Source organism: Haemaphysalis longicornis, unplaced genomic scaffold, assembly GCF_048455015.1.
Source record: "Haemaphysalis longicornis isolate Haplotype H1 unplaced genomic scaffold, Haemaphysalis longicornis Haplotype H1 scaffold_4, whole genome shotgun sequence".
Lineage (NCBI taxonomy): Eukaryota > Metazoa > Arthropoda > Arachnida > Ixodida > Ixodidae > Haemaphysalis > Haemaphysalis longicornis.
Genome location: NW_027526361.1, coordinates 138,286,794 through 138,358,882, shown reverse-complemented (window position 1 = coordinate 138,358,882; position 72,089 = coordinate 138,286,794). Strand labels below are relative to the sequence as shown.

The following is a 72,089-nucleotide window of genomic DNA, read 5'->3' as shown; positions in this document are numbered from 1 at the left end:
GCCGACCTAGGCACGAGGCTGGTTAGAGTACTTGTCAAGAACGCCATCTCGAAGGTGAAGTCGCACGTCTTGAGTAGAGAGTCAAGGTCGGAAGACATACTGTGTTGGTGGCAACAGCTGGCACTCCTCCAGATACCAGATTAATCATGTGTTTACCATGCTCTCCATAATTCTGCACACGCACGATGTTAAGGAGATTGGTCGAAGGTTGGACAGAGAAAGAGGCGGCTTTCCTGGTTTCGGGATGGGTGTTACGATTGAGAACTTCCAGGTCTTAGGTATCTCGGCACTGTCCTAGTTGTGGTTTAGTTTATCAAAAAGGGCTTACTATGTGGCTATCTGGCAGGTTTCGCAGGTGGGCATCGCATACTTCAGGCGTTGTCAGCCTGGTGTCGTGGGTGCTAGTGACGATGCGGGGTATGGCGTTGCGGGGCTATTACGACGACGTCACACACGACGGAACGTTGACGAGGAACAGGCAGTGTTGTACTCGTTGACAATGGTCTGACCACCACCCGCTCACAATCTGGCGTCCCTTACCAGACGCCAGAAGGCAACCGTGCACTTCCGGTCGCCGATAGACAGCAGGTGGCGGGTCGTCCAAGGGTGGAGCACGCCGACGTTGCGCTTCTCCATGATTTAGGAGTCGCGCCTCGGCTCCAGGATGCCAAGGCGCCAGGTTGACCCCTCTCGAGCTCGGTCCCCGAAAACCCAACAAGCTTCGAGTCTTCAACCTAGACTTCGCGCTCCTTCAAACTGTTCCATCCACTACTCCCGGCGTTCTCCTCTGTTCTCGCCTGGCCTTCCTTGATCCTCGGTAGTGCGCGCTTTTTATCGTTCCACGTCCTTCCCTCGTCTGACTTGCCGCTTCTGCTTGGGCAAGGTCGGATGAGGGCAATCCATTTATAGTCATATTATCGCTCTTCCGTCACCGTGGTTGGCTGAGCGTCTCATCTTACAACAGTTTACTTCGGCGGCCATTGTTCAGAAAAGTACCGGCCGACGTAGAGCCTTAGGACATCCCTTTTTCTTTCGGGAAGCGGCGTTCAGCCGAAACACAGCAAGCGACCGGCCAAAGAATATTCGTATTCCTGTGGAAGTTGGTGTTCGCAACGAGACCGGCTGGAATGCGGCTCCCATGCATTCACTCTGTACGGCGAACCACGCCTGCCGCGGCAGAATATTCGTCTTGTTCAGGCAACCGGTGTCACAAAGGAGACCGCTCGGCGTACGCCACCGGAATTTACGTCTTTCATTTGGTTAGCGATCTTCAGCGGAATTACGGCAAAAGAACTGCAGCAGAATATTTTGCGACCGGTGTTTAGGAGGAGATCATCCGACGTAAGGTTTCAAGTTATCCGTCATTCTTTCTGAAAGCGGGGTGAAGCCGAAGAACCTGTGAACACTTGGTGGTTGGAAGGAGACCGATGTGGTGTACACGGGGTTGTTACATCGGTGAGGAAAAGAAGTCGAGCGATGCGGACGCGTTTAAAGCATTCCTTTACAACTTTTGTCTAGCGTTTCTTGGAGGATACGCAAATCACCTTTTGACCTGAGGCACTCGCCAGGCGACATCCCCGTCGAAGGGCATTGCGAGATTCGCCGGCGCCCGCAGGCGCCCACAGCGCTGGCCACAACCGCTGCGGCCCTGGCTTCCAACCACCCACGCAGACTCCCATGCATGTGGCGCTGGGTCATTTCAGGCAACGTGACTCGCCTCGCACCGGGCGAAGAGGAAGAGTGGGTTTGCCATGAATGAACGCCGCGTTCGCCCCGGGAAGGGGGCTCGGGATGAAATTTCGTGCAACGGTGGTCTAGTAGGGAGCTCAAAGATGGAACCTGAGCATACGGTGGCGGCGGTGGCAATTTATTTTTTGTTTTTTTTTAAATCACCACTACCACCACCGCAGGCTCAGGTTGCATCTTTGAGATTCCTGCCATCTCTTTACCCCATTTTCCGGAACCACAAATATTTCTCCCTGAACAAAAATCTTCGCTCTCTCGATGTATCTCCAGATATATGTATAACAGGATGTCCCAGCTAACATGCACGAAGGCTTAAAAAAGAGCAATGACGTAACTCAAGGAAGACCTATAGCATAATGCTTGCAGTACTGTGAAGAAGCGGTCTGTAAATTGTATGTTAATAAGACCTAACTAATAATTTGTAATTAATTATCTAACTCAGGAATTACTTTCCAAATCACTAAAGTGTCAATGAGGCACTTGTAGGTACCCACGAGGGGCATCTAACTGCGGTATTTTCAGCGACGAACTAATTGGTTACACATTTATTCTGACGGAAAAAGAAAACCAGCGATATATGCAAAATACCCCGTGAACGGGCTTCCGCGCGCATTCTAAAGCATCGTCCCCAAATAAGCTGATTGAAAGCAACCGCTTCGCGTGTTACCCGCCCGAAGAGACAGCCCATCCCATTGATAATGGAAGGCATAGAAGGAGCAGCAATTAAAACATTTGCGAGGCACTTGTGCAGATAAGGCACAAACTCGGTCGTGATTTCTTCTTTCTTTCTTTTGTTTATTTTATTCTGGCTAACTCAGAGGCCACCTGTTTGAGGGCGTTGCTTTACGATGCACGCGGAGGCACCATCACGTGGTATTTTTCATATCTCGGGGGTTTTATTTATCAGTCACAATAAATGTGTACGGAATTAGTTCGTCGCTGAAAATACCGCAGTTAGATACCCCTCGTGGGTACTTACAAGTGCCTCATTGACACATTAGTGATAACAACAGTACTTCTCGAGTTCGATAATTCATTACCGTAATCAATGAAGTCTCATTGCGAAAAAAATACTGTCTGGTTCTCCACAGTACTGCAAACATTACGCACAAGGCTTTCGTCGAGTTACGCCATTACTCTTTTTTTATATCCTGGTGCATGACAGCTTGGACACCCTGTATATATATATAGAAACAAGGGTTGGCAGCCAAGAAAACCTCCGAAATCAAAGGGGAGAATGCGGTAGGTCATACAAACAGATAATGAATTTTCTTAAATAGAAAGTGGTGAAAAACGCCCACCGGGTGGGATCCAAACCCACGACCTCCAGAATACGCATCTGGAGCGATGATCACTACTCTACTGGCGGGGCTGTTTCCCCACCACTTTCTGGAGTATTTATGTGAAAGGTATTTTTTGTTTCCTGCGCTTGGTGGTGATAGCCAGCGCCACTCGGACTGCTCGGGGTGAAGGGGACCTTCTTTTTAACCACCGCGCCATGACTCAAGTGGCTACGACATGTCGAGCGTTGTCGCCCAGCATTTAACCTTCTTAAGCTCCCTATGGCACCAAGACTTCGAGAACAGAGGCCCTCGCTGTGCATGTAGCGAACCAGAACAGGAAATGAGGGGCTCGTTGAATTAAGACAGAAATAAGGGTTGGCAGTCAAGAAAACCTCAGAAAGCAAAGGGGAGAATGCGGTAGTTCAAAGAAACAGATGAAGAATTGTTTGAGAAACAAAGAAAGTGGTGAAAAAACGCCCGCCGGGTAGGATCCGAACTTACGACCTCCAGAATACACATCTGCTGCGATGACCACTACGCTACTGGCAAGGCTGTTTCCCCACCAAATTCTCTCGTATTTATGGGAATGCATTTTTTGTTTCCTGCACTTGAGGGTGGTAGCCAGCGCCACTCCGACTTCTCGGGGTGAAGGGGACCTTCTTTTTAACCCCCGGGTCGTGACTCGAATGTCTACGACATGTCGAGAGTGGTCGACCACCACTGAACCCTCTTAAGCTCCCTATGGCACCCAGACTGTCAGAACAGAATTTTGCTGTGAACTGAAGGTGATCAATACGCAAGGCTGCGCTGAAGACTGGAGGGCTGGTGGTGGCGCGCGCGCTAACTTTGAAAGGAGTGCAGTGGATCCAAAATGATGGGCTTGTGGTAGTGGACAGTGTGACTGAGTCATCTGCTTGCGTTGCATGCAGTGGTCGTCCACTGGTTTCACTTAAGTTAACGTACTGTGGGTGAAATCAAACTCCCGTAGCATGGACGAACTTCCGGCAGGTTGAGTCCGGCTGGAGTCCGACGACCACATCTCGGCTGGCCCTCGGTTGGTTTACATCGGCCGCACAGGGGTGGTTTTCGAATTGCGGGAGCTCTATGGCGGGAATCTCGCCGTATGAACGTAAGCCGGTCGACTGGCCGACGGAGACTTGCCGTTGCATAACCATGGGAGTACGGCCGTATACGGCCAAAAGGCCCACATTTGGACACGGGCCGAATACGTCTGCCGGAAAAAGGCCGGATAGAAAATCACTGGCCAGAGTACACCAGCTTGAGTTAGGCCGGAGAGTCGTGTGCGACCTGGGAAAAATGCGAAGTGGAGTGCAGGCAGTCGATGACATTGTTTATTCACGGTAGCGGGTAGACGTCTTTCTTTTTGATTGCGTTCAGGCACGTGTAATCAACACAAACTTCTCCGTCTATTCCGCCGATCTAGTAGCCTCAGTTGGTGGCGGCAAAAACGGGGGAGAAATCAGATCGTCTAACACCGGGTTTGAGCTTCCTTCAATTTTATAAAAAGGAAGTTTCCACTCATGTGCTTCCCCAATACTCTCCCAACCACTATTCACTGATCATGCATTGATTTAACCTGAGCAAAGAATACCTTTGAAGCAATAAGGGCGTGGCTAAGTACATTTCACTTGCATTCGGTTTCAATCTTCATAGAGCCCGGTGTGTGAATTGAAGTGACGTGGCATGGACAATCGTTGTGGGAGCCGTTCAAACCACCTACACAGACTAGTTCGGCACGCATGTTTAGTTTTTACTTGCCAAAAATTTTCACACACAGGCGGCCAAGTTTTTGTAGAGCATAAAACACCACCGGCGCTTTGTACCTTACTGCTACATTTTTCAGGTTGTGTGTAACCTAATGTATATAGGGTAGAACAACAGGCTTCGCCTAAGTCTGTTCTGGAGGATTAGCACATACTTGGCCTTTGCTTTCGCGTGGCAAGGGCTCGGCAACACCCACCAAGACATACCTCAGTATACCTACTGATAAACGTCTCTTGAGTTGAGAGTAAAAGCTCCCTTGAACAACATGTACGCAAGACGTCGTCAGCGCGAGATCTAGAACCAGAGACGCTTTGGCCTTTTCGACCATCTTGCAATGGGCAGATGAATATCAGTGAGGCTGTTTTCGGGCACGCGCTATAGATCCAACAAACTTGGTCGGATGAAAACAAAATTATTGTCTAACAACTACAGAGCGTCATGACTTTGTACCACATGCGTAAATGCGAACCCTTCCCATGCCGACTAAAATTTTCTAAAATCACTTTTGCGGTTCCAAGGTAGGCGAACCATGTGTTCTTAGAACAACTAAAAAACCGAAGTCATATCTAAAAACACGCGAAACAAATTCCTTGCCAAAGCTTAAAAGCAAGTGCCAATCAACACTGGTAAGAAAAATATTGCGAAAGGCTGGCGCAACACAGGACCCAATACAAATACCTTGTTTCTGAACATACATGCGTCCTCAAAAGAGGTAAATGTTGCATCCAGGTAAAGGTCAAGCAAATGCCTAAAGTAGTCGCGTGAATTGTGGAAATTTATTACAGTTAACACTTGTCCCACCGTTCTTACTCGGTTATTGTATAAGTCGCGCTCTATTTTTTTTCAAGCACTTTTCCTGATACACTTCAGATACACTTGTGCACACTAGGACTTCAATTAACGAGTGGACTTTTCGTCACCAGTTATCACCCAGGGCCTGTCGCGCCACTCCGTTGTTTTTCAGTGTCTGCTTGCAAAATGAAACACACAATGAAAGCCTTCAATAAAACACACACACGGTTGGTAACCTTGTTTCGTGTCATGCGCCATAATTAATTCAGATAGCGACCGACGGGACACGAGCCTGATGTTTTATGGGACATGATGATGAGACGATATTGGAGGATTACATGCAGTAGCTTCCTTACTCGTGTGCTGGGCACACCGTGTAGAAATGCAAGTTTGGTATTACAGCACCATGCAACAATTTTGTTTCTTGTAACGTTGCCGCAGTTATAATGCGCGTCTCAACCCCGCAGCGCTCAAGTACCTTATGGAGTCTTGCGAAACTCGCCAGTGAAATAATTTCTTGGCACCCTTAAGACAATGATTTTTTTTGGGCGGGGGTGGCTATGCGCTGGTGCTACACTTAAGCTTGTTCCCGCTGTAACAAACGGCTCCAAATTAAAATTCTTTCAAGTGCACCAAAATGTGGACACATGTAGTTGTATGTCTCCATCAGAAAAAAACTACCGCTGCGGTCAGGGCCAAAACCTTGTCCAAGGGTTTCGCGAAGGCATTCCATAGCCGCTCAGTCACCGGACGGGCAGAGGCAACGATTCGGAATGTGCACGTGCTTTTGGTTCGGGAAATATATTACGCATTTTGCAGGCGGACAGACCTTCCCTTTGCTTCCAGTTTTCCTTTTTGCACAGAGCTATGCATGGCCCTTATGATACTGTGTGTCTCGATTAAGCGGCCTGCCCCAGAATGACAAACGTCCCGCTGTGAGGCAGATGCAGCCGTTGAGGTTCGTCGCACTAATGTCTGATGTAGATAGCATCATGACATCTGACGAACAGCACGAGTCTACTTAGTTTAACGACTTGTGTGTCTTGTTTCAAGGGTAACCTGAGGTGACCCCGGCGTCGGCACGAGCGGAATAAATACCCTATGAAAACAGAACCGAACCAAAGATTACAAACGTCCATAACCGATGAATTATGACCACCAAAATAATACTTATTGAGTAAAAGGCCAGAATAAAATAAATCAGGGTGAAGTAGTAGGAATTAGGGAAGGTTTAGGTGGAACAACATAAACCGAAGTTTAATGTTGGCTGATTAGTACTTATATTAACGACTAGGGAGGCGGGTGTGACACTAAGACGAATTATTGCGGATTAATAAAGGTTGCAGTGTGTTATGGCGAGTTCACTGCTAAGTAAGTTGGAGTTTGGTGGATTTAGGGGCAACTAAGGTGGACTAACATCGCAAATAGATTCAGGTCGGTTAAGATGGCACATGAGGTAAGGTGGGATAAGGTGAATTAATATGAATTAGGGGGAAGTCAGGTAGATTAGGTTGGGAGTAAGGCGGGATAAGGCGTTATATTTATTTATGTTATTTAGTTATCAAATAGTGCAGGCATAAAGCCCAAAAAGGAGTGGTACAGGAAAAGAAGAGAAAAAAGGCAAACAAATCTAACATCACACACTTGCAATATTGAAATACAAGGAAATTACATGAAAAACAAGAATTACATTTTCTAACAAAAAAAGGGGAAAGAGGAAGATGGCATTGAAAGAAAACAATGCAACAACACATTGTAACAGTGTGCAGGATAACTGCAAATCATTATCATCACAAGTAAACATCCACGCCAATAGAATCTGTCGACAGAAGGGATTCAAAGGGTAAGTTTTTCTACTCAGAGATCGTGCGTGTAAAAAAACGGAAATTTGGAGTTAGGGCAAGGGCATGTAAATGACGACAGCGTCTTGATGCGAGGAGACTAATGTAGCGGCTTCCGGTGTAAGAGCTTCCGGTTAACTAATTGATTAAGAACTTTTGCCGGAATGATTTACGTCGGGATTCTACTGTCGGGATACCATGTCTTTCCATCAGGGCAGAAGCGGAGTCTGTTCGCCCGTACATACCATAAATAAGAGGACGGCTCTTCGAATTGTCTCGAGGCAACCGATATCGATTTTCTTGTGTGGATCCCAAGTAATGCAGGCGTATTCAAGTTTCGGTAAAATTATTGAAGTATAAGCTAAGTATTTCACTTGTGAGGGACCGTCTTGAGTTTTTGTCGCAATAAACAGCTTACAGAAAGCGCCAGAGCATGTTTACTCATGCAAGTGTTCCAACTTGAGGTAATGGTTAACGTTACGCCGAGATATTTGTGTTGATGTACTTGTTTTAGTGTTTCGCCACAAGTACAATAACAAAATTTTAGGAGGTGTTTTTTGTCACACGGAGAAATACTCTTTCGTCGTGGTTTAGTTGCATGTTAACGTTTTGCACCAAGCAGCTACGTTTTCTAACCCCGAGTTTAACACAAGTGGATCCTCGATGCTAATAATTTCATTACAAAGGAGGCAGTCGACTGCAAAAAGACGCATTTGGACCGGATTATTTATTACATTAACAATGTCCATACCAAAAACAGGGAAAAGTAAAGGCCTTAGCACACTTCTTTGCGGTACCCCAGAAGTACCCAACAGGGTACCCAACAGGGAGACTCTCAGAAGTGCTTCCATTATGTCGCGTACTCTCTCCGGTTAGTTAAATATAAAGTCACCAAAGAAACTATAAACGGTGGAAGCCCAATTTGATAAAATTCTTGAATTAATTTGTCGTGTGGAACACGATAAATTGCCTTACTAAAGTCTAAAAGAATGGGGTCAACCTGTCCTCCAATATAAGGAATTGAAGGTGCGTGGTGAACAACTGTAAATATTTGAGTGATGGTCTAAAATCTCTTGCGAATCCCCATGCAGAAACGGAGAGAGGATTTGATCGGTATCTAGAAATTCTGTTATGAACGTAGCAACAACATGCTCAAGAAACTTACAGGCAGAAGATAACATAGATATCGGTCTGTAGCTAGGAATTGAGAGAGGGTCGCTTTTTTGGGGAATAGGAACGATAAAGCTTTTAAAATCAGAAGGTAGCATGGCCGCTTGAATGGACGATTCAAAAATATGGAAAAGGAATGAGGAAAGGAATTTCTTCAGAACAAGATACATCAGCATCTAGAAACTGGAAACACCGAAAAAATACCACACCGGCGGAAAAACAGAAAACGCGTAATTTCTGCAACAAAACAATTTGTGAACAGCAAACAGCATCTGCTTAGTGGTGTGGTTACAAACCATGCCAGGGTCTATTTATCTAATTGTTTATTCAAAATACCCTTAAAAACCCCCGCGTCAGAGGGTATTACATATGTGTGGTCAAGAAACCAAAGAGGCAATTACCTGTGATAAACTAAAACACGGAAAGAACCGCGCATGCGCGAACACAAAAACGACAAGGTAACATTACCTCCAAATAATGCGTAAAAATAAAGATTGAAGAAGCAAAATTAACCGAATCGCTTTAAAAAAATTGCGCCACTCCACCCTGTGAGTGTGGTAGGAAAGCAAAGCTGTAAACGGAACCCACTACGATTACCCATGCGACATCCCTTAGATTCAGTCACGTTGCTCTGCAAATAGTGAAACCAGAGAGAAGTGAAATGCGCCTAACCACACCCTTTATCACTTCAAAGAGATATTCTTGGTAAGGATAAAAAAATGATGATGCATGAACGGTGGTTGGTTGAGTTGTATTGGAGTAGCACATGAGTGGAAACATTTTTTATAAAATTAAGGGAAGCTCAAACCCGGTGTTAGTTCTCAATTCTCCATCCCTTCGCCGCGGACGGAGGCGACGAGATCGGCGGCCGACACGGTGAAGTAGGATGAGCAGAAGAAAGAGGAGCATCAGGAGGAGGACGGGGAGGAGAGAAAGGAGGAGAGGGAGCAGTAGGAAGTACTATTCAGATTTCTGGACAGCCCAGAGTGCGGCCCAGGGGAGAGGTTCTTTCACCACAGGGGCCCATATACAGTCAGCGCCGCCTGTGCTCTGTCCACCAACTGAAGCTGGAAAGGGGCTGGACAGCAGCATCACCCATTTCTCTTGTTGGGTAGTTGACGGAAAGACAGGCGGGTGCTCAGGGCTAAAGTCGAACACCCCGACCATGTGGCGGAGTGTTCCTACTTCTGAGCAATATATACATTCAGCGGCGTAACGATTCAGGGTCATTTAGTGAATACGCGTCGGGTGAGGAAAGGAGCCAGATTGTATGTGCCGTAGGGTTTTTTGTTTTTCTATGGAAAGGTCAGGGTAAGGCAAAGGTAGGGTCTGTCTCTGAAGGCGATAATGCTAGGTTATGTCCTTGAACGAGAGAAGCGTGTGACTGTACTCGTGGAGCTCCATAGCACATGGAAGTGTGAGCGGGTGTCCAGATGAGCTAACTGGAACCGTTTGGGAGTGAATTTTCAGCACACGCAGTGCACGTAGGGACACGCTACCCGACTGGGAATTCGGCTAGGCTTGTTGGAAATCGGTTACTGGCTTCCGAACCCCTAGTTGAGTGAGAGCCAAGGCGATGGCTGCCTGTCTGCTGCCATCATGTCTTGGCACCTGAGTGAGGTACACGCAAGGAGGTTGGTTCAGTGGGTAGCCGCGATGATGGCGTACTACTGCCCTCGATGTTGGGAGGCGTTTGTGTAGATAATTGCATGATCCCCACAGAGGGTGGTGTTGAGCACTGGAGCTCGTGCTTGTTGGTGAACCTCGTCGTCTGAGGAGTTAATATTTCTAAGCAATGGGAGGTTATTTAGTTCTTGTCGCCAAGAGTGCGGGAGTACATCAAGCGGAGAGACAATCTGTGCTGCCCAGCTAATCTGATGAAGGATGCTGCGACCCACCACAGTTCTGCTCATTTGGAGCTTCTGGTTAGAAAGATGGCCCTCTATCAGATCTTCCACCGTGTTGTAGAGCCCCATGCTAAGCAGCCTCTCTACGGACGCACTCAAGGGAAGACAAATGGCCTGCTCAACCGCCTTCCTAATCATTATATAAAGCATCTTTATGTCGTCCTTGCCAAGTAGACGACAGAGGTTGACGTAAGTGATTCTCGAGAGGACAAAAGCTTGAATTAATCGGAAGGTATCGGATTCCTTGAGGTCTCGTTTCTTGGCGGCAACACTCCTAATCTCGTGTATGATTTGATTGATGCTGCGTTTGAGGCGTTGCAACGATGCGTCACTCTTGATGTTGGCCTGGGGATGTAGGCCCAGGATCTTGAGGCTGGGGCTTGGAGTAATGGCCTGGCCTTCAAGGAGTATTTGAATGTGTTTCGTGAAGTCTCGTTTGGCGTGAGGGCGTACGACAAGGAGCTGTGATTTTTTAAATGCAGAGCATTTCAGTAACTCACGATGTCACCCGCGTTGACGTCCGTAGTCGTAGTCCGCACCGTCGTTGTCCGCACCCCTCCCCCTACACTATATAAAAAAAATACTATCCGGCGCCTGGTTTCGATCCCTCGACCCTGCGGGCGGAACGCAATGTACATAGTGCTCTACGCACTGCGCCACAAGGCCGACACAGAATGGGAGGCTACGAACGTGCCTTTATCCTTGACTCATTCGCACTATATAAAAAAATACTATCCGGCGCCTGGTTTCGATCCCTCGACACTGCGGGCGGCACGCAATGTACATGGTGCTCTACCCACTGCGCCACAAAGCCGACACAGAATGGGAGGCTACGAACGCGCCTTATACCCTTGACTCATTCATAGTACGTCAAGAAGCTGCTGATACAACGCATTCACTACCACCAACTCCCCAAACACTAAACGTTAACGCAATACACCCACCCCCTATGCGACGCATTTACTCGAGTCCCCCTCGCGGGGAGATGGGCCAATTTTTTTTAGATGCAGAGCACCTGATTCACTCGCCTTGTCCCTCCGGCGTCGTCGGCGTCGTCGTCATCGGCGTTGTCCACCCCTCCCCTATTCTCTTCGCCGCCCGAGCTGCGCTCTCTGCCGCTCACCCCCTGTCCTCTCCGATAGCGAACACTCTCTCGCGAGGGGCATTGGATTGGATTCGATTGCATTGGCTTGGCTTGGCTTGGCTTGGATAGGATTGGATTTGGATTAGATTGGATTAAAGTGGTTTGTGCTGGATTGTGTTGCGTCATAGCCGCGGCACGTTGCGTCATAGCCGCGGCAGACACGCTGGGGCCGGCGCATGTGCAGTACTCACTCTTGCGCGGTTTCCTGTCCTCCGGGCGCGCTGCGCATATAACCGGTGTACCGTTCTCCGGCGAAGCAACATCCACGCTTGGCTCAAACACCTAGAGTCCACGCCGCTTTACATGTACGCCAACGTCGTCATCGACTGGGACCGGCTTACGCAGTCCCCTCAACGTTATGCGCGCTATAAAACGCGGTCCCTTCGCCGCTCCGCCTATGCTTCGCATCTACACCGGGGTTCCCGCGAGGGGAGGTGGGTTTTTTTTAAGTGAACACTGGAGGCCACAGGCTTTACCACATCGTCGTACTAGAACTGAGATTCCATGCGTTGGTGTGAGTTTCTTGTAATTTTTGTAACTCCCAGCACGTGCGCAAGGCGCGCATATGGCCGTTAGACGTGCCGTGGACGGAGCATACAGCGGCGCGTGATGTCACGTGAAGCTATCTCGTGGCATTCAGTGAGAATGCAGGGGGTAAACCCGTAGTAATGCTTGGTGAGTACACCACCTGACTTCATCTCCTGCGCGTGTGCTCGCAGCTAAATCGGTAAGACAACGGGCTCTTGCTTTCCTGCGTTATTAGCTCTGGGTTCGATTCCTGTTGGTGCCACTAAATTATTAAAGACGATAGTCTTTCGTGGGCTACTTAAACCCAGAAATTTTGGTCTGTCTGTATGTCTGTATGTCTGTCTGTCTGTCCGTCTGTCTGTCTGTGACTCGATTCAGCCACCCGGCCAAAGCAAAACAATGCCTGAGCAATAGTCTTATATTGTCACAGCTAAATCTACCCGTCTATGTCCGGTGTAATATTCATACTTTTCAACATTGTTGAAGAAGAACAAGGCATTACGCAAATATGAGACAACAAATCAATACAGAAGTGATATTTGCACTGTTCCTTTATAAAAAATCAAACATGCTTGACTTTTGCGAAATTAAATACTTCATCAACTGCAGAAAAAGAATTCACTCCACCGTCGCCTGCTGTCGCCCGCGCCACTATAGCTTCTGGCGCCATTTTAAGAAATCCACCGGCAACAGTTACGCAAGGTTCCACTAGATAGGTTCCACGTTCTGCTTGCAACGCACGTGGAGTAGGGAAACGCGGTTCTATAAACGCTGAAGTTGGGCGCCTCGATTAACGCTCGTCTTCGCCGTACGGCAGCGTTCGCATCGAGACACCCGGTTTGGAGCAGTGGAACGCGGGAAAGTTAAAATGATTTAAGCAAACGTTTGGCGTCTTTACCTTGGGAGGAGCGCGACGAAAGAGGAACAACATGAGAGGTGAGTGGGAAAGCGACGGGAGGCATTCACTTCGCAAAAGCCAATAAAGACTATCGCCTTTTGGCGGCATTTGCAACGAAAGGAGCAGATACGCGGCCAATTTTTTTTATTTGTTCGCGGGAGTTTTCTGTTGACACCAACGGTCGCCAAAGAACCCTTGATGTGTAGAGGTTTAAAACTTTGCAATAAAAAGTGCAATGTGCAAGAAGTTTTACAATAAAAACGCTACAGTTTTCTTTTCAATTCACAACATCCGCGAGTATTATTTCATAAAATTTAACAGCATGACTGGTAAATTTAACATAACAGTAGCTAGTGTTACTAAATAAGGTTACAATGTGTGGGCACTCTTTTCTCCGATTCTCCCGTCCCGCTACCGCGACCATTGTTACCGTGCCGCTACCGTGACCATCAAAGGACATTTGGTTACACTGCGACGGTTCGTGGGTACCGCCATTTCGTGGTTTGTGCGTTTTGTGGAGGTCAAGTGTGGTAGTCTCAGCTTGTCCACCCTGCTCTGCGGCTGCGCGCGATGGCGGCGTTCCGAATGCGAGTCAAAGATAACGCGCTTCGCAGCATTGCAGCTGCAGACGTGCGTCCGAAGATGCCGTTTTATTGCGGCTGGTATCCAGTATCTGCGCATGCAAACTCGAGTTTTTTTGAGACGTGGATCTTTTCCTTTTGTGCCACTAACGCCAGTTTCATTGAATTGCTCCCGCGGGTGTCGGGTGTACACGTTACGTAGGGCGCGAAGCAAAGCCTTTTGGATCTTTGGAACGACACGGCAACGTGCTGATTGGAGCGAGACGGAAATTGAGTAGGCACGGTTGTTGGAAGCAGCAACTTGCGTTTGCTGCCTTGTAATGCCTGCGGTGAAGTTAACCGTACGCACGATGATGTTGGAGATTGGCTACCTCTGGCTGCACAAATTGTCACTCCTTTCTCAGAAATAGTCCCGCAGTCAGCAATACCGGAGGTTTTCTTTAGCCGGCAGCTCATCGTAGCACACTTCCGGGTATTGGGAGGCATTCGACTGACAAAGCGGCACGCAATTGTAGGCACCGGGCGCAGTGAAATTCATAAACATATAGGTAAACCTAACAGCAGTCACGAAAAGAAATCAAGACATCGAGATGGCGTGCAGACCAGAGGACGGCAGGATAAAAGTGTCCCAGAGTAGGAACACAAACCTGGGCGTTATGTAGTCAGAGCAGGTGCATGGTGCTTTCTTTGCCAATAAGCACCGCGTCCGCCTTCCAAGTGCCACAAGAATAATCTGCCGTCACGCGCATTTATTTGTTCGCGAGACGAATCGGCCGGCCGCATCAAAAGGAGGGGGTTCGAGTGGCCGTGGCCGAACGTAGTTATATATACTGGTCTGTTGTGTTTGTTCCTTTCGCCCCACCATGAATCAGAATGGTTTTTTTTAACAGTGAAGCTGTTTAGGAAATCATTATGTATCGTGTCCCCAGTTAAAAATATCAAGAAAACGAAGAACACGGGCACACGAAAGCGCGCTCGTGACCGTGGTCCCCGCGCCGTCCGCCTGGCACTTAACAAAACCAAGAAATGTCATGCACTCGGGTGTGCGTGCCTCGCAAAGACCTCGCAAAATCCCCTACGCACGTTCATCAAGTCAAGAATACCCAATTAGGCAGAGTGGCCAAGATTGAAAAAAAAACACTCCAGGGTTCGCCGTGACCATACCAAAAATTGCTTGGAATATGAAAGACTGCTGTTTTTGCCGTAGTCGTGGCAACACTTGCTCGGAACGAGAAGGACACTTTATAGCGTACGCTCCTCCGATGCGATGTCCAATGATTATCACTTGCAAGAAAAGGAAAGAAGCTCACACATACAGCAACAATGATGGAGGAAAGGTCGTTGTGGTAGAGAAGAAGCAATGGGCTGCAATCATTGACTTAAACCTTCCTGATGGTCGTGAAGGTTGCGGGCAGCTTCGCTACCTTTAGGTGTTTCATTTTTTGTTCGCCTTTTATTTTTTGTTCTGCTTTTACCCTGTTTCTCTTGGCCCTATATTTTAATACGGGTTTGCTATTCATGCAAGTATGAATGCTTAAGCAAAGAAGTATGCCTAAAGCTGACCAAATTTATTATATGAAGCTTTTACAAGCTATACAAAAAAAATCTCCATGGCAAACATAACGGCAATAGCAGTATATGCCCATATACCCTCTTAGGTGTACCAAAATACATACACCGAAACTGCGAACAAACTACGGCAGGCAGTCTTCTCTGTTTCAACGCACCGACATACTCAACAAAGTTGGAGACCACATTGACTTCAAATGCAGTAGAAACATATTTAAAACACTAGCGAAAGAATACCTCTTAAATCAGAATATCTGCTGCAATGGCTAGAGCTGTGGATGTCGTCTCGACCTGTTTATTGTGCAGGTTTTGTAGTGTCTATCTTTAAAACTCAATCATAGTTCTACTCGGATTGTCCACTTGTATTTTGCTTTACTTTGCTCTTTTGTACTCTAATGTACGTTACTGTACCTCTCCCATATTGTTCTGTAATATCTTGTTCTCTACATATTGTTTGTATTTTTGTAACTCACATTAGAATTTCTAGCTTGTTTGATTCTGCCTCATCATTGTACTTTACCAAAGGGGGCTGGGGCCTCTGTCAGGCTTTGTAGCCTTTAGTCCTAGCCTGCCGCCTCGTACTTCTGAGGAAATAAAAAAAAATGTTTTGTTTGTTTGTTTTTGTTATGATTGTGAAAAGCAACCCGACGGCACACAATCGGTGGTTGTACTCACGCTTTTTGTTAAATGTACCTAAAGCTACCTGTGCGTTAAGCAGTGCTGGCGTGTAATTACTGCTTGCAGTGGTAGTTGTTCGGAAAGGTAATTCCTATTTATATTTGTCCTTCATGCTTTCTTATAGAAGGCACATAGGTTGCGCTAGTGGGATTTCAACGTTAACTAAGCATGGACGCGACAATCCTGCACGAAAAATAGGTGCGATCCCGCTAAGCTGATCCCAATAATGCTAAGATGGTGATGGTTCCTGATGGTGATTACCTTGCCGCTCCCATCGTAGACGCTCTCCTGACGCGCGGTGTTGCCCTCCCACACAACCACACACTGTTTTTACCATCAAGCACAACAGGGTTAGCTTGCCCCTCATCTACTTCGGCCTCCCCGCTCAAGTCCCTCCTCAAAGAAATAAAATGGCCACCCTAACTCCTTTCTGTGAACCCGACATTTGTGCTTTTGCTTTTAACCATCCACCAATTCAACATGGAGTCTCTGATCCGCTCCCTGCCACTCCAGCTAAATTTGCACCAATGATCAGCTCAAAGCTAACACTCGCACAAGCAAGCCAACTGCGCTGTCTTCTGGCATCATTTGCCGACGTAGCTGATTTGCGTGACCAAGCCTTTGGGCGAAGTTCTACAGTCACCCATTGAATCGACACAGGTGATGCGCTACCCATTCATCGGCGTCCGTACCATGTGTACCATACTGAACGAGGCGTCATCTAGAAAGAGGTTGACAAAATGCTCGCCAAGGACATTATCGAACCTTCCTACAGTCCCTGGGCGTCACCGGTCATTTTGGTAAAGAAGAAAGATGGCACTTGGTGATTCTGTGTAGACTACCGCCACCTGAACCGAGTAACAAAGAAGGACGCCTACCCTCTCCCCAGAATCGACGATGCCTTACAATGTCTACACGGTGCCAAGTACGTTTCATACATTGCTCTACACTCAGGTTATGGGGATGTGACGCAGACAGCGCGGACGGTCCGGTGTTACCGCCGCAAGTAGAACAGCGTGTGGGGTCTACGGACCCAGAAGACCAGCGAAGGGCCGTCCGGCAGCTCGAGGCCGCACTGGCGCTGCAAAGGCGAAAGGGGGACACCCTCAGTAACCCGAGGGGCGCCGGGGCACGAAGGCCTTAAGGTCTAGGCCCGCGTGACACTAGGACTTCTAGTGTAACGTGAGATAGGGTGAACCCCGCGCCCTGCGCGGCCGGAGGGAATCCCGCATGCTGGAACCCAATAAAGTCTACTCTCTCTCTTGGAGCTGTCGTGGCTCAACGCCAGCCCGGCCCCGACTGCGTTATTGCCAACGGCAGTCGCCTGCTGACACCAGCTGAACGCAATTATTCTATTACCGAACGGGAATGTTTTGCCATAGTGTGGGCTGTCGCTAAATTTCTCCTATACCTCTACGGTCGACAATTTTCCGTGGTGACAGATTGCCATGCGCTATGCTGGCTTGCGTCCTTGAAAGACCCTACCGGAGGCCTCGGGCGTTGTGCTCTGCGGCTGCAGAAATACTTCCATTCTGTAGTCTATAAATCTGGTCGCTTACATCAAGACGCTGACTGTCTCTCTCGCTATCCAGTCGAGTGTCGCAATCCTACAAGTTCCGACTCACTGGCCACCTCGTTGTTTTGTATTTCCTCCTTTTAACACCTTCCGGCTGAGCAGCGCCTTTATGCCTCCTTCAACAAGATCATCGACCGCTTAACGGCTGCCCCTTCCTACCCTTCACTGCGGTAGTTCCAAATGAAAGATGCCGTCCTCTATCGTCGCAATGTCCACCCGGATTGTCCTAATATGTTTCCTGTAGTACCTGAGCACCTTCGTTCAGACGTCCTCCGGCAGCTCTACGACCTTCCAATAGCTGGCCATTCAGGGGTTTCCCGCACCTATGACCGCGTGCGACGGTGCTTCTTCTGGACGGGGATTTGCCGCTCGATTCGCCGTTACGTCGCCGCATGTGACATGTGCCAACGCAGAAACGTGCCTACCACGCTACCCGCCGGCCTTCTCCAGCAGCTCAATATACGTATTGAGCAGTTCTTCTAAGCTGGTTTAGATCTCCTCGGTCGTTTTCCCCGGTCTGCGAACGGGAATAAGTGGATTGCACTGGCTACACTCTTAGGCAAAAAGGACTAAAATAGGGATTAAAATACAGAGTTTAGTCTTCAGGGGCCACAGTTAATCTTCAAGGGGAGTATCTGCGGCAGAGTAGGTGCCGTGTGCAGAAATTCGGACTAACTGTTCGTCCCCGCGGATCACTAAGGAGTAACGGGAAGACGAAACGCATGAAGTTAGTCTCTTTGCTGCATCGTTAATCCCCTAATGGCGTCGTCGTTGTCCTTTCGCGCATATGTCTGTGAACAGTTCTAGATTGCCGAAACACAAGTGATTGCAGTCAGTGGGTTCTTTAATGCCACGGGAGAAAATATAGATTTTAATTATAAGAAAATCGCCTGGGGTTAATAGAACGCCGGGTAATGGCAAGAAGCGGCGAGCGCGATGTCCAGACGCTTCTCGGCGAGGTTATGTTGATACGCTGTGTTGGATACGATTCGTGCGAGGTAATAACGTCCAATGAAAGCTTTCAAGCCCTTAACAGTAACGCAAAAATTATTGACAGTAGCAAAAGTGGATTCCTGAGCGTAATGAATATGTATATGTTTAACAGACGAGAAAAAACGCATGTTGCTGATGACAACTGCAAAACAAAAATGCTCGCTACAGGTAAGCGTCTCGAAGTTATCTTTTACACTCGGTACATAATTGCCTGGGGCACCAAAGCTATGACAATGCTGCAACTGCTGTAAAACCCGCTTGCATTTCCCAGTCGCAATCGTCTAGCGACGCGTATTTGAAGAATTCAGGCTAAGCAACACCGAATTCGCTTTCGCCGATGCAGGAAAATATGGCATGTTTCCGTATTCTGACACTCACATAGACGACACCTTTCACATAAGTTACATAGAGCACTTAACATATGCATCGGACACTAAGAGTACACGTAGTTTGCGCTAATTTTTGCGGAAACAAATGAGTCGTCCGATCGCCCAGCTACCTACCTCAACTAGGCGACGACGAGTAGATTGTTATTTACACGAAAAAACTACGGTTGTGAGCCTGTACTTAAAATCAAACTGAGCAATAGTCCCGAAAGTTAGCAAAGCGCTCAACGCAAAGCGCAAATCCCGGTCAAGTTCGCTTGCACGGATAGAAATTCGGACACGAGATGCAATGGATCAGTCGCGTTATGCACATAACTACACGCTGTACACTTGAATACTATCTACCGCTGCCTGCACCCGGCGGCGTGGTCCAGCGGTAGATGCGTGTGTTTCCTGAGGAAGGCGTCGGTGGTTCGATCCCTGCTGCTGCCAACGTTTTTTCTTTTTTCTGCGACTCTACGCAGTTCGCCCTTGGAGAGTATCGGAACGGACCATCCGGGTTGGGGACTAACCATTCGTCCCCTCGCAGTTAGTCCCCAAAGGGACTAATGATTGTGGCAAAGGCCGTTAGTCCTCGAAAGGACGAACTTTTAGTTTTTGCCTAAGAGTGTACCAATTATACGACAGAATAAGCAATCACACGGGCTCTTCCAACCAGCTGCGAAACCGATGTCGCCGAGCCCGCACGGGGCACCTTGAGTAATCTTGGTATTGGCGACACCGCGGACCCCGAGCCCCAATACTCACGCTGTAACCGACCGTGGTAATGTGTTTTAAGGTGAACGGTAGAAACCTCATACGGTGGCCGTCGGAGCCCAGGTCAAGCTCCGGCGGTTGGGCTCCTTGTCTGTTTACTAGGCAGGGAGCTCCGGGACCTCCCTCGGTATCAGCGTGAGCCGAGCGAATAAGTACCCCCATCCACTGTTTTTGTACTATAGCATATGGTATTTTCTAACCCCTCCCTTCCCCGCCCCCAAACGTGATCGGTCGCTGAAATGGGGCCGCACCGAAGTTTCTTTTCTTCCGTTGCAATCAATCTCGCTCCCGAATGCCTATAATTTCGCGCGCTTTTTGAACATAGAATCTCTTTATAAGACAAAACCAATCACTTCGCCAAACCAATCACTTCTCACTTCACCAATCACCAATCACCATGTTTTTAATCTCAAAGTATCTTGAAAGCCTTGTGCGCAAGTCCTACAAGGCTAAGAAACTGAAAAAAGGGAGAATTTCTTATTGAGGTGGATAACAAACAGCAGTCCGCAAACCTCCTCGCACAAACACGCATGGCTCGTCCTGTGTCTGCCTCGCACTTAGTCTACAAGAATGCATCACCAACAAGCCCAAATTCACACTCTTGTAACTCTAATACTTTATTGGCGATAACAAATCCTCCCAAGTAAAGTAGTTCCTCCCGGACAAAATAATCAAGTATATATTGGAATGACTACAGGAACAGTAGCGCATTATTGTTCATTATTTGTGCTACTTGACTGTTCACATTCGTGTTTTTTTTTTTAATTTCTTTCGCATTGTATGTTCTTTTATGAGCAGTGCGGAGTTTCACGGCTCTTGAAGGAGGTAATTATCGTCCTTTTGAGAAGACTGGACGACAACGTAGCGCCTTTTGTAGCGCATCCCGTCCGCCAAGCGTATGCACTCGTCATACGCTCGAAGAAGACCCAGGAGGCTGGTAAGCGGTTGTCTTCCTGAAAAATAGAAAAAAAGGCAGCGAATTAGCTCAGCCAACCCTGTATATGCAAAGCGACAGATTAGTTTACCATCGTTAAATTTTAGTTTCACATAACGCCAAACGGAGTGTCGGTAGAGTCTCCATGGAACCCATAAGTCGCAGATACACACTCGGCCAATCGAATGACCAGCCGGTTATTCACTTCATCATGCACGGCCCTCGGGACTGTTGCTGGTTAGTCCAAAGCCAGCCCTACTCGGTTTTTGTGGTCCCGCTTCCGTCGTTTAGCGCGCCTAACTGCTCGCTCTTTCTCAATCTCCAACGCTGGCTTCGCGAACTTGACATTCCGGACCCTCCACAGTGAAGCAGCTGACGACGGTATTTGCGGGGTGTTCAGAGGCCGCTGGCCAATGACTGCGGAAAGCTTCCTGATTTTGATTTGACTGTAGGGTTTAACGCGCCGACGCAACGCAGACGATGAGGCGTGCCGTAGTGGAGGGCTCCGGATTAATTTTGACCACCTGGGGATCTTTAAGGTGCGCCGAAATCTCGTACACACGGGCGTTTTTGCTTTTCGCCTCCATCAGAACAGCGGCCGCCGCGGCCGGGAATCGAACCCGCGACCTCGTGCTCAGCAGCGGCGGAAAGCTTCCTGCTCCCGGGCACCGTTCAGAGAAGACAGCTCGGATGTCCTCTCATTCGTAGCCAAGCTCCCACTGACAAGCGAATTCGGCGCTACTCTTAGCCAGACGTACGACAGTTCACGTGGTCAGGCGGCGCTCAAGCTTCAGAAAGCGCATGCGCCAAACCGGCGGCGCATCTAAACACGGCGAGTCACATGATGCGTTGGCAAGACTACGGATCAGCTGTGGCCAAATGAAGGTCATATTGTTGGCGACGGCGAAACTCGGCTCGGCTAGGCTAGTAAGGCTTTGCTTTAAATTCAGTCGATCGCCTCCTTAATTCAAAACTGCATCGTTCATAACAGCCTTTCAGTAGAAATTGCATCCAGGTTCATGCAAATGCTCAACTATGCATTTTGGCTGCAGTCCTGATATCTGTATTGTCTTTATAAGCAATAAAACAAGACTTACGGGGGATTTAGCTCATCACATTCTAATGAGACTTCCTAGATGACCCACGAGAATAAAAACCACCGCGCTTCAATGTGAAACATTTTACAGAATTGTTAAAATATTCCCCACGGCCCAGTGCACTCGTTGCAGAAATATGTAACTTCAGTCGTGAATTAAAAAAATAAAACTGTCACTTGCGAGACAGCGAGTGCCATCTGGGACAAAATGGCTAAGCAAAGATAGTTTCTGGTTTACATTTTTTAATATCGAAGGGACAGGTGCCCGATATAAGCAAATAAGGCTGTAATCAACATTTTGAAGGATAATTTTTTTTTGCATCGTGCTCGATGTCTTTTAAGCGTGCGGGTCATGGATTGATGAGTACCATGGGATTTGAACAAGTGAGCCCTCCTTACGTTGACGACATTAGTTTGAAAAGTGCGGGCTCGTGCACATGAGAACCAAGAAAATACGAATTCTCACCTTGTCCGTCCACACGTACAAAACTTAGCGCCGGGTTCGTACCACACTCAGGTGCCCGCTTCGACAGTGCTTGAAACGCACCGTCCGCCTCATTGGTCAAGATGAGACACATCAAAACCCGACAGCATAGCGCTGTCGTGTCCATCCCGTCAGCGAGTGAATGAGCTACTGATAGCCGCTACGAATATATAGACATCCGGGAGGAAAATGAGCCACGCTTTCCAAACCCCAAAATCGCTTTCGTATAAACCGTAGACTCCTCCCTGCCTGGACAAGCAAAGTTAATCGGCACATTAGAGGCTTCGATGGGTCGTCATAAAACGTGTGCGCGCTATTAAATAGTTCAAAGCAAGTCTACGCTGCGGAAGCCCCTTACCATGGCCGGATTTTAGCTTTTTGTCAGCTCCCGTGGTGCATCCATTTTCGATCGTAATTCGAAGCCGTTTTTAGTTCGACGAAAACCATTGGCATTTACACTGGACGTTCGTTCACCCATTGTTGGAACCGCTTATGCATTTTATGTATATTTTCACGTAGCCATGAGCGACGCAAAGTTTTGCCGTAAATGCACATTATTGGAGAAGTGAGCTTATGCTTCGCAATGAACCAGAAGGAAGCACAATCGGGAGCACGCAGCCAACGAAGTGACGTGCACGCTCCAGCTTCGGCGAATCCAGAATCGCGCGGCCTTTGCTCACAGTGGATTTATATGGAGTCCTCTGTTTCCAGAAAGATAGATCAAGAACATTGTCGAGAGAACAGGAACAGTCTACGACCGTGACCGCGAAGGGATAACCTTTTCAGTAGGGATTGCATGATTCGCTTGAAATAAGATAAGCGTAGGATAACCGAGAGTGACCAGGCGGTGTGGCAAAACGGGAGTTACCGAGAGGGAAGCCGTATTGGCGGGAAAATAATGGGAGTTCTAGCTGTCCGTTTTGGTCGGTCCGCTCTGCTTTCGACAGCCCGCTCAGCACATCGGGAACGTCAACAGCAGAAAGGCTTTTAGCTAAGCTATAATCGTTTCTCCCTCGACAGGAATCATTCCCGTCACCGTCTGTTCCCTGCGCGTGCGTAAATTAAAACGACATCCCCAACAAAAGATAAGAACGGTTGGTATTTTGGTCACCCACAGTACAATACCGTACTTTGTGCCTTATTGCACCCTTATAATACACTTTCTGATGGCCGATATACTGATACTAAATCATTTTTAAAAACCCATTCAATTTTTGAATAGCCACGACAAGGCTACCTTTCTGGGAGCAACATAGAAGCAGGCTCACGCTTGGATGGAAAGTTTTCGCTTCAGTTCTAAACCTCGTTGTTTTTTTGCGACATCTTTGCCTATTCAGAAGCAGTTTCGCAGTTTTAGCGTTCACTTTCAACAAAAGAAACTGAGTTCGCAGATGCGCGCAAGCATCACTGGGGGCAGCCATCTTGAAATTCCGCGCGGAAGAACGAGTGCCGCGACGGACCGGTCCGCTCGGCGTGCCCGTCGAACGAACTGGGGCCCCGGTCTGGTGACGCTGCTTGCGCCTGACCGCTCCACGCATGCGCGAGGGCGCTGAGGCTTACTATCGGAGCGGAGCTAAAACTGTCTACTCTATACTCTCTAGTGACATATTCAGCGTAGTGTTTCTTTGGAAGAGGCTTCGGTAGTATATAAGTTGTTTAGAAACGTCGTTCTTGATTCTGCGCGGCGGCCGCTTTTCAAATGGAGGCGAAAAGTAAAAACGCCCGTGTGTACGAGGTTTTTACTGCACAAGATCGCCCGTGTGTACAAGATCCCCAGGTGGTCAAAATTATTTCGTAGCCCTCCACTACGCCGCGCCTGATCGCCTGCGTTGCGTTGGCGCGTTAAACCTTATAATCAATAGATAATTCTTTCTTCTGAAACGTAAATATGTATACCCGAGCACCCCAAAAAATTGGGAACGCTAAACTGCTCTGAAACCGTGTTTTGGCACCAATTTGGCAGACATTCAAGACAATAAAGAGTAGAGTTGCAACCAATTTGATTCTCTTAAAAAAATAACAATATCTGTTACTGTCGGCGTTTGCAGCGCTGTATGTCGATGAAAATGAACAGCCTGCTTTTGAGTTTTTAGAGAAATTTTTAAGCGTTCAACTTCGTGTCTCGATAGAACCCCAATGTTTACCGGTACAGCCAATCATTTAAATCAGTGCGTTTCTATTGAAGGCGTTTTCCCGTTCTCAATTTGGTGTTTCCTTAGAACCACAACTTAGAACTATAATGTCCTACTGTCAGCTATTTGGTAAAAAAGATACTAAAATGTCTTCCCATTACCTTGGTGATGATTGAAACCGGTGAACAAACCAATCCCTCACGCAGACGCTGTCATTTTTGGTGGCGTAAAACTGAAGCCTTCTTTACCTTCATCACACTTTATCTTCAGGCACTGTGCAGTGTCTATAGCCCCATTTTTAGCCCTCATGTTCCAAGCGTCACTTCGACTGGATATTCCCCCAACTGACTAGAAGAAGGCAAACGTAAATCCGACATTCAGAAGTGGGGACAAAACTATGTTTTTCAATTACAGGCCGATCTCCCTAACTAGCGTTTGCTGCAATTTGTAGAAATCAAATTATACAAGCTTAAAGACACATCTACAAAACAAGTTCTTCTCACAAATGCAAGACGGTTTTAGGGCCGTCTTCTCGTACGACAGGCACCTTATTGAATTTGGGCATGACATAGCAACGTCCATTAAAGCAGGCCCTCAGGTTGATTGCATATTTGTCAATTTTTGTAAAGCGTTTGATTCCGTTCCACATTTCTTGTTACTGCGGAAGCTATGTGTTCTCCATACGCCGACTGAACTGCAGGAGTGGGTGGATGCCTAAATTTGCGAACGAAAACAGTGTGTTGTGCTTGAAGGCGTGAGTTCTTCAAGCATTTCTGTGTTGTCCGGTGTCACGCAGGGACCCGCGTTGGGCTGACTTCTTTTTTTTAGTATTTACTATTGATCTTGCAAACTGCACTTCTATTCGTTGTATATTGTACGCTGATGACTGCTGCATCTATTGTGATATAACCAATGTAAGAGACAGTGAGTTGTTGCAACAGGATCTTGACTCTGTTTTTTCTTGGTGCCAGTAGTGCGGAATGACGCTAACGCTGATTAAATGTGATCTGGTAAGGTTCACTAACAAAAGGCAGCCACTACTTCTCTCCGAATACTTTGGCGGAGCATGTTTGCCGGTAAACACAGAGTTTAAATACCTTGGCATATTTCCTCCATTAACCTATCCTGGAACCACCAAGACCATAATTTCAAAATAAAAGTGATCCACGTGCTTAATTACTCAGACACAATTTCAAACAAGCTCGGACTAAGGTCAAGAAAACTTTGTATGAAGAAAATGCACGCCCTAATTTGCAATATGGTGGCAGTTTCTAGGACGCCTACACAAAAACAAATGTTGATAAACAGGAAGGAATGCAGTCTTGCGCCACCCGCTCTGTAACACGTGACTACGATTTCTCTAAAAGATCATCTCACATTCGCAAAATTGGGACTGCCTCTACTCACAGAAAGACGTAAATACCTAAGACTATCGTTGTTTCATAATACATTTAACTGAAGAACTGAAACAAAGAAACGTACCTAAACAACCATCGTACATATCCGCTCATAAGTACCCTTGTTTAAAGGTTCGCGAACATAACTCCAGGATTAACGCATTTTAGCAGGCTCCCTTTCGAGAACGTTACATCCCTGGAATACTTTGTCAGAACAAATTGTCTACGCTCCAAGTCTTGTTTTGATAAACCGTTTGCAAAATTACAGGTTTGAGTAATATCCCTCCGTCGTAAACTCCTCTAGCCGCCTGTTGTCTGTATAGGCTGCTTGTTGTGTGTATTGTGTATTCTCTTTTTTTCTCTTTATATTGTTTTTTCGAAGTGCTGTTATTGGTCGAGCAAATACAACCCGTTTGTCTTTATGACAGTTGTATTTGTGCATTTGTATCACGCTTTACCTTCCTCCTTCCCCCTACACTGATGCCCATGAGTGGGATGTAGGTATTCCTATAAATAAAGAAATAAACAAAGAAGGGTTATAGTTTTGTAAAGCTAGGAGGTTGATACTCAATCCCGGGCACATGACTGAGTCAAACAATCCTAGGGTAGAATACTGGAAAAATTACGGCTGTACAATAGCCATGACTGACGAATCAACGCAAAACTCTAATGTTAAGAAAGTTTGAAAAAAGAGAAAAGCAAATTAAATGTCTATGACCAGTTTCCGGCAATTTAAATACACCAATAAAACGGTATCTCGCGTGACACCAAGAATAGCGTTCTAGTGCATGCAAATTCTGCGGTTGTTAACACGTAGAACTGTGACAGGCCTGCTATTTTGACTTCCAACACAAATTAATTTGTTAAGGATCGCACGGTTATGTAAATAATTGCTCATTTATGGCCATATGTTCGGTGAATGGTGCAGTTTATGTGTACGCAAGCATTTGAATGATGCTTGTACGGGCAAAGCGTGGTCCATCAGATTTCTTCGCAAAAGTTTTGCGGTGCTCAGACTAGACAAAACTGCAGTGTTTTTTATTGTTAGAGAACCCCCCAGAACACTTTTATTGTGCGTGGTTCAGTTACAACCAAAACGTAGTTGAGACGTGATGTCCTATCCACAAGTGAACGGACAGCCGAGATTCAGGCTACTGACAAAGTGGGACGACTGGCTAGAGATGGCGGTTACTTACGTAGCAGAGGAGTACATTTGTGTTTGTCTAGAAACGTCAGCCGCTTAGTTTATCTTGGCAGCTGCGTTTTAGGCCAGCTTTGCTGCATACAAAATCCACGATCCAAAACCGATGAAGTTTTGCTGAGAAATCAGAACAAGCCGCGAACACTTGAAAGGCATCAATCACTGTAAAGAAGCCTCCATCAGAAAAGGATCCACCGCGGCCGGGATCGAATCTGCGTCCTCAGGCTCAGCAGCGCAATGCCAGAGCCGGTGGTCCACGGCGGCTGGTGAAACTGGCCCGTAATTATCACAGGAATTATCATTCACCGATTGTACGCGCGGAGGTGCAGCAAAATCCCACCCGGGTACTGGAGTCGAGACGTCGCACCCAAAGATCTTTATACCAGTGGAGCTTGCCACCACTCTCTCTTCCTCTCTCTATGTGTGCGCGTGTGTGTGTTTGTTATACAAAATGTTAGAGACTCTAACCATCACTACAGGCAGGCCATCTCGTATAGCCGGAATAAGCTCGATGTGAAACAAAATTAAGTTTAACTTCTCCAGTACTGCCGAATCAGAAATGATGGGCAGATGATCTGCCTCTGCAGATTGAAGCAGTCTAGGAATTGTCTGGTCGGGCTCCATTATGTTAGCCAACGCAATTTAGGCCTTTGCGTAGAATCGAAGTCCCTGATCTGAGATGGTGGATTTAAATAAGGAACCTTCATTCCTGGGACGCCAACCTCGGCTTGTTGCCTGGCAACAGGAGCGATGACTTTATCATATTTTTAAAACAATGGATGTGTTGAAATGATGTTTATGTATATTGTAATATATAGGTTTTATATATCAATGTAACATAACTTATTCTTTTGAGTGACGCAATCTTGGAAGTAGCACTATTCAGGAGACACTTTTGAAGATGGAAATCGTTCAGTTCAGCAGCCACCGATGAGAAGGACTCGCTTTCTTGTTCCACAATGACCTCAGCTGGAGTGCGGTTTCAGAAGTGGGAGCCCGGCACAGTCATTCTACATGCCACGATCTCAACGCGCTATTGCTTCAGGGTAATGTTAGTTATAAATAGTTTGCGGCCAAGACCAAATATAAACATGGACGGTACTGTGTTCCGTGGTTGAACATTTAAGGTTTTTGTAGCACGGATGCACGAAGTTGTCAAAGACACTGCTGCCTTCCCTGTATTGCTGTTCAATTTCAAGATTAGGGTTTGAAGATGACCACTGATGCACCTCGTTCGTCCCACCGCTCTGCACAGTTCTTTTTCACTAACGTTTTGCTGTCTCTTCTGGGTATTTCAACGAGGGATAGACTGGATAAATGCAGTCCATGGCTGGTGTTCACACCTATACACCCGCACTGTTGTTTACCTTGGTGCCTGGCTTCAGTATCAGTACGTATATGTACAAGAGCTATGTTGGTCTCATTCAGTTAGTTGGGGACGCAAAACAAGTCCTCGGAAAAGCCTTGGCACACAGTGGCCTGCAAGCATTTGCCCCGGCGTGGGTAGTTGCTGTGCAAATTTAGCGACTTACATGACCAGAGGTAGCATAAAAAGCTAAGGACTGGCACGCAATAAAACAGCAACACTGCCGTTTGTCATGTTTCAGGTGTAGTCGTACAACAGTGTAGATAGGAGGGGGCTATTCATAATCATGCACGTACTCGCTTAGTGTCAATTGCGCATCAATTAGGCGAGGCGCTTACGCAGACAGAACTTACATGGAAATAGGTAATTTTTAACGCTAATTTTTGAACTATGTTACATTTGGACAGAAAAAGAAGCCGTTCACCAAGTGACACAAACGTTTGATGTCATGGAATACCGCTACGAGAGAGGGTGGAGAGAGATGGGAAAACGCCGCCGACGGAAGCTGGTAGGCATACCTACTTTGAGCCTGTTGCACATACCTGCAGCCAGTCTCGGTTTTCGTTCCGTTGTGCATTGTGGGTGTGTTTTGTTTTTCCCTGAGAGTTCTGATTTTTTTCTGCTTCACGTACAAAAAATGGACAGGAATGATCGTGTGCGGTCCGATTTTTGTCCTAAGCGGACATCGGGTGGCCGAGCGCGTGATGAGAAGAAGGGGTAGTCTGCAATGTTGGCTGCCAGTGCACTCGCAACAAAAAGGCGGCACGGAAACTCCGGAAGAAGTGTTTTTTATAAAAGCACAGAACAATTGTCAATTAGGCAAGTTTGTACTGGTTCGTGCAGCATACAGCGCAATGATGACAGACTTGGAAAAGGAGGGACAAAAGACAGCGCGTGTACTGCGTACCATCATGAATTATAAACTCACGCTCATTAAGTCAGAAACAACCACCAGCTGTAAAGAATTGAGCAGCAACGTAATAAAATAAAATGGATTGATTGTGCCGTTTAACGCTTCGATGTTGCACAGGTGAAGAGGTGCGTTGAAGTGGAGGGCTCCGGATTAATTTCGATTAACTGGGGATATTTAACCTTTCGCCGAAATCTCGAAAACACAGGCTCTTTGGCTATTCTCCTCAATCAAAAAAGCGCCGGCCGCGGCCGCTTAATAAGAAAACGAGACACATCAGCAAAATGTTAACAGACTGAAATACTGCTATTTTTGAGCAGTAAACAAAATCTCGATTTTGAGGAAAAATTGTGAAGCTTTCGTAGCTTTGCTAAATTTACCGGCTTTACTTCACTTCTGTCGAAAGTGGCTGTTACGGAACTTACCTGTTTGGGTGTGTGTTGTAATTGGGCATTCCGCTTTAAAAGTGAGGGTGCTTCGCTGGTAAAGGCATGCATATCAACATTCGGCGGAATTTTGCTGGGATTGTTTAGGGCTGAATCCCTCGCATACCCAGCTGCCGCCTATAGGCAGTGGGAGTTATACGCTGTTCTGTGCCTTTCCACGTCGTGGTTGCAGAACTTCTAGTATATAGCTCTAAGGCATTCACTGAGTAGTACATCTGCTGGTAAGAGAAAGTTCCACGTCGCCATTTCCGGCGGCGTGAGTTGTAACGTAGCTGGCAGCCAGCCACTCAAGTGGTCGTTGCATCCGAGTCTACGACGGTGAACCCGAAACCATGGTTCACAACTATCCAAAAAAACGACGCCAGTTGCGATAACGTGAAATATTCATCGACAGCATAACGTTAATCTGGCCCCCTCAGGAGCACTTGTATGCACACCGTCGGTGGTTTTCGCGTCAGCACTGTGGGTTTCCGGGGCGTACGCCGCGTTGCAGGCGATTTTTGTTTATGATTCACAAGAGGGTTCTGCGCGAAGGAGGCCCGGCTGGCTGGACATTGTATGGCGGCCTTGCCAAGAATGTCAGGTTATTGTAACGAATTTCTGACAGGGTCTCAATACACCGCATGATGGTCAACGTTTCTATAATTGTTCCGATCATCGTTAGAAATAAACGCTTGCTCGACGCCGTCTACGCCAGCAAGCAGTTTTCGGCTGATTCCCTTGTTTCGTCTTAGAGACCCCTCCCGCGCTTGTTTGGGTACGCACTGTCTGTCGCTAAGTCTTCAATAAGACTGCTCTGTAGCCTTGCCTACGCGTTTAGGGAAAAAGCCCGAGTTTGAATATAACTCACAGACTTATTGTACGCCCTGCACATGACTAAACTCCTAATAAGACTGCCAATATACACGTTTGTGGGAGCACGAGTGCCCAGGAGTCACCGCCAATAGCTTGATGTGTATAATCTGCACTGTCTACAACTGGAAAATTCTGCATTTACCTCGATTCAGCCACTCGGACAAAAAGTAAAAGAAATATTCAACATGAGAAATACAAGAAAATATTTCCTGGCACCTAAATATGGTACCGTACATCATACGTGCCAACATTTTTCAGCAAAAATAAATCAATTAGCAATATTTCAACTAAAACATAAACCGCGAAGTATTACTCGCACTGTTTCGTATTGAAACATAGAAGCGAGTGTAATATTTTCACTCGCAAAGAAAAAATTCAGGCAGCTTCGCACTAGTTGCGTGAAGACTGGGAAAACCCTGAAGCAGGTGGCCCACCTAGCTTGTTTTTGGTTCGACTGAGATCATGTGTCGTTATGCTTGGAGAATCGGCCAACTTGTTTCTGATGTTATACTTCGTAACTCGGTCACGTTTTCGGCGTAATGTAGTCGTTAGCCTTTAAAGAGCAATGAAGACTCGCTCATTAAAATATGTACAATGTACGCGTGCCCACCGGATTGGGAATCAAGCTCCAAGAGCAGCACAGGGCGCAGCGGGGCAAGCGTTCGCTCAAAATTCTTGAAATCGTTAAGTGTCAACCGTTCGGCTTCTGTAGTCTGGAGTACAGGACATTAATGGAGCAGTTAAATAACGTTATCACTCCTCGTATTTTGGCGTCTTTCATTTGGGCATTGTTTATTCTCTTTTTACTATCAAAAGTACACCACTCACCACAAGAAACGACCGAGCGTACAACCCGCGACGCTTATTCAAAACCGTGCTTCTACTAGTAGCATCGCGCCTCCGACAGGTGGCGACACGATTCCCGCACAATCTCAGCGAGAGGAGCAACGGTTAAACGGTGCTGTTGCCTATTTTTAACTAATGTACTCTAACGTTCATATTTGAGTGAAGAGGCGTATAGCGTCAGGTCGAAGCAATGTTTTGACCTGGGAAATGGTGCCTATCATTAACCAATCTATTCGAGGTGCATATTCAAGTGGTTAGGCGTATAGGCTTCTGGCAGAACTTATGTTTTCAAGAGCGCGCGACTTTGGCGGGGACAGTGTGCAAATGGCACACACACACAAACGCTGGGAGGCTTGTTTTTTAACGTATTGATTGATAGAACGCCTCCCGCTTGAAAGAGACGTGGACCCTCGGGAGTTTTCATTCTCGGACATGGTACCATTTTAATACTCTTTCCTGAGCAAACCACCGCTCTGGTCACGCTAAAACTTCACACGAAGGTCACATTTAGTAGCCTATTTTGTTTGACACAGGGAAAAATTACGCTACTTACCTGTTTATGACGAAAATAAAAAAAAATCATTATTTGCCAATCGGAAAATGGCGGCCGATTCTGACGCGCGAACCAGGTAATGTGTTTTTGGAACGCTGGCGACACCGGGGGTTTGTAGAGTGAAACGGAAGATGGGGATTCACCGTAGGAAGGATTAGAATGGGGTAGCAGACAATCAGAAATTCAGAGTTATTTCGAAGAGCTCTACAGAAAATGTGAAACCCCTCATTTGGCTTCTTCCTAGGGGGGAAGGGCCCAAGTGAGGCAGCCGACCATCAGGAAATGTGAAAGCAAGCGAGTAAAAAAATTTTGGCAATGATAAATGGTGGGAATATTTATATTTTATTGTGATTGGTATCAGCTGTTATGCAAGTATTTGTTATCATCGTAAGCTAGGGTAGAGATATTTTCTGATCGTCTGCTGCCTCATTTGGCTCCTCCCCACCGTGAATCCGCATCGTCCGTCTCGCTCTGCATACCCCAGGTGGCGCCGCCATTCCAAGATCAGCATGCACTGGCTCACTTGTCCCAATTGGCCGCCATTTACCCATAGGCGAAAATCGTTTTTATATATTTCCAGACTAAACAGGGAAGTGCCGCCGTTGCTCCGGTGTCAAACAAAATAAACCTCAAAATGCTACCTCTGTGTGAAGTTTGTAATGTAATTCTGGGTCGTCTTGTCGTGAGGTGAGCGCTCAAAAATTTCATATATCCTCGGCGAGCACCGCGGAGACGACCTCATTGAGTAATCCGCGTCCGCGACTAAACGCCTCTTCGAAACATTATCATAAGATACCGGGAGTCTGCAGAATCTAGCATTGGCAATGATAAATGGTGGTAATATTTTATTGGGATTGGTATCAGCTGTTATGCAAGTATTTGTGATCATTATAAACTAGGGACGAGAGATTTTCTGATCGTCTGCTGCCTCATTTGGCTCCTCCCCACCGTGAATCCGCATCGTGCGTCTCGCCCTGCATACCCCAGGTGGCGCCGCGATTCCAAAATCAGCATGCACTGGCTCCCTTGTCCAAATCGGCCGCCATTTCCCCATAGGCGAAAATCGTTTTTATATATTTCCAGACTAAACAGGGAAGTACCACCGTTGTTCCGGTGTGAAACAAAATAGACCCCAAAGTGCTACCTATGTGTGAAGTTTGTAATGTAATGCTGGGTCGTCTTGTCGTGAGGCGAGCGCTCAAAAACATTCATATATCCTCGGCGAGCACCGCGGAGACGACCTCATTGAGTAATCCGCGTCCGCGACAAAACGCCTCTTCGAAACATTATCATAAGATACCGGGAGTCTGCAGAATCTAGCACAAACAGATATCAGAGGGCCTTAGCAGATACCACACACTTCAAACGACACCTCTTATCGCTTGTAAACTGTCTACACTATACTTCAATTATTCCGAGTGCCCAGTGGTTAGCTAATTGTTAAAGTGAAGAAAGAAAAAAAGCAACGCGCAGGAAGTTTTTGGGAATATTAAAACGTTGGTTCCTTGATTTCGCTCCTGATTTGTACACAACGATAATTAAGCGCCATCCACGCCCCCCTACCCTCATGTCTTGCGAAATGGATGTTCCTTTTTTATTTCCAGTCTAGTTGGTCTGGTGATCCCTACCAAGCTCACGTCTTTAGCGTTTCCGAAGCTGCACTGGCCATGTGTCATCTCCTTACGTGCGATTCTGTTTCTTCTCGAGTTGCAGACCCTTTATTTTTTCATTGTTTCATAAACGTTCTTTGGTTCTTGCTATATGGTGTCAGTGGGCACACATTTAACGACACAAATCTGTGAAATATACTGAACATTTACGCGTGGGTATTATTCCCGTAAAAGGTGCGTTGTTTTCCGGTATTCGGTAATTGCATCTGTGAATCATATTTTCATACGACGTATATATTCGAAATAAATCCGCATTAGTTGTCCGCGCTGCAAAACGAAACACACCTCTGACTGTTCCAGTATCAGGTCTACACGGACGACTATAGAAGTCATCTGTGTTGATGTTTCGGGAGGGGACAGTGGGGACACGTTGCTGCGGTCACCGAGGCCTGTAAGAGCAGTCAAGAATCGCGCAGAACCGGGCCACCGGATAGATCTTGTTAGCGTTCGAGCCCTCTGTCAAGACGAACTTTTTTTGAAGTGCCCTAAAGGTGCTTACAGACGTCACCATAACAAGTTGTTTAGGGCTGGGAAAGGCAAAAAGAATCGAAGGAGGACCAAAACACTGCATGAGACCCTATCAGTAATACAGCGCTCATCCCGCAAATGCCCAGGAGAAACGGCCGAAGGTGGCGCAGTGATCGCGAAGATCAAAGCGTATAAGGACGTTTATTTCTCCTTCTCCCAATTTTCCCTTTGAAGTTGTGGAAAATCTTGCGATATGTTACCAAGTGCGCGCCTTATCATGCGCGCGCTATACTACCAGCTATGCTACCAAGTGCGTGCCATTACCACTTCAGAAAATATGGGATGCAGGGGCCGCAACGCCGTAAATTGTGTTAGGTGGCGCGATACCACAGTCACATCTGAGCATAACCTAGACCGTTCTGCTGCATGTGCTACTCTAGGTGGTAAATAGTAGTTCATAAATATTTCTTTCTTTGCTGCTGCTTTTCCCTGCGTAGAAGAGAAATACGGCGCTTCTAGAGCTCTTCTGAAGCAAGTAGCTTTAAATCAGGGCGTTTTCAGTCCGGTGTTGTGCTGGCTTCTAACCGATTGATGAGTTCTTTCTAGCATTAGAATCTGGTATGAGCTTAATAATTATAGTGACTTTGTAATGCAGGTAATAAGTAGGGTTGGTGCATTTCTGAAAAAGCAAATAGCACGAACACAGGATGTTAAGAATAGACGTGCATATGGCGCCATGTGTAGTGCTCTTGGCCTTATTCATAAGAATGATCACATGCCCGTGTGTTCACTTGCGAATACTCGACGAAGATTTATACTCCCTGATGTAGACACCTTCGTAGGTGCAGACCTGTATGTACACTGCACTATATTCCCATGAGAGTTCACGTTGCAGGTAAGTGCGGCCGGTTGTACTCAGAGTAGAGGAGCCGGGTGCAAGACTTCCACCATTGGAAAACTCACAGATGGAGAACAAATGTAAACAAGCAAATACTCAAGTGAGCGTTGCAACAAACGCCACTAGCAGACAGGTTTCTGTTTTGAGGGACAGTTTTTCTTCATTCAATGACTATCCTTCGAACATGATGTACCAACTTGTAATTTTAGTCAAGTAGATCGCCATAATAGCATCTCTGAAACACGGCATTGGACAGAATCCGTGTTGTAGAAAAAACAAAACTTGAACTGACATGTCACAAAGAGTTCCTCCATAGGTCACACTCAGTGTTTTCTGAGTAGTCAATGAGGCTGTAGTTATGCGGCTGTACCCACAAGAAGTTCTGCTGGTCAGTAGAAAACTTTGGCCACTGCAGCCCCTCTGGTGAAAGCGGCTTCCTGTGGGAGGCAAAAAAATTTACAGCTGTAAGACATCATCTGCAACTTTAAATTAAGGTAATACGACAACTGGTTCGCTCTCAGAAATATTTCATTGTGTGTGTTAAAACATCCTTTCGCAATATTCCTTGTTTCCTGGAGGCTGTTTCTTATCCTTCACGTTATTTGCAATTTTAGGTCTTTTTATTAGATCCGTCGCGTTATGTAATAATAGCCGGGGAAGTGATTTTCTGGTTGGTGGCCAGTGTTGCCTGAAACAAAAATCTTCCATCATGAAACTACGTATTACCATTGCGTTTCGACCGTCAGAACTTTAACGACAACACTGTTTTTGGGTTAGGTGGATACTTTAAAATTTATTGCATCTGTCTCACTGTCACTCGTTTGAAATATGTGTATATGTTTGTTCTGCTGCAAAATTGCTGTAACAACTCATACATGTCCCCATTATTAAGCTCAAAGGAAACCTCAGGTAAGCAGAGCAAACTAAAAGTGCATTACCGAGAGTATCAGCCTTTCTTCGATTGAGGAACTTTGTTGGGCGGGTTTTTACGGTATATAATAAGGTGAAACGCATTACAACGCTGTCGAAAAGAGTCGAAGAAAGCAATGCGCCAACCGATGACGCGTGAGCAGCGTGAAGGCGAGAAAATTCATTTGAGGAGACCTCGAATGCATTCACGATGGAAGAAGCCCAAGGTGCGGATTGAAGCGTGACGGGGGGATGGGGGTGCGCTGTTCAAGAAGGACAGGGCGTTAGGCGATATGCAGCGACGACAGAACACAATCATGTTTCAACAGAGCTTGCAGCGAAGTAATTGAATACATGCCTGGCCATTCGGGTTAAGTTTAGCGGTCGGATTCATAGCGTTAGAAATTCTTCGAAAATGCCCTCGCATTTACAATGACGTAGTGATTTGTGTACGGTAAATTGCGAGTAGCGACGAGGATCGGTTTCCGCGCAAGGCCCCCATCTTGTTCGTGCAGAGCCCCACCCTTCCCTGTAATGCCGAAGTGCGAAAAGCCTTCAGAGGAGTGCATTGAGAGCAGCGCCAACTTGGATGAGCAGCAGTATCGCCGGCGCTGCACTAATCAACGGAAGGGAGATGGCCACACAAAACGCCAGTGTGGGATAACGAGCAGGTTTTTAAACAGGCAATTAAGGGAAGACACACTTTTTTGAATTTCAAAGAACTATGCTTTGATAAGTCTCTCTTCTCTATTCCAACTACGAAAGCTGTTTCTAAATGCCAAAAAGCAGGGGATGCTAAGAACTTCAAAGAGCGTAAAAATGAAAACACAGTACGACCTTCTAGTATTCTGCTTTTGAACATTGTTCTCACCTTCACGTCCACGCGCGTCACCACTAGACCGGGCCGTTAAATAGCCTCCTCCGAAGGTCGTTCCACTCGCCCACCATTGCTAGTAACCCTTTCTTCGCCCTGTAGGTACTTCTACTTAAAGGGAAGCTGAAGCGTTTTCCCAAAAAATTGAGTTAGAGGCACGTTTATGTATTTTCTTGCGCGCTGAATCCAAATATCACATTGAATTTTATCGCACATGAGTCCAACCAGCATTTATTTTGCAAAACGCGTGGTCCCGTTTGAAATACGCGCGCTTTTCGTCTTTCGTCTTTTGACGCCCCTGATTGGTTGCGCCCGTCATGACTTCAAAGGAGGACACCCTTCGGCCGCGCGGGTTCTCGGAAGCATTGGGAACGATCGCACGGCAGCGGCGCTTGCTTTTTCGGCAATTTAACTTGCAGTTTATTGTTCGCACATGACTGCAAGTTTATTTTATAACTTCCCGTGCTGTTGGTTCAATTATCTATGAGCTTAAAATTTGCTTTACACGACCGAGAACCCCAAAGCAGTGACTGCGGCATCGGCTAGAGGGTTCCGGAAAAATATTTATGAATTAGGCAACCAGCATAGGGGATTTCAATTCCTTATGTTGATATTAGGTACTGCCTGAACTGTTTGTTACTATATACGAACCCATTTATGCCGAAGATTACGCGGCGTTTTCTAAACAATCTACCAGCACAAAGCACATACGTGCACTGCGCCAAAAAATAGCGTTCATGCGCTGTAAACGTATATGCGAGACATATGTTGCCGGTATACGCATTAACCAACAAGCGGACTCTGCTTCCGAATTTCCTTTGTACGTTGTCGCCCACCCCAGCCCGGTTACTCATCCCCATATACAGACCCACATGCGGGCGCGCGCGCGCGCGCGCCACTGGGGCAGCGGCGCTAAGGCACCTCCGCGATCGCTAGCTGCACTTCGATGAGTAGCGTCCTACTGCTTGAGTTGCATTTATTCTGAAAACATTGTAGCATACTGGTGCCTCCGCAGCATTATCGGCTTGTGTTTTTGAACACTGTTTTAAGCCCATGGGGAGAGAAAACCAACGCGTTTAACGAAACAGGTATTTCATGAACAAATGTGACTTTGGTTCCGGAACTGAACGAAACAAAAACATCCAGGGCCAAAGTACAGCAGTATTCACCATCCTTCCTAAATCTAACATCTAATTTGAACATTCACATCCGTCGCAGAAAAAAAGAAGAAAAATAAGAAAAGCGCACTGGAGCGTTTTACAAAGTATCTAACGTAGAGTAGCATATTCTCAGTCATCAAGCACAGCCATATCGGTTGTCGCTTCCGCATGTTATCAAACATCCCGGCGTGGCATTATCCTGCTTAGGAATACGGCATGGTAACGTATGCCTCGTTTGGCCTTCGTGCATACTTTTTGAACATGAAAGTTGTACAAATAAGTGCTATCAACCACAACAACAAGTATCATTCACAAGGAAACACGGCGAAAAGAGCATGACAGAGGCGGCCGATCCGGCCGGAAGTCCAGGTATGACGTTTTTCAGCCGGTTTTCGCCCGCGCTCTTGGGTCTTCCGGCATCGCGCGGCGAGATGGGGGCGGGGCATCGGGCAACATTTGTTTGCGCATTGCGCCGCTTCTATTGCATGTATTGCGAAACTATTTCGCACACGGGAACTATTCAGTATGTACTTGCTGCTAGTCAACGTTTCTTTTAATTCTAAAACCGCTTCCCCTTCCCTTTAGGGCGGCTCGCTTTGGCAGCCCTGCCGCAGCGTACTGTCCTCCAGCGCGGGGCTTCGCCCTTTCTCCGAGAGCTCCTTCGACGCTCCTTAAACACCGCGGTATCTTGGCGCGTTAGGTCCGTGTCAGGTTCGGGTGACAATAATAAATAGAAGAATGAGCTTTATGAACGAGACTAGTTTTTATAACACTCGAGACCTAAAAAACATACAAGCAATGTAACAAAGAGCAAAGCGGAATTAGCAACAAATGGGGAACAATGGAGGCTATTACAAAAGCTGTAACCAAAGCGGGTTTGAAGAAACAAGAAAAAGTCACGGTCCGGGAATAAAGGTAAACGACGCAGTACGTGGATACTCCCAGCACAGGTTTGTGGCACCGTTGAAATGTTCACGCAGTGGGTGGATGCCGTGGCAGTGCAGCGCGCTCCGAGGTCCCGTCCCCGTTGTGGCGAACGCAGCTGTCTTGGGGCCGCTGTTTTTCACTGTTGCCCGGCAACACGACTCGCTTGTGGAGAAGAAGTCTTGGGGGTTGTTCTGGTGGAGGACCTCCTGGGGCACGGCACGGGTCCGGTCGCCCGACCGCCTCGCAGCCCGGTCACGCTCCACTCTTCAGTCTCCCTCGGTGTTCTTCTTTCGCTCTTCCCCCGCCAGCTGCTGTCGCTGGTCGCGTCCCATTGGTTGGTCGCCGGCGCAAGCTCGTGCCGGGGTCGCGAGCCTTCGGCGCCGTAGCCGGTTTCGATGACCTTCGAGCCGCGTGCCTTGCGTCTTCTTTGTTTTCTTCTTTCACTCATGACAATATCCCCCCACTTAAGCATTTTGCTCTGAAAGATGTCTCTTCACAGTCCTACACTCCACAGAAACACATAGTGCTTGAGATGAATTGTCACACACTATTTAGTCCTCATCACTGAACTTGAAACCTCCCCGCGAAAAAGCACAACTGCGCAAAAAACCGATCAAAGTATATCATAAACCGACACACCAAGTTAATCTATTCTATATACGCCAGGTCCAAGTGTAACAGCCAGTCCAGAATTGTCCAAACAGGCAATCGGGCAGATAGTTCTTTCCTTTTCCGACAGTGGCTCCGGTGCCACTCCCTGCCTCTTAGGTACACACGTCTGGCCGCGTAGTGCAAGGGCTTTCCATTTAAATCATATGGTTCCTGCGCACATGCGAACTTTCTGACAGATCGTGGAAAAGACTGAACAATGTGTCTTTTAGTGGCCTTTGCATTTCGTGAGCCACTCGTGAGTCGTGATACGGCTCTTTCTCTGGTGCTACGGTTCTTTTGCTTGGTTTTCGAACTTCTATCTCTTTGCCCGACTAGAGTAGTGCCTTTTTAACTTGAGAGGAGGGTGCTTTCTTTTTGACACTAACTGGTCTTTTCGGACTGAAATCTGGGGCTGTGGGACCTTCTCGTCTCTGACAGGACTCTTTTTCGCTACAGAGCGGCACTCCAGAGGCAGAATGTCCTCCATACTGGCTCTAACGACATCATCAACCTCGAGCCCAGCAGACGCGCTAACCGGGAAATTTGATGTCACTTCGCGCACTTTTACAGAGGTTGTGGTGTCTCGCTTAGCATGAGGGACCGTCTCACGTTTTGTGATTACTTGAGGGTCGCTCTAATGCTCCATTTAAAGGCAGCAGAATCTCCTCTGCATTAGAAGTCGGTGGTGAGAAATGTTGTACTTGCTGAAAGTTTTTCCTGCCACCCTTAGATTGACAGGTCGCCTTTCGCGTCGCCTCAAGCTCCGCGAGCCGTAGCCGCAGCTTAAAAGTTTCTTTCTGTTTTGCGGCAATCTCTCTTTTTATCTCGGCTATATCTTTGGCCACCTCCAGCTCTAGAACTGTTTCCTCGAGCCAGCTATTTTGCTCCTCGAGCACCCACTGTTTAAGCTCGTCGCCGCTCAAGCCTAACCTCTTCCCTAGTTCATATAACTCTGCCGTGTCCATTATGAGTTTGTTTTTTAGGGGTATGCCAAACGAACTAGCCTCGTCCTGCCGTGGACGCCAATTATTGTCAGGTTCGGGTGACAGTATTAAATAGAAGAATGAGCTTTATGAACGAGACTAGTTTTTATAACACTCGAGAACTAAAAAACATACAAGCAATGTAACAAAGAGCAAAGCGGAATTAGCAACAAATGGGGAACAATAGACACTATTACAAAAGCGGTAACCGAAGCGGGTTTGAAGAAACAAGAAAACGTCACGGTCCGGGAATAAAGGTAAACGACGCAGCACGTGGATACTACCGGCACAGGTTTGTGGCACCGTTGAAATATTCACGCAGTGGGTCGATGCCGTGGCAGTGCAGCGCGCTCCGAGCGCCCGTCCCCGTTGTGGTGAACGCAGCTGTCTTGGGGCCGCTGTTTTTCACTGTTGCCCGGCAACACGACTCGCTTGTGGAGAAGATGTCTTGGAGGTTGTTCTGGTGGAGGACCTCCTGGGGCACGGCACGGGTTCGGTCGCCCGACCGCCTCGCAGCCCGGTCACGCTCCACTCTTCAGTCTCCCTCGGTGTTCTTCTTTCGCTCTTCCCCCGCCAGCTGCTGTCGCTGGCCGCGTCCCATTGGTTGGTCGCCGGCGCAAGCTCGTGCCGGGGTCGCGAGCCTTCGGCGCCGTAGCCGGTTTCGATGACCTTCGAGCCGCGTGCCTTGCGTCTTCTTTGTTTTCTTCTTGCACTCATGACAGTCCGTCTGTGGCCTTGAACCACCCGCTGGGGTTTGTCAAACGAAACGTGTATTGGCTGAATTGCGCCTTCGGTGGTGGCGTGCACAGCAACACATTGCGCCAAGTCAACTGTATTCGCGTGCTGTGATGATGATGATATATAATGATGACGATGCCCTTAAAGTGTTTAGCAATTTCCCATCGCGGGGGTTGGGCAGGGATAAAGTGAGGACTCGTCATGGGAACAGGTTATGCGCCAGGCACACCTGCAGGTAGAAAAGCGCCCCTTTCCTGACTGTTTTCCTTCCTCAAGTTATGTCTGGCGCTTAACCCGCTCCCATGACAAAGTTAGGGCTGTGCCCCTCTTGGATATTATAGCAGTGGGGCGTCGTGGCCCCGCCAGGCGTTAATTGTGCCTATAGCCACGCCACCCAAGACAAACTTGTAATGACGATGGTCTTGAATAAATGAAAATGAAATGAAAATGAAATATGCCACAAGTTTTGCGCTATACCACACCCCAAAGGCCAGCAATCGGTGTCTTAGCTTGCATTAGGGGCCATTGCAGGTGCGATCTTTCGCTCTCGTCGGCCAGTTCAACTGCTAGTGCGGCAAGAGTACGCCACCTGTACTCAGCTCCGCGAAAAGTGGGCCGCCATTGAAGAACGTAAAGCTTTCCGATATTCCCAGAACAATGATCTACAATACCGTATACCAAGCTTTTGCGTTCGTCTAAAAGCTCAGCGAAATTAAAGCGTTTCGTTTTTGTCGCTCAATAATTTGGCGTTTCTATTTCGGTCATTGCCTTTAGATTTTAGAAGTGTTTGCGCTTTAGTTTTGTGGCCTTTGCGTTTACATTTTCGTCGTCTTCTTTTTATCTGAAATCAAGCTTCTCGCACACTCCTGTTCCCAAAGGGAAAAGATGCGTAAATATTGGTTGTATGATTCTGTGCACCGCTCAGCGATTTTTTGCTCCCTACACGTTTCGTGAAGCGGAAAGGTCTAGGGCTTTCGCCTTAGCAATACGCAAGGAATATTGAAGTACGGTGGACGATTAAAATGTTTTAAAAATATGAAGGCGAAAGCTCAGTTTGACCTTCTGCTGATTGCTAGTTGATCCTTTTCGTGACCTTTGCTGCCGCGCCCGTCAGTACTTGCACAGTCTCCTGTAGAGCCCCATCCGGAACCTGTTCCACTCGTTCGTCATCGCCAGGAACGATGTCTTTTCCCAAACGGGTACAGGTACGGCTCGATGGGTTAATAACGTGCCCGTATTGTCCGAGCGGCTCGTGTGCTTTGAAGCTGCGGTTTTCGTTTTCGTTTTTTCGCGTGCGCTGCACGGACATTTCTCAGAGGCCGCCTCTGGAGATCTTGCCTTACTTGTGTCTGCATTTTCTAGCACCGCATCCTTCACTGGTGATTCCCAGCTTCCTCTCGTTCGGGCCGCAACAAAGTTTCTTTTACGCCACCGATTATCCTGGAAAAACGCGTGCTACATGTAAAACAAACGTAGAATTTTCGCTTTACTACATCGAAATTTTGCGCTACAGTAACTTAGCATAGGCATTCGTGGCGCAATAGAAGCTACCACAATAAACATAGCTACCGGTGTGTTTATTGCATTTTAAAAAATAGCGACAGCACGAATAAAAACAAGAACACAGAAAGGTCACAGGACGAGCATTGACTCCTAAGGGAGTTTATTAGGTGAAAGCTTGCACCTTTTACAGCCACTCTTCATGTTAACAAAAGTAATATTAACAAAAATATAACAACAACAACAAAAAATACACGTAAAATATCTGATAGCACACCACCATATCAAAACGCGTTGACATACTTTGCACAATCTATACCGACACCAAATTACGTCCTACCCGGTTTACAGCAGCTGTTCAAAGAAAAATCTATCTCTTTTTGGGGGAGCGTTTTTGACGCCCGGCTTACACATTTACTGCCCTGTCCTTCAATTTGATGTGTTTCAATTATTTCTCGGGCAGTTTGGTGTCCACTTCTTCCTAACACTTGGCACATGTCCAACTGAAGTTTGCACCCGCAAGGTTGGCAATGCACGGCTAAGAAGCCATCGTTTCCTTTTTTGTCGGTGTTGTCGTTCTCCCTCAATCGGTCATTGAGGCATCTGCCAGCTGGACCGACGTAAGCTGACCCAAATTTCCTCAGGGCAGTCAGACAAACCACACGATTCACACTTGAAACGTACGCCACACCATGCTTCAGATGGCGCCCAAGGTTCTGTACACCTCTTTTTGTGGTGTCTAGCAAATGTCAGGAACTTGTGGGTAGTGCTAAGCCCCACCTTCACGTGTACGCGGTTGGAAATTTTTTTTTAAACCGTGAGACAAGCCGTAAATGTACGGGACAATGGCAAGGTTTTTTCTCACTCTCGTGCGTAGAATGGTCATGCACATCGTCACGATGGCAAGATTTCAGATTCCTGAGAATGCCTTCCTTCACTAATACGACCAGGTGAAGTGGGTAGCCAGTTGATCATATCGGTGACGGAAGGTATTCTCAGGAACCTGAGATCTTGCCATTGCAAGGATGCGCATGAAGCGCCTTCTCACTAGAGTGAGAGGAAAATTGTGGCCGTTGTCCCGTACATTCAAGGCTTGTCTAGTGGTTTACAAAAGATTGCCAACCGTGTACACGTGAAGGTAGCGAGCGCTTAGCGCACCCCACAAGATCCTAAAATTTTTCAGATACAACAAAGACACTGCGAGAAACTTTGGGTGCCACGTAAACCATCGTGTGCAGTACGTCCCATCTGCGGAGCGTCTGGAAATGTGGGTCAGTTTACGTCGGTGGAACTGGCAGATGCGTTCATGACCGATTTATGGAGCACCACAAAAAAGCCGAAATAGGAAATGATCGATGGGTTCTTAGCCTCTCATTGCAAATATTTTGTGTTCAAATCTAAGTTTTACATGTGCCAAGTGATATGAAGAAGCGGAAACCAACCTACACGAGGAATAATTGAAGCACACGAATTTGAAAGGCAGTCCAGTAATTGTGAAAGGTGGGCTTCAATCGCCTTGTTCAAAAAGATATCGATTTCCTTTGCCACCCGTGCTGTACATCGGGTATGAGCTAATTTGGTTTCTGTATAGATTACGCAAAGTTTGCCAACGCGTGTTGGTATGATGGTGTGCTCTCAGACATTATAGGTATATTTAATGTTGCTGTTATTTATCTATTATTTTAATATTTTACTGGTGTTAACATGAAGAGTGTGCATAAAAGCTGCAAGGTTTCTCGTTTTAAATTCAGTTGGTAGTCAGCAGTCGTCCAATTGTGTTTCTGTGTCCTTGTTGCTATTCGCGCTCTAGCTATTTTTTCAAATAAACTAAGAACTTTTCTTACACTACACTTTGTTTACTGCATATTAGTATTCATGTGATACAAGCAAAAGGAACAACGGGTCCTGCAATAATCTGCCCGTGAAATGTTTCGGCGGTGGCTATGGCTTCGGCCGACAATTGCGAAACCGTGCTCTGCGCAGCGTTACATACTTGCCAGAAAGTAGATGGGGAGCTTCCACTGTTCTACCATGTTGCTCAAAATCCACAATACTTTTTTGAAGTTCTAGAAAAAAACGTTATGTCTTTGTTATCAAGACACTGCATTATTTTTACTGAACCCTACTTATACTTTGTTCTTATGGCTCCTTCGAGAAGTGAAGGAAGTACTCCATGAGCGTTTTAAGAAAATAAAGGATCTAAGTAGACGAGATACAATGGGGCCAACTACCCCTGTGCCTGTATGCAATTACTCCTAGAGACAGGTAGCAGACCGGCTGTCTGACAAAAGTTTCACATGAAGCGGGCAGTCTTTGGTGCAAACTGAATTTTCTTCGACCGAGCGTCGCTCGCAAAGGGGTCGACCAGCGAGCTCACTTTTGAATTGCTCGTTTTTTCCTAGTACATACGAAGTCATTCAGTTGGCTTTTGGTGCAACGTTACAAAGCTGTAAACACGGCATCAACATTTCGCATTGGAACGACTTTGTTTTAAACCCCACCCCAAGAAACGCAGCCTGCGGAGATACAAAATTAACTTGGAGAAATGAAGAGGAACTTCAATGTTAACTACTTTTGCATTTGTGAGACCTTTCATGTCGAGTATGCTGATCGGTGCGATTTACAAATAAAGCAAGCAGTTAGCGGATAGTCCTGTATGTGTTCGCTTAGATACAGTTTTAACTGTTTAGCGCCTGCTCTGGTTTGACAACATCATCTACTCCACGAGGTAGTCGTTACTATAAAAACAACAGTCAACAATCATTCCCTACGACCTGCGTGATACTTCAGGAAGACCCACGGTTAGCATATGCCGTTACACTTAACTAGTACTTGATTACGCCATTATTTATTACGGGTGACTCTAGTAAGGCTGCAGTTAAAACTTTACAAAAATTTGCGCTTACTATGAACACTGAGTTTGAGGTGGGTACGCAGGAGAAAGTGCTCGCACATTAAAAATCAGTACCCTTTCTCTTCAGAACCAGGGGCACATTTGAAGCTTGATTTAAAGCAAAACGCAAACAACCGAAACTGAAACGCAATAAGTACAAAAACAAAACAAAAGCGCTTTTACCAAAATCAAAAGAAAATGAAGAAAATGATAACGAAAAACCATCGAATTTTCAAAATGAAACCTTAGCTTTACACAAACGAAAATGTTTTGCACACGTTATCGTAGATTATGCTTCTACGATTATCGAGAACGTTTCTGTCGCTCAATGGCTACCAGCCCTTCGGCGGAATGAACCACGCACAACATACCCATGCCGCAGTAGAAGATAAACTTCCCGACGATAGCGGGCGACCGCACGTGCGATGTGGTGTGATGTGCGCGACAATGACGATTGGCTCACCTGGTGCTATACAGCCCGAGGCTTGTGATACATCAGGCAGAAGTGCTTTCAGCTCCAACAGGGGCATAGTCAATACTTTCATCATCATCATCAGCCTGTCTACACTCACTGCCGGGAAAACGCCTCTCCCATAGATCTCCCATTATCCCGGTACTGCACCAACTGTGACCAATTTATCCACGAAAACTTCTTCATCTCCTCTGCCCATCCAAACATTCTGACAACGCCTGCCACACCTGCCTTCTCAAGGGATCCACTCTGTTACCCTTAATGACAAACGGTTTTCTTGCCTTCGCATTACGCGCCCTGCCCACACCCATTTGTTCTTAATTTATCCTAAAAGGCCCGTAACACCCGATTGTTCTCTAAACCACTTCGCTATCGTCTTGTTCCTTAATGTTACACCTATAATTTTCCGTTCCATTGCTCGCTGAGTCATCCTCAATTTAACTTGAACCCCTTTAGCGAGCCTCAAAACTTCTCACGCGTAGGTGAGCACCAGTAAGATACCGCACTCATACATTTTCTTCTTCAACTACAATGGCAGGCTGCCATTCATTATCTGAGAATGCCTGCCGTGCGCACTCCACCCCATTCTTATCCTAATGACCTCTGCCTCATGGTTCAGATCAGGGGGCCACTACTTGGCCTATGTAGATATATTCGCTTACAACTTGCACTGCGTCGCCTCCTATCTGAAGCCTCTGTGCTCTGTCGAGGCTGAGCCTTACTTTACTTTTCTGCAAATGAATTTCCAGGCCCATGATTCTACTCTGCTTCCAAAATGTGGTAATCATGCTTTGCTATTCGTACCCCTAGCTAGGCCATCAAGCTGATCAGCAAATCGGAGGTTACAGAAGTATTATTCATTACCCTTACGCCCACCTGTTCCCAATCCAATGTTCTGAATATCTCATGTAACCTGGCTGCGAATAACATTGGACAGATTCTGTCTGCTCGTCTGACGCCCTTCTCTACAGGAATTTCACTGCTCTCCTTATGGAAGATGATAGTAGCTGCGGACACATTGCAAATATCTTCTAGTATTCTTACGTAATGATCGTCTACACCCTGATTAGGCAGTGCCTGAATTACGGCTGAGGTGTTGATCTAGTCAAATCCTTTCATATAATTTATGAAGGCTATATATAGCCGTTGTGTATACTCCGCGATTTTCTCAATCACCTCACTTATCGTGTGAATATGGTCTATTGTTGAATAGCCTGAACGAAACGCTGCCTGTTCATTAGGTTGAGTGAAATCGAAGGTGGCAGAAATAGAGCTAACGGTTTCCTTGGTACCTTGTAGACGAGTGACAGCAAGCTGATGAGCCTTTATTTTCTTGTTTCTTCATGTCATCTTTCTTATGGATTAGGATGATGTTCGCGTTCTTCCAAGATTCCAGTGCACTCGCGGTCGTTAGGAATGGCGTATACTGGTTTGAAGTTTTTCTACTAGAATTTTAGCGCCATCCTTCAAGAGATCGCTGCAGTCTGATCCTCACCAAGTGGTTTGCCCCTTTGCATTTCTTTCAAAGCCTTCGGTTCTTCTGTCGTTACTGGTGCGATGATATACCTCTTCTGAACTACTTCCGCGTTCGCTATTTTCCTGGATGTCATGGGTAATGTACACATCTCTGTAGAACTCCTCGGCTACTATTAAGTTATCCCTGTTAGTGATGACATCGCCTTGCTGGTGTTTCAGGGCATACATCTGCTTTTCCCTATTCCTAGACCCTTATTCACTGCTTTCATTTTCAGGCTGTCTCTACTCTTTGCAGCATGCTCAAACCTCTCTACATCATACTTACCTGTCTTGCCCGTATTGATTAACTTCGAAAGCTCCGCTAGTTCTGTTTTGTGAGCTGGGACGTGGAGATTTTCATGCTTTTTTGTTTCGTAATTGAATCTTGTGTCTCCTGGGAGAGTTTACCGGTACCAGGCCTAGCTATCGTGCCTCTGAATCCCACTGCACACTCCATAATAGTGCGTGTGAGATTGTACTCGTGTGTTGTTTCCTTTGCCGTAACCTGTGTTTCCTCGTTCGAGCTGATTATTGGTTCTGCAGCGCAATTCTGAATCCTTCAACTTTCCTTCTCTCTGTTGATTAGGGCAAAAGAGTGAAGAAAAGCTACGGGAAGACATCAGCACAGTACAAGAAAAGAAGGCTATACCAGCATTTCGTCACAAGCAAGATGAACTTAGTGAAGCACCGCCTAAACCAAGATCACACAGGCCAACCACCATCACGTGAGTGCTGCACAGGTTAGGAATGCAGGAAGTGAAATTTCAGCTAAAGCATTGGATGGAAAAAACTAAGAAGCTGGGCGGAACTATAAAACGGAATTTGAAAGGACAGATTACTGCATGACAACCTATTTGTAGTAAGCCAATCCACAGACGTGGCGGAAATAAAAAACCGACCTCAGTGGTTAGCCTTCCTCGAAATAAAGGCGGCGTAAAAGAACGTAACCAGAGATAGCATCCGAAATATCCTGCGGCCAGAATTTATTAACTTACTGAGAGAACTGTACAGGGCGAATCAAGGGCAAATAGTGTGAGAGGGGTACATACAACAGTCCTGTACGCACCTACAAGGGTTTGAATAAACGTTAATTAGTGCGGAAAGTGGGACAAGTTAGTAATGGTGTTAGTGGGACATGTTTTCTAGCGCAAAAAACAGATACTGAGCGAGCAACAGGAACGGGACAAACGCTAAGAAACAGGAATTTCCTCTCTCTCCACTGGTATTTACAGTATACATGGTGGGGTTGGAAGGGAAGCTAAAAGGCAGTACGCTGGCATTCGACTTATTATGCATGAAAAATGGGCAGATGGTGGAACAATGTGTCTCAGAAATAATGTGTGCAGACGATATATTGTTGATGGCGGAAAACCGGATAGGTATGCAGGGCTTGATGAATATATGCGAAAAAGCGACGCACTTAGGGCTTCATGATTTGGAGCACAACAAAAAACACGGACGAAGAAACAGAGTAGATGAGAGAGGCGCTAACAGACAGACGAAACTGGCGACACAGGCAGGGGTAGCGTGTCTCGTCTACTCTGTTCCTTCGTCCTTGTTTTTGGTGCGCTCTAAACAAGGCCGATTGATCACCAACTAGCCCAGCAAGAAATTATTCGCACCTAGGGATATCTTTTACGAGAGAAAAATCGGGGATCGTTGTCTTTAATGATGCCACGGAGCACAGAGCACTATGAGTGCGAAATGTAGAAATAACATTGGTAAAGGAGTATAACTATTTAGATGTATGGCTTAACGACGTTGCTGATTGCACGCATGCGCAGGAGGCTCACCTTAAGACGAAATGAAGACGGAATGCGGCTATGATGAAGCATACAGCCCTGTGGCACTTCAACAAAAACGAGGTTGTAAGAGCAGCTTAGAAAGGGGTCATGGGGCCAGGAGTGACTTTCAGAAATTCGATTCGGAGAGACCCAAGCGCTCCTGGACCAGACACCCAAGCGCTCCTGGAGGTAAATTAGAGGATGGTGTGTTGTTCCGTGGTCCCCAGGGGCCCACAGCGAAACTACCAACGAAGCTGTTCAGAGAAATATGGGCTGGTTGTCTTATGAGGTAAAGGAGGCCGGCGTCGCCTCATTTTTTGAGAAGCCGGTCCTGTGCGATGCGCGAAGGCTAGGCGTCAACTTCTGTAGTCACCAACCCTTCGAACAAAGGGCTGCTAATAACCAGCTGCTAACAACCCAGCACAGCAAAAATGCAAGACCAAAACAAATTTCACGCCTTCGGGGCTGTCGGCTTTGGAAAATGGTATTACAATAACAACTAATCGTATGTAAGGTAAAACGGTTTCTACAAACTTGCCGAACACTCGAAAGTATTGTATCACATCAGTTCACGTTGTCATGGCATGAAAGTATGCCGATGTGCACTATGGCCCGCATAAAGTGTAGGTTGAGTTCCAAATAAGCTACTCTATGTGTAGTGCGTGCGGGGTTTACCAGGCTTCTAACCAGTATGGAGGCAAATTGAGGAAAAGAAGCACGTCCACCGCAAAAATTCGTAACGCTCTGTTTGTTCAAAGCTGGAGGGATATTTTGTTACATTTCCTGCAGCTGTATCTTCGCAATATTCACGTATGCGTTATAGTAATACTGAACTCAAGAGCAGGAGGAGGATGAAATGGAGGAGGAGGACACAGTATTTAGCAGTAAAATTGAGCTGGTTAGTTGGCGGAGTCCCCTGGCCTGGACGAGGGAGTAAGAGTATTTTTCTTCGATTTAGAGAACGTCATCCGTAGTAGGTCAGGGTTTGTTGTTTACGCCTGGGAGATTCGCAAACAATAAAGAGCTGTTTGGACATATTCATCGGTTTCGATTCTTGTTAAACTAGAAACCGGCGCATTATTTACTGCGTTCCTTAGCGAGTATATCAAGTCTTGAACACCGTAGTCATGTAAAAATCGTTCGAATTGAGCGTAAGCTCGTTATGATAACGATGGTGCTGATAGAACTTCGGAGCACAAAAGCCGCCATCGGGTACTCTGGACAACGTTGTCTTATGCGCGATGGCGGTAGCTGTAGCACAGACCTTTTCATTGTATTTGCATGTGAATGCACCACAGACATCCCACCAGTAACGACAGAAGTAAGGAAGGCTTTCAAAGAAATGAAAGGGGGCAAAACACCTGGTGAGGATCAGAAAACAGCAGACCTGTTGAAGCATGGAGGAGAAATTGTACTTTAAAAACTGGCAAACTGTATACGCCATTGCGAATGACCGCGAGTGTACCGTAATCTTGGAAGAACGCGAAAATCATTATAATTCATAAGAATGGTGACATGAAGGACTTGAAAAATTACAAGTCGATCAACTTACTGTCAGCGTCTACAAGGTACTTACCAAAGTAATTGCTAACTGAATTTCTGCAACCTTAGATTTTAGTCAACCTTAAAGGGGTCGTAAAGAGATTTAAAAGAGAAATTGTGTTGTGTCTGCGCTTATAACCTTGGAACAATAATAAACAAACAATGCATACCCGTTTTGTTGCCCGATGTCGGAAATAGGAAAACAAAGGCAGTGGCGGTTTCACCAACACTTTCCTCTTCAACGCGTGAAGTGACATTTCAGTAAGTCAGTAAGCAGCCAATCATAGTTCTCCCTCGTCTGCACAATATGTCGGCATACAGCGGGCTTGCAAAGGGTCAGATAAAGCTACAACATCGGCGCCAAGATGACACTCGCCGACAACTGAACGGGAGATGTCTGATCTCTGAAACGACTGATCAACATGGTCGAACTTTCAGTCAACAACGCGAGCGAGAGGCGCAGGCACACGTAACCACGTTTGATCTAAACTGGGCATTCGTAAACTGTTTACGCTGTTTCACACGAGTCTAAACTGTCGTTTTGCTAGCTGATATTCGTGTTCAAGTTTGCCGACGTCTCTCTCACGTAGCCTGTAATGTGAGTTGCGCGAACGTGAAACGTCTGACCTGACGAGATAAATGACTGAACGCTTTAAAGGAGAATTTGTTGCATAAACACGTTTATTGGAGGAACTTCGAGTAGTCGGAACTTAAAACCCATCCATCATTCACTCATCAAGCGCAAAAATAACTAGCGAGAAGGAGCGATACAGCGCCGAGTTGCCGAGTCCTACCATCACGCAGTTCGACGGTTGCTTTCCTGTTTCCTGCAATAAACAATGCTGTTAACGCTGTTTCGTTTATTGTATACGCTCCCTTTTTGGTTACTGCAGAAGCGTTCAACAGTACGTTGGCGGTTAAAGCTGTGGGTGGATTACAATTTATGAAAACACGACAGAATTCTAAGTTGAAAATGCGAGGAGGCGTTTATGCAGCAGTTTTTCGCCGCGCGCGCTTCTCACGTCGATAGTGTAGTGGATAGAGTGTCCGACAAGGCTGGCCGTAACGTTGGGCCGGCCCCGAGGCCACAAGTTCTAATCGCACACGGGACACTTTTTTTTGATTGAGCGGTTTTGTGCCATTTAACCTCAAAAAAGGTACGATTCCGAATAGAATTCGGCAAAAGAACGTAAAATTCAGCAGGGAAACTGGCTACAAACTATACAAACAGCCAGTAAATCTGGGTTCTGATGCAATGGCTGCCAGACAACTGAAGCGGTCACAACACCGCTCACGTAGATAGAAAACTGTTTTTTGGCCATGAATAAAGGATGCATTATTTTTAAAATATCGCGTTTGCAGCTTTGCCGAACAATATGCGCAAAGAACATTTAACGCGTTGAACTCTCGAATGTACTTGACGTGACGTCACTCTAGTTGCGCTGCCCACTGACGACGCGCTCATGGTGACTTGCGATGCGCCTCAAAACGAGAATTTCAAAGGCGCCTCCTAAATTCTAGAAGGAATGAATTGTGAAAATATTTGGGATTTATGTTCTTAAAAGATCGTTCAAGCAGACAAAGGTAAGCAAAGACAAATGAATTTTCCATTCACGACCCCTTTAGGAGCGGCTTCCGTAAAGGCTATTGAACAATGGACCATTTTCACACAATCAATAAGGTGATAGAAAAGTGCTCTGAGTATACTCAACCCCTATACATAGCCTTCATAAATTATGAGAAAGCATTTGACTCGGTCGAAACCTCAGCAGTGAAGTCAGGCATTACGGAACCAGGGAGTAGATCAGTAGTATGTAAGAATACTAGAGGATATCTAAAAGGGCCTACAGCTACCATCATCCTCCATAAGCAGAGCACTAAAGTACGTATAAGGAAGGGATTCAGACAAGGAGACACAATCTCCCCGATGTTATTCACAGCATGTTTTGATGTATTCAGAACATTGAATTGGGAACACGAGGGAGTAAGTGTTAATATTCGCAGCATGTTTAGAAGTATTCAGAACATTGAATTGGGAACACGTGGGAGTAAGTGTTAATGGAGAATACCTGAGTAACCTCAGATTTGCTGATGACGTTGCCTTGCTAAGTAACTCGAGGGACGAATTGCAAAGAATGCTGTCCGCACTGGACAAACAGAGTATAACCATGGGCCTGAAAATTAATACGCAGAAAATCAAAGTAATGATAATAACCTCGGGACAGCACAGCGGTTTCACATAGGTGGCGAGGCAGTGGAAGGGGTAAGCGAATATATCGACTTAGGCCAAGTTGTCACCCCGGATCCCAACCATGAGGCAGAGATAATTAGAAGGATAAAAACGGGGTGAAGTGCATACCGCAGACATTCTCGGCTAATGAATGGCAGCGTACCATTGTCCCTGAAGAAGGAAGTGTATGACAGCTGCATGTTACCGGTACTCACCTGCGGGGCAGAAACTCGGGGCTCACTAAGGAGATAAAACTTACATTGAGAACGACTCAGCAGGCAATGGAACAGACGATGATAGGTGTCACATTAGGGACAAGAAGAGAGTGGAGTGGGTCAGGGAACAAACGTGTGTTAAGGACATATTAGTAGAAATTAATAAGAAGAAATAGACGCGTTCAGGGCATGTAATGCGAAGGCAAGATAACCGTCGGTCATTAAGGGTAACAGAGTGAATCCTTAGAGAAGGCAAGCGTTCCCAGGGCGGCAGAATGTTAGATGGGCAGATGAGATTGAGAAGTTTGCGGGGATAAATTGGTTGATATTAGCAGAGGAGCGGGGTAATTGGAGATTAATGGAAGAAGCCCTTGGCCTGCAGTGGGCGTTTATTGGCTGGTGATGATGTTGATAACACCAAAGATGGTGGAGATAGGCACCTTATTGAATGCAGCCATAATGAAAGCGAATGTGTGAAGAAGGGATTGTGTGCCATACAGCCTGAAGAAGCTGTCAGCATGATGCTTGTGAGCTTTTCAAAATCCCCAAACCTCTCAGGGAGGTCTTTGTGACAGGGCAAAAAAATTAATGCGTTGTGCACGACAAAAAAACATTCATCTGATACAAGTCAACAATAACAAAAGAAATAGAAGGCGGCCCCTTTATTTCCTACTGTTCGCTCCGCATGTATGGGCCCGCTGCTTGGTAAGTAGCATTAAACTGTTCAGTCTTGATTGGTGTACCTAAAAAATGCTGTAGGATAGCCTACGCATTTTGAATACTTATCGAGTAGTTTTAAGCCCCCAATCCCGCAATTAGGCTAGAAAAGACGAGTTACATACGAACATCTGACCAATAAACTGAAGGAAGTTATTCTCTCTCTCCTCGTGTGTTGTAAACTTGTTCGTGATACAGTTTGAAATTATTGAGAGGTGTCAGAAGCTGAAAAAAAAATAGCTGGATTACTAGAAATATGCTTTTTAATACACTAAAGCATCAAAGAGGGCGATTTCTAGCCCACGAACTGCTGCCCCTCACAAGCGGAGAGTAGCAGACGACAGCGGCGCGAGTCCCTAAGCCAACGTCAAATTCAGAAGGAGCATAGACACACGGTGGAGGAGTACTAGCCGACCGCTGACCAGGTGTTGCGGAACGGCGGTAGCGAAAAGTTGGGTACACACGGCAGTTAAGTAGCAAATAAAGGCAGCAGGGACTACAAATTTGTCACTGAGAATGGAAGCAAAAAAACATGGATACCTTAGGACACAGAAACTAGAAATTAGGAAGGAAGGTTTCCATGGCAATACGCGAGGTGGTTCGTTGCTCTTTGAAGCAATGCCTGGGTTTCTGAGATCCCGGGCATACACGGGTATCAGCAGGCAGCAGGATGAAGCGTGTATGCTGTGGCTGAGATTGGGAAACCATATACGATATTGTCAGGGAGTGCATAAATATACGACCAAAGGGTGGCGATGGGAAACGGCGTTGGCGGAGGCTTCGGGATTTGGGGAGAGGAGAGCCCCAACTTAAAGGACTTATAGGTGACGAAGAGGGGCCTGGAATGGTGGTGGAAGAAAAGAAAAGATGGGCACGTAGGTGGAGTAATCAAACGGATGAGAATTTAGAAAAGCGGGGTAGGAAAAAAGGGGAGGGAGCGATGGGAATTCAAAACAGAGCTCAGGGGGAGGCAAATCTCTTACGTTAGGGCAAGTAAGTCAAATAAAAATGGCAAGTCGGTTGCTGACAACCGACGTTTCGATTTAAAGGGAGAGCTAATCATCAACATCAGTATCATCATCATCAGCAGTAGCAGCCTCTTCTTGTCAAGCAGGTCGGCTAGTTTCTTGACGTGCCCTGGACTTGCTTGTACGTGTTGTAAACTAAAGTGCGACCGTAGTGAAGGGACGATTAGGCGCCAAACAGGATGGAATGGGAATGACGGCAACAAAAGGCCGATGCTACGAGACATTGAAAGCAGCGATTGGAGGCTGATGCCGTATCTAAACTGAGCAAGCGTATCCCCTGATAGAGATAAATGCTAAAGGACTGTTGGCGCGGAGCCCTTGGGTCGTACGAAAAAAAGTACACCCCTCGCCGTCAAGCGAGGATACAAAAGCCAATGGGCATCATGTCAAGCCTCATGGTAGCGAGTCAGAATGAAATCAATGCTTACGCGTCGTTATAAATGAAGGAAATATTTATAACATTTTATTTTCTTTTAGCTAATGAAGCCTAGGGGAAGCGATATTTGTACGTTTTTTGTGCACGGGCTTCACCATGAACGTTTTGCGTGTTCAGAATGCCGGAATTGAAATTTTGCCTCTGGAAAAAAAGTCATTGCTTTTCTGGGAGTGGCATTTCTTTCGCATTTATAGCTACGGCCGCATCCCGTTCCGTTGAATTAAAGAAGTGATTCGAGCTCACACTTTCGACAATACAAAGAACAAAGGGTTTGTGTGTTGCTCACCGCCTACGTACTTACCCATCTCGAGCGAACGACACTAGAATCTCCATGGTGTAGGCACTGACGTTTCTGTCCTCATTCGTGTAGTTTCCGACATCCAGGAATGGTACGCCAAAAAAGTAGGGTATTTCTTCCATGTGAGTTACTTTCACCCACTCCGGGTACGTTGACTTTTCTGAACGGTGTCCGAAAACCATACCGTAAACACTGCCACCCTGTTTGGAGTGGTTTTCTGCAAAGAATCTGGCGGGACAAACGAAGCTTGTTAGTCCGAAGAAGTCCGCAGCTTTCTGCCTTATCGAAGCCTTGTCGCTCGATGTCGCGTTTTCTAGGTAGCTGAAGGCCAATGAAACAAATTTCTCCTTAATCCAGTTACGAAGGTTATTTTTTACGGCGGATTTGAACTCAGCATACTCATAACCACTTAAGTCATCGTTTAGAAGCTCTTCGTCAGGTTGCATGATGAAAGAAAATGCACCTTCATTTGCGTCGATGGACAACATGGCATCAACTCTGCGAACGAGACCTTTTTTAGTTGCAATAGAGGGAAGGTACGGCACATACTCAGTGTCAAACGTTGGGAGAAACGCTAGGACTCTCGGCATGGTCACATTCTCTGTAGCATTCATTATATCTTCAGCCGGCTTGTTACGGAGACATCTGAGCACTTTGAAAGGGTGTGTTGTAAGGTCTTGGAATGCGTCAGCACATCCCAACTCCCAGGCAACCTTATTTCCTATTCCAATGCTCTCGAACACGGAGTCGATGTTCGCGTCGCTGCTTTCTGTCCCGCTCATTAGAAAGGCCCGCTGGAACAGGCCAGCGCTGTATGGTGACATCATGTGAAGGTGAATGTCCATAGCACCGGAACTCTCGCCGAACACGGTGACAAGCTCGGGATCGCCACCGAATGCAGCAATGTTGGAACGAACCCAGCGCATCACCAACAGCTGATCCCAGAGAGCCACGTTCCCGGGTGCTCCAATTTTGTCGGCATCTAGGAAGCCGAACATGGCTGAACGAAAGTTGGCGGAGACGACAATGACGTCTTTGAGTGCGACCATTGCTGAAGGGTTGTATCTTGTTTCATAGGCAGATCCTATCTTAAATATTCCACCATGGAACCAAACAAGTACTGGTAATTCGATATTTTTTGATGTATTCGGTGCCCACAAATTCAGGTAGAGGCAGTCTTCTGAAAGACTTGTCGGTATTACGAAAACCCATGGAACACGTGGTTGCATGCAGGAAGGCTTCACGCTGGTTGCGTTGTAGACGCCTTGCCACGGCCGGTGTGGTCTTGGTTTAAGAAAGCGCAGGCTTCCAACAGGAGGGATGGCGTAGGGGATGCCTAGGAATATCTTGACCTCCCTATCCAGGATAATTTGTGAGTCGCCACGAACGAGACCATCTTTTGCGTTGACGATGATCGAGTCAGCGGTTACAACTGATGCCAAAAACAGCACAACGAAGAGAAAGCTCCTCCACTTGCTTGCAACAGGCCGTCCCCTGCAGGTCAATGCAACGAGATAAAATTGTCAATTAATCTGACAAACTGCCCCCAAAAGACAGCAATGACTATAATCAAGGACGCATCCAGTTTTTTGTGTACATCTGCATGTTCTTGCGCTTGTATCAATTTAATTATCCGGCACAGACATTTTTAATGACAGTAGGGTGACCTAAGGGTTTCTGTATTCGCCTTGTCCTTCGAAGCCTTGCAAAATGCTTACTCAGCGGTCCAAACAAAAGAACTGTGGTTTGGGGACTGCTTCAGGCACACTTTCCACGGTTACCTTTGCAGCGGTCTTTTATGAAGCTTTTAGAGGACCGTTGTAAAGGCTCCTGACACTGGTTTCATTAGGATAAAGGCTTCCGCAGAGATATTTTTTTTGTTTGAATAGGTTGTTTGCGTGTTTCCCTGTTTTTAATCAGTTTTGTTTGATAACATTCGTGTGTACACTCTGCGGCACAAAATACGTGTTTAAAGTTATTAGTAACTCTGCGCTTGTCTCATCCTAGTCTGAAAAGTAATTGCCCTCAGGCAGTGAAGTATTTTGCTTTGTCGTTGTGCTTGAAGTTGCTTGAATGGTTCATTGCGATGAAAGGGAAACGTTTTTATCTTTCCTTGATAAAATTTAGCACAAGGTAGACAGTTTTATAACTGATTAAGCTGCAGCATGTGAAATGCAATAGATAATTTGACACGGGAGTGCACCGAAGATGTGGCGCCATGGAGAAAAGTGTTAGCGAAAGACTAAAAGCATATGGTGGGAGGAATTCAGGAGCTACACGCCAACGTCCGTCATCTTGCGTGGACTCTAGTAGGCATTACTGTGTCATGCCTTCATAATATTACTGTTCCCTCGACAAAAGAAAAAGTATATATGCCAGTCTCCTTACACCGATTTAATTGCCAGCGTTATAGTTTATTTCCGGTCTACTATTTATTGGTTTCCATGGTCCAAAATATGGTCCTCAGAGAAGCGTTATGTCTTTTACTAGCATTATAAGGATGCTAACATTAAATCTTGTAATGCCAAGCACTGCCAAAGCAGGTGTACTGGAGTGCGACATCGAAGAAATGTTGTCGCGCTTCTTGCGTGACTCTTTTTTTTCCGCGAGTAGACCCCATAACCAACCTTGCAATGGCTTGTATCTGCACACAATTGCATGACTTCTAAGTCAGTTTTAATGATACCTTAGAAACTTAACGTCCAACTCCAGAGTTGACATTTACGCTGATATTGTCATTTACTGGCCATAATAGCGCAAATGCACATTATTTCATCTTAGTTCGGAATTTCACGACATTGTAACAATGACAAAATAAGGGAGAATCACGAACATAAGCAGTGAAAACATAGCAAACACGCACCTGCTTGTAACACCTCCATGGTGCACAAAACTTCATTAGTCGAAACTTAACATAGCTGAGTTTTTGTAATAACGCAAATATAGAATACATTTACACGAAAATAAACTAATGAAAACCGCAACTTGAAGTAGCAAATTAAACAAAGTGCAGTCAGTTCTACGCCTTTTATTTATTGATCGATTCTGTGTTCTCCGTTAGAAAAAACATGGGGGAACGAAATCCGCTCCAGCCAACCTATGGCAGGTTAACAGCCAAAAAAAAAATCAGCAAAAACGAGCGAAAGCCCAAAGGTATTTTTTTATAAAAAACAGTTTGTAGATGAGAGAAAAAAAACAGTGACACTTTGCACAAAACCAAACTCATCACGCTTACCCAATCGCAGGCAGCAAGCTAATGACGGAGTGGTGAAGCACCAATGATAAAAGTAAATCAGAATCAATACAAATAAAACAGACATACTAAAGCACCCCCGCCCACCGCGGAAAGAAAAGGTAAACAGCGCACATACTATGTGGCTTCGCACAGTCCAGAAAAACGGTGTACGAACGCTATCTAGCTTACACCAATCAACAGAAAAGTGGCACCTGTGACTAGTTTGTCGAAGCATATCTCGCAACGTTTCAAAAACGCAGAGAAACAGCATGTCACACATTATGGAATGGTTTACTTACCTCCTGGTGCACACACAATCCTGACCCTGATCTAGTCCCTATACTATGGTCTCTGTTCTTTGTTATCGTTTGTTTTGTTTTACTAAAGTGGCGCTTTGCTTCTGTACGCGAAAAACATGTAATTGCTTTGTTGCCAATATATGTACACGACCTCCCGTTACTCTCCACTGTGTGCCATGTACGGGGCCCAGACCTTTGTCAAGCCTTTGTATGGCTTTTTGTCTGTGCCTCCAAACATCCTTGATGTTGAAATAAACTGAATTTAATGGAATTGAATTGAAAGAGTATGCGCTTCTCGGGATTCCCGGCGGGTACATTTGAGTAGGTTTGGCTTAGGGTAGTATTGGTGGTGTTTTGCGACCCTTCTTGAAGATAAATCTTCAACTCCAGGACTCTCATTTTTCTCTCAGCAGCTTCCTCGGCTCTCTCAGCTTCTTCCCTCGCTCTTTCGGCGCTCCTTTAGGCCTTTAGGCAGCTTGCCGCCGTTGCTCTTTTTTTTATTTCTGCAGCCTCTCGGAGTAGTGGTCCCTCAGCTTCCCTCTCTGCACGCTACTCCGCCCGCTGGGTATCAATCTACTGGCGAAATTCCAGCTGCGTCCCGATGACCACTAGCTTTTCAACATTCATGATATAGTCTTCAATGAAGTGTTCTCGCAGCACTCAACTCCTTCCTGCAAATGTCAAGGGTGGGATCCTGGCCGGCTCGCCACTTTTGTGAAGAATGCGCCAAAGAGCACGCAGGAAGAAAGATGAACGGTCTTTACAACCCGACAACTATATTTCACAGGATGGAGGACAAGCACAGGACGTGAGCTTAATAGAAGACGGTACGTTATAGATCGGATAGGTTGGGTTCACGCGGAACGCACAGCCAACCGTTTGAAGGTACACATTGTAGTCTGGCGGTTCGAAAGGTTGGACAGCAATGGCCGATAGCGAGTGAGCTCACGTTCCGTCGCGATATGTTTCCAGCGGCTCAACATCAGGAATGGCAGTGCCCAACAGCAAGAACGGAGGGCCTGCAGTCGGCGCACCAGCGCCATGATGACGGAGCCCACATGCGCTCTCGCGGCTAGGTGGACGGTAGCGACGGGCTTGCAGGAGGTGGCCCGTGGACCAGGCAACCCACGGTGCCGTTTCCCCGTAAGCGCGCCCTGTTTCCCCACATGCTTCCAGCTGTTGTCGTTCCAGCTGCCGCGATCGCTCACGCGCGGCCCCTCTTAATTGTCGTCGTCGCTGTCATTATCGCTGGCTCAATTGCGCGGTCAATCCCCCTCGTGGCCATCCATCACATCCTTAATGGTTAACATTCTTACCCCGCTTCTGCTTATCTTCACTTTCATAGCCAAATGTCACAGCATTTCTGGGCTACCTGGTCTACTTTGGGCCTGCAATCGGTACTTTGCGGCGACTACGTTCTTATCTTTGTAACTGTCTTTGTTTTGTTTTTGATAGGAGTGAACTACAGTTACATTTTCACAACCATTAAATTACTTAGCTTCGCCAATTACGTATTTTTACTTTTTTTTCTTTTTTTCTGCTTCTGTTTAAGTTTACTCTACGTGTTCTTATTAAGTGACAGAGAAAAACGTAAAAAAATGTTGTGTTTTTTAGTATGATTTTAGTTCCGTCATTTTTGTTTGTGACTTTTTCGCACGAACAATCCAGATTACCTGCTGATTTCTTCAATCATCCTTGTTTATGGAGGTACGGCCGCATTAAACCAATGGTTCCCAATCCTTTTTCTTGTTTTTGGTTGCTTTTAGGGTACTTCATTTTGTGTCGTTTGCATGAACAAAATTGTTCCCTTAGTAAGGTCGCTTGCAACAATTTTGTTTTTTTTATTGTGTTTTTCTTCTCAAAGTAGTCTCAGTCAATTATGTGACGTTAGGGCTATTATAAGGGCTACAGTGTTAACTCCGAAAACTATGTTCGGTCATGCAGGTAAAAGCTGTTGCACAACTTATGCTCTGAGGTAAGCGCCAAAGAATGCTAATGGAGTTAACCATAAAATTAAGACAAGCGCCACCCCGACATTTGAGCTTTAAGTGAGAATCCTGAAAACTTCTACACGATCTTTAACGTCAAGCTGGCTTTGTGTGCAACGGTGGCTTTATTTCTGTTTCTCGGCACAGTTTCTGTCTCTGGGAGCAGCAACGAGTACATACTCCACGAGCAAGGCAAGGACAAATTTTGTAGGGAGACTTTCTCGCAGACACTTTCTCGACACTTTCTCACACGAAACACGTGCGCGATCGCACACTAACATACCACTACAAAATAATAAAAAAAGTTAAAGTTATGGTGTGCTGTTTACAGTTTATTGAGGGCTCGAATGAAATCAATGCACTGGTTTGCCTATTGCGAGGTGCCTCCACGAAGTTCGCAAAGTGGTAAACTTGAACTGTCAGTTTATTTAGAATGTGACGTCGCCGCTATTAAGGTAAAAAGAAAGTTTTCTTCCAAACTGCAGCTGAGCATGGCTCCTCTAACAACGGACGCCAGCCGCCATGAATGACCGACAACCATCGAACGCTTTCTACTTCCCATTATATGACAGCAATACAGGGTTATGCTTCCTGATCCTCTTCTTTTTTCGCGTGTCATAGTTTAAGAAATATCATCTCAGTATTCAAGGAATACTTACTATGAAACATGCCGGTGTTTGAACAATGCTAAAATTAGTGCTGCTACCAGTACAGTGATCAGCGCGGAGTGAGTACAAGTCTGGCATGCCTTCATAAATGCACTGTGAAATTTAGAACGCCCCGGATTGTTATTTCCAGAAAGAAAAAGATTGGTAACTTAAGAGTGGCATATTTAAACCACATTGCCATGCAGTGGAGGCGGACCCTGCTAAATCGTCTGCAAGAAATGGAACTTACATCCTTATGGGTACGCTGCACAATGGACGCCAATTGCGAAAACTCAACTCCGACTCTGAAAACGCCGATTCGAAGAAGAGAGAATGAACGCATAACGCGCAAGCCCTATACTGAACAAAAACACCCAAAACAAGGAACCTTACGCGTTTTGCAAGACAGGAACAAAACGCTAATCGCAAAATACTTACGGTTTGAGGAGAAGCATAGTTTTGTGGTGGTGTGATCACTGCCTCGTGCCAGTGCGCGCCCTGCGTTTCCTTCTGAGAGCAGAGCCAAAGTGCCGAACCCACATGCACACTACTGACGCCAGTGCGAAAACGGTACAAAGTCGGCCCCGGACTCTCGCAGCAGCTGTTCTAAACCCACCGGTAAAATCGAAATACATCACACAGCCATGCGTTACCTTCGTTTCGCTGTACGCCGTCACACAATTTTCGTTTCAAAGAACTATGCAGGTGTTTAAAGAAGTATTAATTCCTACAGAACCCCCCCCCCAAAGTCATAAATAAGAAATGTTAGGTAGACCCATGGCAATTCATTGCGACCGAAAACCCAACATGTGCATGTAAGTTTTAGTATCAGCGGTGCACTGCTGTAGAAACATTACCAAATTCCACCGAACATTTTATTCCTGATTTGCGGGAGTAAGAAAATTTACAGTAAGTTAAAGGCAACACGATATTCCCTCGGTCACATTACGGGAGTTCAGAATAATGCCCATTTGCCAACATGGCCTAGCTTTCACTGGGTACATTGCGTGTTCTTTGCGACGTCTCAAGACAGGTATGTTTTCGTGGTTCCTATTTTATTCCACTTTAACAATTTATACCTTCCGCATTGAAGGAATACTTTTTCTACTTCATTTTTTTTATAGGGCCACCAAAAAGCCTTAACAGATCATATGTAGAAGTATTTTCTGCATACGTTGTTGTGTACACAAAACCGTGAAAGTAAAAAAAAATAAAGTCATAAATACATGCAGATTACCATTTTTGGAAAACGAACCGTTTCGCTTAAGCTTTCAGCTGATGCAGTCGCTCGTAGGATTAGCTGCAGCCTAATGTGCTTAAGCTAGGCACAGTCCGAACATTGTGACGTAAAACGGTCCAAACCAGGATCGAGGACTTCACTGCAACTTTTACGTAAGGGCGTAGGTTAGCATAAGTAACTTTAGCCTAAGAAAGGACACCATAGGTGCGGAGAATGTTGCTCCAGCTAAGACGTTGGACGACTGTACTCTCATGGGCGCTTGGATGTTTATAACGCAAACTAGATTTAAATATTCGCAGCTTCTTCAACCTCACCGCCGAGAACTCTCCATTGATTTCTCAATTTTGAAATATTTTTTTTATGTTTGAAATTCACTCATTCGTGAGTATTGTGAATGTACTGTAGAAATCACAACGTTGCGCTGAGGTATATTTCCATATCCAGGTATATTTCCATTTCCGCTAAGGTATATTTTCATTTCCAGAAATGTGACGGGCATTCATCTCATCTATGCGTATTTTGCTGCAAACCAGAAGAATATGGCCCCTTCTTTTATTTTCCATTATTTGTTACATGTTTTATTAGATGTGTACGTGTTTGATGTCTATGGGTATATGCGTTTAATAGATGTTTCATGTTTAATGCTTCAATAGTGAAATAGCCCATTTTGTATTATACCCGTTTAACCGAGTAAAGGCAACAAATATGGATGGCTTACCTTTTCGCACACCCGCCGCGGTGGGTCAGTGGCTAAGGCGTTGCGCTGCTGAGCACGAGGTCACGGGTTGAATTCCCAGCCGCGTAGTCCGGTTTGCTGATGGAGGCGAAAAGCAAAAACGCCCGCGTGTACCAGATTTTGGCGCTCGTTAAAGATCTCCAGGTGGTCAAAATTATTCCGGACCCCTCCACTACAGCGCGCCTCATCGCCTGCGTTGCGTCGGCGCCTTAAACCCTACAATCAATATATTGGTTTCCCGTTCCGGAGATAAATAAGATTTGGTTCTGTCACTAGATGCTTTATCGGCACATTATGTTTACGGGAGGAAGCCTATCCGACGCAATATTACATTACCAGCCTTTGTTGTGGCACGTGATTGCCATCCGTCCTGCGAAGGGCTGCAGCTGCGCCGGAAACCGCAAAAGTGAGGCTTCCAATAAAGACGCGAGCAGCTGGTAACCTCGTTTCCGTGCCATGCTCCATCAATATTTTGGATAGCAGCCGTCGCGACACATACTCAGTATTTTTAACAGAGAGATATGTCAGATGATAGGAGAGACGACATTAGAGCATCAGAAGCAGGCGTTTCCTTCGGGCAATGCTCCGTAGTGGTGGCCTCACCATATAGGAGCCGCATGTTGAGCAACAACCTTTCCTTTATTAACTTTTCTTTTTGGATCATGCCTGTGACAAATTGGTCTCCTCTATGAAATCTAGGAGCACTGTGCCACTCCTCAACTGGTTTTTTAGCCTCGTGGAGCCAATGAGGTTTCCTTACACAAAGGAGAAGGGATGCGGGGAAGCTACACTTTGACTCAGGCTCGCCGTATGGGACAGTTTCGGAATAATTTCCACCACCTGGGTTACTTTCACGTGCGCCGGAGTAACCCCAAACGAGCGTTTTTATCAGCGGGGTGGTTTACACTTGATCCCGTGGCGTTAGCAAAAAAATAGTACAAAATTACCCCATCTTCCGGAAGGGAACCCTGAGTAGGATGCGGAGCATCGGGGGGTTGCTCTTGTCGTCGTTGCAGGCATCGAACTCGTCGCAAAGAACTGACAGCGCTTTGGTCCGATGAGTTTTGTTCTGGATGTTTCCGATCCGCGTAAGGTTGTTGTCAAACCAAAGTCTGCCACACACCTTGCAACTGTGTCCGAAGCTCCGGTCCAGGAAGTCACGTTTGAAGCGAGCGTCGGGCTGCCCGTGCTGCTTGGCTCGCGCCGCAGCTTTCGCGGCGCGCTCGCGTTCGCGTGCAGCATCCGGCGCAGCCTTTCGTTGTTGACGTTTACAAATGGCTTCCCGTTCTCGATGGTTTGGTTCCGCCGCTCGCTCATACGTTTCCGTTCCACTTCACGTTGTCGAAGTTCCGGTACCGCCGCTCGACGTTCTCGAACCGACGCTGCTTGACGTTGCCGAAGCTCAGGATCCGCTGCTCGACGTTGAAGCTTCGAAGCTGCTTCGCGCTGACGAAGTTCAGGGTCCGCCGCTCGCTTCAAGCGTTTGCGTTCAGCGTCGCGTGCCCTTCGCTTGGCAGCTTTGTCTTGAGTGGACGTAACGTTGCTATAAGTGTTTGGGCTGATGCTGACGCGTACTTGCGTCAGCCCACTCATGGACGGGACTGTTGCTTCCATCACACTTCATCGGAAGCATCAACAAAGTCAACCGAAGTAAGCGCTGCACTGAACGCGCGCAGCGCTCTACCCACTTTATATTCACACTTGAAGGAGATGAGACTAGAGGAGGAGAGTAGCGCATGCGCCGCGAGAGCAGAAGCGAGAACGCAGGAGAAGCGCAAGCAGATGGCAGGAGAGAAGTGGAGAGAGTAACGCGCAGCTGTTGGAGAGCGGGAAGGATGAGAGATGCGCATGCGCAGTGTGAGTGCGGACGCCGACACCGCGGGACATACCCCCGAGCGAGAGATGCTCCGCATCTAAAAAACTATGCCCCAAGTAAAAAGTGCACCAGCACAGATAGGTATTATAAGAATGAAGCGGGCTTTCCGGCCTGCTCGAGTGTGAGCAGAAGTGGAGTATGCGTAACCGCGCCATTTTGAGTGGCATTTTAAAGGCGACCGTCTTTCTTGAGCTACCAATACGCAAAATAATGGAGCACCTTCCACTCATGGTGCAGGGCTGGAGAAACAGGGAAGCTGGGCGTCGATCTAGCTACTTCCCCCCTCGGATCCGCTGTCAGTGTGGGGAACGGACAGGAGCGGCCTTGTAAAATTAAACTTAGCCTGAACCCTTTAACGCTCAGCCTATATCCTAGCGGAAAACCTAACAAAACTTAGAAAAGCCTAGTAAAACCTACCAAAACTTAGCCAGACGCGAAGAAGGTAGGCCGACCCCCAGCTCCGTTATTTCTCCAGCCTTGTACCACTTGTAGAACCTGCGCCAATTTTTGTTTTCTTCTTCTCTTCCACCAGAAAATCTACCGCCGCGGCTAGAGACAGCCGTGGGTCAGCCCGTCCCATTGTTCCACAGCTGAACGCCTTAGCCTTCCAGCTACCGCGATGGGTGGAGGCAAGTCAGTCAATCTTAATTATACTGATGTCAGGAGGGGAAGTGAAAGGTGAGACTATAGAAGTGAGGGGTACCCTCCGTCCCAGTTTCCTCGACCCGGATTTGCACTGGTCGGATCATCTCTCTACGAATATCATCTGGCCCATTATATAAGTAGAGCCAACGATTAGGCGCCTGCCCTTGCCTATCATTTCAGAAAACCTCCCTCATCCGGCAGACTTTCTAACACTGGATTACCCTCAGTTTTCTTATTTCGCCCAGCAATGCATGTTACTTAGGGTTAGGTGCGCCTCGATAGGGTAGCGTGCCACCAGAACGAATAAAGTTTCCGCTGGGTGGCAGATGCAGCCGCGTGGGTTGGTAACATGCTTAATTTATACTGTTATATTTTACAGCAGCACACAGAAACACGCCATCTCTCACGACCGCCCATATTCAACCCATATGCATTTTATTCCCGCCATAATAACCACTCGTATTGTTTATGTTATTACACATTAATTAACCAGAAATAATATTCAATCTTCATTCTCAATACGGAGTTGACCTAGAATGTCCTCGGAATTGGCACAAAAACAACAACAACCCGATGAAGGCCACAGTCAAACCAAATAATGCCGCCCGCGCAGAAGAAATAAATACAGACGTTCGTTGTACGTGGGATTTTATGCCATTTAAAAACGTATATTTTGACTGTCACGCCAGTTTTGTTCGTTATAAGCGAAAGTTCGTTTTAAGTGGGGACGTTATATGTGGGCTCGAGTGTAGTAGAAATAAGGTACTTTCAAAGTTCATAGTATATGCACAGTAACTCTCACATATTTAGCTAACTGGAGCAACGTTCGAGCTGAGTAGTCCGTCCCGCGTTTTGAAAGCCTAATTGCCACTGAATGATTGCATGCCCTGTCAAGATGAACACCGCTGCAATGTATTCAGCAGCTAATCCTGCCGCTGTGCACATCACGGTACACGGTACACAGCATATGACAGACACTTCAAATGCAAACAAAATACTAGCTCTGAATTATTAATGGAGGAAGGTACATGTTCTTTTTTATTTCCCTCTTCGGGCTTCTGCACCCTTTACGAATGCGACGTTCCGGGGTATCGTTTTATGGGCCAGAAATAGCTAGCTTGCTCTTTGTTACTTGCAGTCATTTGTTCAAACCGTTGCTGTGAAAAATCGTTTTGAAGGTCTTCACATATGAGGGCACTTTTTCGGGCAGATGGTAACTAGGACGCCGGTTTTTGTAAAATTTTGTTTCAAAGTGAAGCAGCCGAACTGTATTCTTTCAAATCAATCGGAATGGCGACAAAACATAATTTCTTACGCAAACCGACGCTCTCTTTTGTTTTTCTGCAGTTGGATAGATTGGCGCGTTTTGTTTGTGTGTAGAACAAGTGCATCCAAACGACAAGAGCAGCTAAATCTGATCACATTTTTGGTGCACACTCATACCACCCATTACTTCGCTGAAACCTCCAGAATCGCAAAGTTGATCGCACAACAAGGAACAGGCTTCCTTTATATTTTTAATGCCATCACAGTAGTGCTACCCATTGCCTGAAATGGCGAATAGGTGAATTACACATTCACCTGAAAAGTTTTTTTAATGCGATAGTATGCCCGTTGGCATAAATATACGTCACAGGTATAGATTTACCCCCGTTTCGCGAAGAAGCGCAACGAGGGAGCGATGATGGGGTCCCCAAATCCACCGATGAAGGTGAGGTTGTCTGCCAGGGTTGAGGCCTGTGCCTCGGAGGTGTCTTGTTCTCGCCGCTTTCAGTGAAGGGCAAGTCCACAGCAAATGTTCAGTGTCCGCATGGTCGGCAGGAGCCGTGCAAAAAGGCACAGTTCTGTGCGAACGGGGCATGGTAACGTGGTGGCCACGCTCGGGTAAAAGCGGGAGGGAGGGCTCCACCAACACGAAATGTAAGCTGCAAGACCTCCTCTCATTGAGCGAGTCTGCTAGGGAAGTCCGTTCCACATGGTGGAATTATAGCTCGTGTGGCAAGACGAAGATCTTCTTTCCTTTGGAGAAACTGTTCTGGGATGTCTAGTGGCAGTAAAGGCAATGGTAGTGGAATACATGCACTGTGGCAGGCACCATCCGCGCATTGTGAGCGGTGAGAGTATTTCGCCGGACCCACGAGAGCCGCAAAGGGCAGGGGTACGTGTCCAGTATGTCATGAAAGTCCCTCGAGACAGCTGAGTTGTTATTTACCCGACGTAAATTCCGTACGGCCGCCGTGAAATCTGTATAAATTTGTAAAGTAGTACCTCCAGGGGCTTGATGAAGAGGAGCAGTTAGTGCTTGCAAGCTGTCCCGGGTGGCCGTAAGCTCTGCCTGCATCGACGGCAGTGTGCAGCGTGTTTCGTAGAAGCACGTTTGACAGGACTCCGGTTGAGAAGGACATTGCAGTGTTGTGGTAAACACGTCGCCCTTGGCCCCAGCGTAAACAAATGCTTGCACCACATGGGGTTGAGGATCAGCCGCCAGTTCTTGTGCGACCAGAAAAAGCGCGACAGAATGTCCGTTGGATTAATTGTGCAGTCGCGTTAGTGGCCCGTTGTCGGTCACATGGTGGTATAGCCAAGGTGGCCTGGTAACGGCGCAGGTTAGAGATGTGGGTAGCGAACGACACATGTAGTTTCCTAACGCCGCTGCCTCAGCCAGAAAGGTAAGTTTATGCATGCGGGCGGAGCTACGCTGATGGACAAGCTGATCGAAGGTGTTAACTTGAGCTTCAGCCTGAAGAGCGGGGATCGGTGTTCTCCTAGGGAGGCAAGTAATTACACGCATTGCGGCTCGGTTAATTGCCAAGTCAAACCCACTCCGCCTGGTTCAGGTTTTGGAATTGGGCCTGGTAAACAAGCCGAGGCTGGATTACAGACCGCACCATAAGACGGGCCATTTTGGAACAGGAGCCACCAGACTTCTGTGAGATGCGTCGGATAAGGTGAAGCATCTGTCCCGCTTTTTGGCGAGCGGAAAGTAACCACATAGACGCTGACCCAGACGCATACATTTCTAAGGCCAGCACGCAAAGTGAAGTGGCAGTGCGTACAGGTAGGCCGCAGAGTTGTAATTGAGATTGGAGACACCTCTAGTCGGCGACGGCCCCAAGCACTTGCCACAGGCAGAATAGTTGTCTTTTCGGCGGAACGTGTTGAGCCAGCATATTCACACCATTTCTGCGTGTCCCACAAGGCTTGTTGAAGGCACGCGGTTTGCCGAGTCAGGTCTGAGTGTGCAGTCCACACTGTGATGTCGTCTACGTACATCAGAGAGTGCATGTTAGGTATAGAGCCGAGATGCCAGGCAAGCGGCAACATAATAATATTAAAAAAAAAACAGCGAGATTAGCGATCCCTGAGGCATTCCGCGGACAGGCGTAAAGCGACCGTAATTTGTCCCACCAATGCGAACAGAAAAGGATCTTTTTGCGAGGAAGTTCCAGAGGAAAGACGAAACCTTGTCCGGGAGCAGAACGCGTTGGAGAATTTCCAAAATGGCTCCGTGGCTAACGTTGTCGTATGCCTTTTGTATGTCCATGGCAAGCACTGTGCTCACTTTGTGTGACCGGCCGCCTAGTAACACCTTTGACGAGAAGTAGTCAAGCCCATCCTCGGTACCCAGACGGGGCCTAAACCCGATCTGCGCCGGGTGATACCACCGGAAAGTGTCGATCCACCATTGAAGCCGGGTTGCAACCATGCGTTCTAACAGTTTGCACAGGGTGCACATCAAGGCTATTGGACGCAAGTTAGGGAGCTGATCTGGTGGCTTACCAGGCTTCGGTATCGGAACTATATCAGCGAGTAGCCAAGATTCTGGTATGTGACCAGAGAGCCACACCTTGTTAATGGAGTGAAAAAGATTGCTGGGGGCTGGATCGTCGAGATTCTTATAAACCTCGTACGTAAGGCCATCTGGCCCTGGAGCGGTCCGATGTTTGGCGTGATCAGTCGCTGCAAGGAACTCGGTCATTGTGAAAGGAGATTAGATTTCACTGACGGCGTCACCAGGAAGGCAGGAACCGACGTGACTCGGCAGGGGAAACGGACATGGGCTGCCGGCCGGAAGAACGTCAAAGGACGCATTGCCATTCCGCACACCAGTCTTCTAAGGGGATCTGAGTCTGCGGATAAGCCCTGAGCACATACATGGCGGCTTTGCCTGGCGGAGATCCAGTGGAGCCACCGCGCCGATCATGTATGTCGTAGCGTAAGCCGTGAAATTTGGAGGCGAGGTAGAGAGCTTGTCTCTTGTTGTCTTGTTGTAGGAAGGCCCAAGCTCGCAGTGTGCCTAGGCTAACACGTTCCCGAAGCTCTCGAATCTTTGCTTTGAGTCCGCGACAGTTCCACTGGACTATATATTGTGGTACAGGCATAGTGAAATTAGGCTGAACTTAGTTGGGCTGCTAACACTGAAACCAAATTCTGGAGCTGCTGCACCACGAACTGTAAAAGCTCATGGTGTGTGAATGCAGAAGGAACAGGTTTTGGTGGGGTCATGCTTGATGGGGCGAAACAGGGCTGACTCGACCAGTCTTGTTTTGGTGGAAGCTGACGGGACGGTGGATGAATTAGGTGGGCATGGCGCTGTGTGAGCTTAGTCACCTCAGTTTTCAGCAATGCCAACTGGTGGTCTATCTCTTCGAGCCCTTCTGTATCCGAAGACAATTGTACAGTTTGACCGTGCTGTTTCTTCCGGTGGCGGGAGCCACGGAGCACATCCCGGTGTGATGGCTGGTAGTAATCCAAAGGCTCCAGAGCGTCTTCTTCTACTACTTCCTCGCTTTCCTCTGCCAAACAGCCGAAGCGGTTGGACTGAGGAATATGGTTGGGCTTAGGCTGGCGTAGGAAGGCGCGTCGCTTAGCACGAGTAGCTTTGCACTTAGTAAGGCACTTTTTGTCCGTGACGTCATGGTCATCCGTGCGACACAGATCGCATCGAAACTTGACATGTGGTGAGATAGACGACGACGTAGCCAGTGCCTCTGATGCCAAAGATGCCGGTGGTTCCGAGGCCGTTGTCAGTGGTGGTTCTGTGACAGAGAATGGGCACGACTAGCTCATGTGTTCCTGACGGAAGCATTGATAGCGTTGAACCACTCCGGTCTTGTAGGGACGTGGGCGAAGAACGCAGCCATTGTAGGAAAGACAATCCGGTGGCCGCGAAGAGTTACGAGACACGTGCGGCCAGCTCCCATGTTGCAGAAAAGAAGAACCTGGTGCGTGGAACACCGGATACTGTCTTCAGGTCTTCAGGATTCTCTCCGGGGTCTACTCCCGAAACACCATAGCGTCGGATATGATTACCGGACAGCAGTTACGCTTGTATGTGTAGCTATGTTTCAGCCGACAGAAGAATATACTCCATTGCGCACAGCCGCTGGACAGCGTCAAGAGATTACACCCAGACAGACACTGTGTTGGTTCGGTTGTGGTATGCGTACCCAGCAAATCCGTATGTTTCTAGACATCCGTCGAGCGCCTGCTTCAGTGTCGTTGTCTGAAGAGAGGATGTTGAATCGCTCTCGAGGTTTCATGGCAACTTTGTACACCGAAGGGCTCTGCCCATTGCTTGTAGGGCCATGGGAAGTGGCGGGGGCTGTACGTTATGAAGTAGCTGTCGTTGTTGTCTTCCGTCCATCGGTCCCTTGCAGGG

The 72,089-nt window shown here is 46.8% G+C and overlaps 1 protein-coding gene across 1 annotated transcript; it reads right to left on the bottom strand.

Moving 5' to 3' along the window:
* Nucleotides 1-35,184: 35,184 nt before the first annotated feature.
* LOC144180030 (cholinesterase-like) lies at nucleotides 35,185-65,223 on the bottom strand. The gene is made up of 3 exons (XM_077708437.1): nucleotides 65,030-65,223; nucleotides 55,765-57,255; nucleotides 35,185-35,326 (listed from the first exon to the last, which is right to left on the bottom strand). Exons 1-3 carry the CDS (start codon nucleotides 65,221-65,223, stop codon nucleotides 35,185-35,187), a joined length of 1,827 nt encoding a protein of 608 aa, XP_077564563.1.
* Between the last annotated feature and the right edge of the window lie 6,866 nt (nucleotides 65,224-72,089).

Excerpts from the sequence above, each read along its gene's own strand:
- LOC144180030 (XM_077708437.1), bottom strand. The coding sequence starts at position 65,223 with ATGAGCGAGCGGCGGAACCAAACCATCGAGAACGGGAAGCCATTTGTA. Across the intron at positions 57,256-65,029 it reads GCTTCGGACACAGTTGCAAG|GGGACGGCCTGTTGCAAGCA; the intron begins GTGTGTGGCAGA and ends ATTGACCTGCAG. Across the intron at positions 35,327-55,764 it reads GTGTCGTTCGCTCGAGATGG|GAAGCCGCTTTCACCAGAGG; the intron begins GTAAGTACGTAG and ends TGCCTCCCACAG.